Below are 72,089 nucleotides of genomic sequence, written 5' to 3'. Positions count from 1 at the left end.
AGTGTTTAAGGTTTCACCCCTATCATCGACTATTGTTTTGGCGCTCTTTGCCCCAGTTGGCCTTGCGCCATAAACATCCAACGATCATCATCACGAATTTAGAATAATGAAACCAATGAATTTGAAGCACAAAAAAGACATACATTGTATTTTTTAAACAATAATACATCTTTAGTTGCTAAGGAAGTCATGAAACATCAGTGCTTTCATTTTAACACGTTGCCTTTTCATGTTTTTCAAGCTTCAGAACTGTGCGCTTGAAGACAGATTTTTGTTTGGCAAGTGGTTCCTGGCCACTTAGAAGTTTGTTCAAGTCATGTTTTATACCTGAACTAATGAATCTTCCCATGCCGGTAAGCAGAGGTGTGTGAATATTTGAAATTTCGAATAATTCAGAAATAGTGTTTGCTATTTGCTTCACAGCAGTTTTATTGCTTGAAGTGTTTGGATATTTCAAATTTACAAATAAAAAAATTAATGAACCGCTTCCCTTTGGAAATTAGTGCACGCAAAGCTTGACCTCAGTGAAAATGGAAACGACCCAAAATACGATGACCACATAATGAAAACAAAAACACTGATGCCAAAATCAAAGCACAATGATTGAATAAAAACGTAAAACCATCGATCGACCAAAACGAAATCCTTTCATTTCACTGAAATTCACCCAAACTGAAATGTTTGGAAGACATTATTGTAGACAATTCTTTTGCGATTATCTGGAACATTTAAGTTCTTCAATGGCTGCCCGCTTTTCTGTGGAGCGCGCCATGTGCGGCCTACCCATGCCGCACTAGAAGGTGAACTGCTTGATGAGAGCGAGCAACTGCACCTGCATTGTGGCGTGATGCGAGCAACGATGCTGATTGGCTCCCAAGCTCCCGTTGTGGCATGATATAGCGTGACACTTGTGCGTGTGTGCCTGCACCAGCTGCAAACGGTGAGCACGAGCTGCACCCGAACAGAACCTAAATCTGTAAGCTCCAACAGGGGCACAGTCAACACTTTATCCCTGGCAAAGTCCCTGAGTGTGTATGTGCCAAACACTTCAAAGGCATCATCATCATCGTTGTCATTAGAGCACGTTGTTAAAGTTGGCTTTGCCGTAACGTGTTTCGGCGTACGCCGCCATCGACGAAGCAAGGCAGCCAGTACAAGCTTCGCTTGGATGGAGGAATAAATTTATAAAGCTAGGCTCTGCAGCACGACTTCCAAACTTCAAGCTACACCGCACAGCTTACAATTTGGGTTGGCTTTTTTGCACGATGCCGGAGCCCCGGAGCTGTGCATACGAGCCTAACAAGTGTAAGCCTTGTGCGAAACAAGCGTTTGCCAACTCTGGTGCAGTGCTTGCAAATATCCGTCAAACTGGTTATCCGATTGAACTAGCTCGGAGCGACTCTTGAAAGCCGGCTATCCAGATATCTGGACTTCGACAATGGATAATCAGTATATCCGGTTTCAAGAGCCGGTTAACCGGATATTCGAATACTATTCGAATGCAATAATCGGAGGTGCTAATTGTTCGGCTTGATCATGTGTATGATGATATCACATTAGTCCAAAATCTTTCCCATGAAGTCCAAAATACATACAGTCCAAAATCTTTTAACGATTCCTAATTTTTAAACGATTAATTTCACCGTAATGCACTCCTTAGAACCTTTGGAGTATAAAACAGAAATCCGAATATCCAAATATCCGGATATAAAACCAGCAAAGTACACCATCTGATCACTTCGGTTATCTGGCTTTCAAACTGGAATAATCGGCGAATGGAATAACTGGATAACCGATTTGCCACAAAACCAGTTTGGTATTGCCCCACTACTCTAGTGCTTGTTAGCTGCAATGAAGCATATTGGTATAAAATCTGTGAGCAGAAAATACGTATTCCTACCATTATGGGGGCACGCATTAAGGCCGACCTCCATGCAGCGAAATGTCGGCGAAAAGGCGGCGAACGTCGCCCGGCGGCGGCCGCTCCGCCGCCGGCGTCGAAAATACGGCTGTTCGCCGGCGATCTACGCGAGCTAGATGTCGAACGCGCGGCGGCGAACGCGACCGGAAGCGGCAAACTGCATTTTGAGGCCGCAGCCAATTACAGCCTCGTACTTCGTTGTACTTCCTGTCCTGTCTTCCATCGGCGGCATTCGCCGCGTCACGTTGCATGGAGGTTGGGGTGGACGAAAACTGAGCGGCGCGTCAAACCACGGCGTCCGCCGCGCCAAGTTCGCCGAGAAACTTCGCTGCATGGAGGTCGGCCTTTAGAAGTCAAGAGTCATAGTTTAACTCTTCACTCCTAAACTTACTGCATGCATTGACAAGTAATTACTTGTCAATGCATGCAGTAAGGTACTGGTAAGGTGCATATGCCTCGTAAGGGCCTCTTTTCAATGACTGGAGGAACGGCCGCTAGGTGGCCAGAGGGAACGGCTGTGTATGCTTTCGGCTGTCTGCTTTACCTCTGTGAACGTCGACACCACGCCAAGAACTGCGACACAACCTACACCGTCGGGATCGCCAACGGAAGCGCTCTCTCTGGTGAAGTGAGACACGGTCAGTACTTCGTGCCCTACAGAGTGAACCTCGTTCGAACTGTGCCGTTTGCATAAGCCTAACGCCGGGAGCTCTTCGGAGCGCCGGCATGGCGGAGCACGGTGCACGTGCATCACCGCCAGCTCAACCTGCGGCTGCCGGCGTCATCGACCCCGGCGCTCGTGCTTCCCCGCCAGCTCAGTCGGTGACGGTCGGCGCTCCAGCGTCTGATGCAACGACCAGCGCTCCGGAATCGCTTATCGCGCCCGTTTCTTGCTACGCGATAGAACCAGGCGAGAAGACCCGCAGGACACTGGATGACTACTCAGGCCGAGATGCTTTGCGCGGCCCTCGCGCGCGCTCTCGAGAGCGCCGCAGAAAAGGAAGCCCCAACGACCGAGACACCCTGCTTGATCACCAACGGGAAGAACGCCGCAAAAGCCGAGCAACGCACCATCGCGCACGCAGAAGTGCAGGACACTTCATGGAAATAGAAGACACCGACACCGACTCCTCTTTCGCTTCGAGATCACCGCATCACTCCAGGAGCCCCATTGACCGCACCCGGGTCTCAGACTACCAGGCTGAATGGTCGGCAAGAGACCCGTCAGCGCAGGATAATGACGAACGGTTCGGCCTGTGGACTATCCAGGGACCAAAGCGTCGCCCACGATTCGCGAGGAAGGCGGAGCCTGGAGCGCCGACGGAAGAAATTCCTCGCTCTAAGCTTCCAAGCTACCTAATCACCCTTCGACCAACAACGCGTGTTGCGCTGGCGAGCGTTTCACAGCGTCTGCTTCACACTACGGTTATGGCAGCTGCTCCACCGTCAGAGCTTCAGCATCACGTAGCCATCCGCACGAACAGCGCATCGAATACAGTGACAATCGAGACTTACGACGCCCAGCACGCCAAAGGCCTCTTGCGACTCACGTCCATCCGAATATCGCCGAACCAAACGATTCCGATTACTGCACACCAAACCCCTGGAAAGGGCATGTGTCGTGGTGTCATCTACCGAGTTGACCCGTCGGAGACGGCGGAGTCCCTAAGAAGAGCCCTGTACTCGGAGAGCCACCACATCATTGCCGCACGGCTGATGGGGAAGCGAGGAGCCTGCCTCGTGACGTTCGAGGGAACCAGACCGCCACGGACGATCAGGTACTGGAGTGTACTCACGAAGGTTTCCACGTACGAGGCGCGCAGTCTGGTTTGCCACAATTGTCAAGGCCTTGGACACAAGAAAGACATTTGCCCGCACCCTAGCACCTGTGCCAAATGCGGAAGGCAGCACTCTGCTGATGTCCAGTGCATGGATCAGACACCATACTGCCGAAACTGCAAGCAGTGTGGACACCTAGGTACTGATGCCGAGTGCCCCTCGCGTCGCCGATTTGAAGAACGAAGCAAGGAGCGGGCAAAAGATCGCCGCTCGCGTAGTCGCAATCGACGTAGAAGCAGGCGTCGCTCGTCCAGTTGGAACCACGGCAATCGCTTCATGCCACTCTCCGAAACCAGTCCCAGCCGCAGCAGGAGCCGTAGTGTTGGTGCCCCCGCTGCTTCACAATTGGACAGGGCCGCCGCTTCTCCCGGTTCGCAAATCGATAAAGAGTCAACCAATAAAAAGGTCACGTATGCTACTGCCACCGCGTCAATCATGCCTCCTATCCAACGATCGGCACAACTGTCCTCCACTCAAGATTCACCCGCTTTGACTCCTGCAACAGACGACGATCTAGGAGCTATGATCGCGGCTCTCCGAGAAGAGGAGCGAGACTTGCATAACCAGGTACAAGAAATTCGGCGTGAGATGGATCGGGCACTGGCAGAAGTCAACGCCCGCATTGCTGAGAAAGCTGCGCGGCGCAAGAAGCTCCAGGCACGCCTACGGAGCAGTCGCGCGGAGCGCGCCGCGACACCCATGGTGATCTCGCCACCCAGCGTGGTGCAAGCTTCGCTGCAAGGCCAGGTCACAACAGACCATATCGTCGAGACGTGTGTGCGAACAATCCTGGACAAACTGGTAATTGCGGGAATCCTCCCCTTGCAAGCCTGCTCCCTTGCTACACCTTCGGCAGCCGCAGTGCGTCCTAAAGCCACCCATCATGACACACAATAATGGCTTCAACTTCACGGGTTACTATCCGTGGACAACCGTATTACAGTGGAACTGCCGGTCTTTTAGGAGGAGGAAAGCGGACTTCATCGACAGATTTCAGTTAATTCAGGGAAGAAACACTCCAGCTATTATTGCACTTCAGGAGGTTAACGGACCACTCGTGAGGATCCCGTCATACGAAGGATATGCACCCCGCGACGATGCCACACAACCTGTCAAAGCGGCACTGTTCATCCACAGGGGGTTTACGCACGTAGAACTCGACACTCAACCGTGGTGCAACGCTTTCACCGAAGTAGCGGGGTGTCGAGTCGAAATATCACCACACCGAACAATTTTGGTGTTTTCTGTGTATACATGTCCAGAAGGCGCGCGTAAGAAATCGCAATTATCGCACATAGACCTCAGCTTCGTCCAGCACTTCCAGAAGCTGTACCCGAAGGATGTTACAGTTATGTGCGGCGATTTTAACGCTCAGCATGTTGCTTGGGGTTACGAGAAGACCAGCGCCCGGGGCAGGCACATCATGGCAGACGCGACGGCATACGGCCTGACGTTGCTAAACGCACCACTGACGCACACTCGATTAGGCCAAACACAAAAGCAAGGTGACACAACGCCGGATCTCTCGTGGGTGTCGCATCCGAAGCTGGCCCGGTGGGAAACCTACGAGGATACGTTAGGGAGTGACCACCTGCCCATTCTAATCCATCTCCGCACTGGCGGACAACGCCCACAACGAACTAGCGCTGGGTCTTACGCGAAGACGGCGTACATTACGCACTGGGACAAGTATCGGTGCATTTTAATGGAAGAGCCACCAGCCGCCGGAATTCAAAATCTCACAGACCAGCTGTGCATAGCGAAAGAACAATCTACCAAGAAATTGCGCGTCCCTCCAGATCACCCGGAGCCAGACAGACACTTGGTGACGCTGTGGAACCGCCGGTTGCGAATTTTCCGTCAATACAAAAAGTCTGGTCGTGCGCCACATCTCAAGCGACGCCTTCTCGAGGTTCAGAAGAAAATCGAGAGTCACACTAACGCATTAGCCACCGAGCGTTGGATGGATGTGTGCGAGACCATAAATGGGCACACGCACACTTCGAAAGTCTGGGCTTTTCTCCGATCTCTTCTTGGACAGCGCAAAACGAACAACAGTGCCGCACGAGTCGCACTTCGCGGAGGTGTGAGCGTAAACGAGCTGGCCGAAGAAGCTGCCGCCGCCTTTTTCCCTCAGACGTCTCACCCTTCTGCAACTACCTACAATCGGGACGATACATCTGCCGACGAGGAAGCTTACAACGTCCCCTTCACAATGACAGAATTACACCATGCCCTCGAACGAGCGAACACTCGCAGCATGCCAGGGGCCGACAAAGTATGCGTTGCTCACCTGCGAAACCTGCCGGATAGCCACAAGCAAGCCCTTCTTGATGAACTAAACCACATCTGGGACAGTGGCGAGATACCTGAGACCTGGAAGTTCTCAATCGTAAAACCCATCCCGAAGCCAGGCAAGCCACCTCTTTCTCTGTCCAACCTTCGACCAATCTCCTTAACATCGTGCGTGTGCAAAATTATGGAGAGCATGGTAAATAAACGATTAATCTGGTATCTGGAGGAGCGCCAGCTGTTGCCACCAACGCAGTATGGATTTCGATCTGGACTGTCTACTCAAGACGTGCTACTTCGCCTTCGAGAAGACGTGCTTGACAAGTACTCTAACCAGCCTCGTGCCGTGGTCGCCGTTGACATCAGGAAGGCTTTCGATTCGGTTCCGCATCACACCGTGCTGACCAAGACCCGAGAGCTCCGCATACGCGGGAGGCTTTATAACTTCATCGCAGCCTTCTTGCAAGACCGCACCTATCAGGTCCACATAGGCCAGGCGACTAGTGCTATTTATCACAACAACGTCGGAGTGCCTCAAGGCTCAGTTATTGCGCCTACCCTGTTCAACATTGCCATGCACGGCCTCCCGTGCAAGCTGGAAGCGGTAGCTGGGCTTAAATACGCCATTTATGCCGACGACGTCACCGTGTGGACGCACCAGGGTTCCGTCGGTGAACAAGAGGCCACGCTCCAACAGGCTCTGGACATCATACATGATCACATGTGCGATGTCGGCCTCACTATTGCACCAGATAAGACCGAATTCGTGGTCATTCACGGGGGCAGGCGTACAGCGGTGAAACAGGCGGAGAAGGAGGCATACAGATTGCGCATTGGAAGCCAAGAGATTTCAAGAAAACAGTCGATCAGAATTCTGGGCATGCACCTGGACGATAACTGTACCGCCTCTACCTGGTTCCAAAGGACATTAAAGACGTGCAAGCAAATTCTTCACGTTCTCAGACGTATTTCAAACCGTACGAGAGGTGTCAAGGAAAGGGAGATGCGGCAGATTGTGCAAGCATTGCTAGTCTCGCGTATTGTCTACGGACTTCCTTACCACCCCGTCAATCGCACCCAGAAGCTTGCACTCGAAAGGCTGCTCAACGAAGCACGACGAATTGTCACGGGGCTTCCCCGCTACACCCGCCTCGAAGCGCTGAAGAGCTGCAGCCTTATTAATGACTTGTCCGAGATTACAGACACGCACCGGCACACGCAAGAAGTCCGGCTTCGTTCGACAGAGGCTGGCCGTGACACCCTTCGCCGTTTGGGCTATAACACTAGTGGTCTACCATTACTCCCGCGACGCACACCTCCGTGGGAGTACATTACCATTACAGATGGCAAGCCACTACCCGTCCACATGGGACCTCATCACGGCGGTCGAAGAGCAGCCCATGCGAAACGTCACGCCCGCTCCACACAGGCGGCATTTAGGCACGAGCGTGTCATCTACACGGACGTGGCCATGCCCACTACGGTAGACTCGCACATTGTGTACGCCACAGCCTGGTTCAACGAAACTACTGGACTTCAAGGACGCCGTCACCACGTCGGTGTCACTCCGGCCCACAGCACACAAGCTGAACTGCAAGCTATCTGTGACTATCTCGACGCAGCTCTCCAGGAAGACCTAACAAGCTCACCTGTACATCACCATGTGTACACAGACTCACAGGCAGCGTATCGAGCCTGTGCCAATGTGCAGTTCACCAGCCCCGTCACCGAAGTCATTCGCCGCAACGTTATGAAACTCCGGGCATCGGGTAACGGCTTCACACTTCACTGGGTTCCAGCACACTGCGGCATCCCTGGAAATGAGAAAGTGCACCGACTAGCACGCGCACATTTACTCTCCGTGCTAGCTCGGAGCCCCTCCCCACTCGTGGCTACGAGGTCCTTGCCCGTCCCTCAAGAAGAAGCCGATCCCACGGCTGAACGGCAGCTTAGTCAAACGCGCCGGACAGCTTACCTCGTAGCCATGGCCAACCCCCTCCAGATCCCTGCAGTTCCTTCCCGTGAGTTCTCCCGGCGGGAAACTGTGATCATCCGACGGATTCAGACGGGAACACTGCTCACACCGTTTTTGCTCCACCGTTTTCATCGCCGTGGGGCCGCTCCCAGTGTCCCGAGCACCTGCAGCACTTGCCATACCAGGGCAGACCTACAACATCTAGTGTGGGACTGCCCCCGCTACAGTATTCCTCGGTACCGTGCCCTCACCAACGTGCGACTTGGACCCTGGCCCACGTCTCTCCAGTCCTGGTCCTGTCCGCCACCAAAAGCTCCTGCTGGGTACGCTACTAGCTTGTGGCGCGCCCTGCTGCTTTTTCTGTTGGACCCCGCAGCACCAGTCGTTGGCGACCGGCTTTGTGGCGACGCGCAGGACAGTACGGTGGCTATGACTCCAGGCGACCATAGTGTTGCGTCCAGGCCGCTGACGCAGTGAATGGCGGCATTATCCTTTCCCACTTCCCCTTCCCTACCAATCCCCTACCGACCCATCTATCCATAGCAGCGCGCAAGCGCAAGAAAATGGAATAAACGTGTCTTCAATCAATCAATCAATGACTGGAGGGACTGCAGCCAGTCAAATATACTTGCTGTATAGATAGCATGTTGAGGAACCCGCATTTCTTGTCAGCAATGAATGTGAAATTTTTGTTCCACTGCTTTGCTATCTCGTCTAAGACTTTCGTTTCCTATATTTTGTACGATTTTCCTATCCAGCATTAGTGCATGATCACTGGGATGTGTTGAGTCCTGACTACCTAAGTTGCCTTTTTTGTGACTGTTTCAGAGCTCTATACACACTAAAGCAACAATATTCATATTCAAAAATAATCTACTCAATTCGCAGTGAGTCTTTGCTATTTGTACTCAATTTGCAGTTCCTAATTTGATATTCGCGCACCTCACCAATAAGCAATGCCGTGTGCAGGGTAACTTTGTTTTTCGCAAGCTTTTTCCTTGCTGACATTATCTAATGTCAGTGCAGCCTTCTGTTACTCTTTCTCTTGACTGCTTTCTTCAGCCCTTTTCCGCATTTGGCTCAAACCGACGCCTGTTACGAGGTCAACACTCAGTGGTACTAGCAATGTAGTGTTTGAAATGACTTTCATGCGAAGAATTCTGTAGTTGCTTGTAATTTTCAGTGAGACAGGTTCAGAAAGGTGTCTGTAACCTGTCCTCCCTACATCCCTGTTCTAGGACTCCATTTGTTGCCATGGAGATTGATGCCTTAAAAATGGATATTTCAGTTCGCCTGCTGATAGGAAAAGATGTTTTATAAGTTCATCTTTATTGAAACAAAGTGCACTTTTGCCCCCCCCCCCCCCCCCCCCCCCCCCCTCCTCTTCCCCCTCCACCAAACATCACACTTAGAATATGCAACTTGTCAAGAGCTCCTCCACCAGATTTTCGATACAGGGTCATTGTGCTGTAATGAAATGAGCCATGCACAAAGGCTGAAGAATGTGTCAGGAAGAAAGCAAGTCAGCAGCAGAGAGTAGCAGTAATCATCAAACCAACCGTGCTTAAGGATGGAGGCCAGAAAGTTAAAATTGAGGTTTTCCACCTCAATGTTACATGTGGGCTAGGAGGCACACCATAGTAGAGGGCCATGGCTTCACTTTGACCGCCCGAGTATCTGCAACGCGTGCCAAAATCTCATACGTGGTTCTTGTGCCCCTGTCACAAGAAGAGCCCCGCAGCTGTAAATGGAATCCTTGAGCTCAGCAGAACAATGCTACCAAGGGTTGAGTGTAGAAGCCAAAGGCGGGGCAGCAGCAATAGGAAAGTGGAAAGGCACAAGACTGGGTGGCCACTTCCCGGCAGTGGAACAGACAGTTACGTGCCAACACAGCCGAGCTGCTATTTTCTCCTCAAACTGGCCCCAACATGAACAAACATTCTTGTTGGCGAGATTTAGAGCGGCGCAGGGGGCCCACTTTTCTGCTTTAGGAGCAGCAAGGTTGATGTAGCACGTTAATGCTGTTGGGGCGATTGTACCAACCATGGTGCAGTGTTGCCCTGACCTTGAATGATGCACAGGTGGTGGTAACTACATAGGTATGCTTGGTGGCCAGAACAAGCACACTGGTGTGGAACTTTTGCCAAGGCGCAGTTTTGCTAGCAGCCAAATAAAAACTACAATCTGGTTTACAACTCCTTCAGGACACTGTCAATGCCTGGGTTTTTAATCCATGCAGGTCCCATTGTTTCCTGTTAGGGTCGCTTAAAACCGACCTGTTGCAAGCACTTCAGCCCTGTGGAACAGGTGCCAGAGCATGGAATCCCATGTAGTGAAATGGACAGGGGAACTGGGAGGTAAAACGCCATCGATACCCACAAGCCTCTGTATATACATGTTCATCCATGGACAAATGACATGCAAACACAAAAATATGAACCAGAAACACAAATATCGCAATTTCCTTCCATGCAAGTCAAAATGATGCGTGGTTTAGTTACAAGAACAAAACTGGGAAATCTGGCTTTCCAAATATACCAATAGTGCGCCATTATTTAGACCTCAACAAACAGTATTTTTCAATTTTGAGTGTTCCGGCTCATATTTTTGTTTGCATTTCATTTGTCCACAACTGTACTTGTTGGCCTGGGCAACAATGAGCCGCCCTCTTCAAGTGTTGAAGTCCCCCCCTCCCCGTTCCCCAAAATTAAATCCTGGGTGCGCCACTTTTAAGTGTACAAGCATGTATGAACATTAGATTTTTTTTCCTCTTGAATATTCGATTGAACAATACATTATTCAACATTTGCTTTGATCAGAGTTCCGATATAAAAATTTCAATGTATGAACACCGACAAAAGTGAAGGCTAGGCTACTTTTGGGTGGTGCATTTGTTATGCACAAGAGAAGGAAGTCCAAAATTTTGATTACAACTGTAAGTGTTGCACTCAAGATGCATCTGACAGTTACTTGCATAAAATGGCTTGGAACACCCATTCGTATCTATTTCGGAGTAAACTTTGGGGTCTCTAACCACAAGCGAGCTCCCAGATTTTCCCCAACTGGGCTAGCCCTGCTTAATACTTGCCTCCAATTGCTTGGCACAAATGCGTGCCCTCAAACTAGCATCTACAAAGTTAGCTACAGAAGTGCAGCCAGTGCCGTGTTTCCTGGTGGCCACCAAGACACCACTATTCCGTATGCAGCCAGACTGAAAATGTGATTGGGCAAACATCAAGGCCGCAAAAGGACGCTCCTTGTAAGCACCCAGTACTGGCATGTTTGTCAGTACTGGGTGCTTTAAACATTTTAAAAATGAAGCTTTAAACACTTCCAACCAATGCACGTTGCTGTCACAGAAGGTGAGCATGAAGCACACAAAATGACTGTAATAACATGCGCCAAAAAAGTGCACACCATCTACCAGCTCAGAAACCACAAGTTTATTCCTTATATCTTTTTTCAGACTCAGTAATATGAAGACGACTTGACACACCGAAGTTTCAAGAAGAATTTCACCCGGCGTTGCAAGCAATCAGTGCTAATACCTGTAGGCACTGTCACGACCCGCAATAATTCCCTCTGCACGCAAGGGCAGGACATAACAGTCCTAGGCACTGCAACATTACTCAGAACAAAGCGCTGCACAGTGCAACAGCTAATTCATTCCTCTCAATAAGGCAAGGGCGGCATTCACATACAAACAAAACAGGCTTGTTGCACACTTCCGCCAGTCTTATCCACACATGTCAATGTTACGCATAAAACAAAATGCATTTTAGCTAGTTCAATATATATGTACACCACCCGTCACAGATAAGCTCTCTTAGCTGGCTGAAAAGATATGGTATGAATGACAGTAAAACATATGTAAAAAGCACTGAACAATTGTGGTGATAAAGAGAGTTAAATCCAATGCACAGCTGCTCTAATATGTCACAAAAAAAGGACACAATACAATGACAAGAGTTTGGGCAGTATGAAATAAAAACAAGACAAAACGGATAAAATATGCAGTGGAAATTAAAAAAAAAAGAAAGAATCACCCCCTAGACACTGACAAACATGTTGCCACCTCTTCAATGATGTCAGTGGCAAACAACGCACGCATGCCATATATTCCACCATATCAAAGAAAAAAAGAAAGACTGTACCGTAACAGCACAACATTACAGCATAATGGGGGTGCTAAAAGCAAAGCAGGTCTGTGACATATTGCAGAGAGATCGTTTGAAGCATGAAACATTTTGTTACTCTGTCAGCACACGTAGTTAAAAACACATTTCCACAGAAAGAAAGGAAACAAAGCTGAACAGCAACATTTAACACTTTTAAACAAATGTGCATGAAGAGGACAGGTCTATCAAAACAGCTAGCATGTTTGTTGATTGCTCACAGCATTGTGGAAGGCTTCAGTAAAAGTCAGGACTTTAGGGGCACGTAATACTGAACTATATTTCGGTACAAGTTAAGAACAGCAATAGCTCATGTGGTGTATCACTCCGCTAAACTGACTGACCCAGACGTAAACGCATGTGGACGTTTTGAAAGAAGGTTGCATTTAATGCGTGGCATTGTCTACTTTTTCTCACCTATTTTCTTTTTTGTCACTGCAGTAACTTACAACAAGATTAAGTTTGAAAAATCATGGGAAACGACTTGCGTCACGTTTAAAATACTCACATTAACACTTTCCTGCCCACGGGAAAAACTGATTTTGCGAAGTCTAGCAAACAATTTTTTCCTGCTCGAAAAAAATATGCAGTATGTAAGTGTATGGTGTCGAATTATAGAAGAGTACATTTTCTTTGCACTGGTGGTCGAAATTAATCTGGAGCCCTTCACTACGGCGCGCCTCATCACCTGCGTTGCGTTGGCGTGTTAAACCCTACACTCAATCAATCAATCAATTTCTTTGCACTGGTAATTGTTTCAAAGAGGAATTATTTGAAAAAAAAAAAAAAAAAGGTAAGCCACAAAGAAAAGTTTTGGGACAAATACAAAAAAATAAGCAAAAACGTCAGTATTGCTCCACACAGAAAAAAAAAAAAAACACAAAAATTGAAGATATACATTTTGTACATACACTACCAGTGCAAAACTCCTGCAAATATCAAACGCCTAACTGTAAAATTTCTTGACTTACAAAAAAAAAAAAAAAGGGGGGGGTTAGCACCAGACGGTTTCGTGCCACTGCAAAGCAGTTCCTCGAAGCATACGTCGGCCACACATGCAACGCAGTAAACTATGGTTTTCTGCTCCACTCTTCTTTGTTCAAAGCACAATTTACAGTTCCGATACTTTTGCATTTTCTGGGGCTTGTGTTGAACAGGGGTATCAGGTTTTAACCCGGTTTGACGCATTGTCGCTTTCGGTGCTGAAATCCAATGACAAATCATTGTCCTCAGAGTCAGTGCTGCTAATGTAATTCAAAAAGTCACGTGTAGAATCATCCAAGTTGCTAAAAATGCGGCATTTGTGCGGCACTGTAGCACGCGATGTCGACACCGCTTTCCTATCACCTGAGCGCCAACACATGACACCGACGGTGCTTTAAAAAATTGCGAAGCGCAGGTAGAGTACGCAAGTGTCTCTAGCACTCAGTACATGGCGCCAGCTCTCGGAGCGCACTCGCTCAGCGCCAAATTCGACCGAGAAAATAACAAAATTTGGACTTTAAAGCGTCGATAGTGTACTATAGATTTGCGGAGGCATGGGCAGGAAGATGTTAAGGCACACTTGGCGCCACTGGGAGGAACAGCCAATGTGGTAATGCAGTGCAGGGGTGACTTCCATTGTTGTTCTTAAGTTGCACCCAAGTATTAGGTCCCAAGGATCATTTCAGACATTCCATGTCACAGTAGCAACGTTTCCTCCAACTCGGCCTTCCACTCCCCATTTCCTTGGGTAACAGCCAAGCTAAAACTTGATAGAAAAACAAGAAAGCCTGCCACAATATGCTATTTAGTACAACGCTAAGCATGAGATACCATCAAGGTAAAGGGCAGGAGCGTGGCTCCAGGGCGAACTCCTGAGTTGCTCCCTGAGACACACCGATTGCACAGGCTAGACAAAGGCGACAGGCACCATGTGCCCCTGGTGGCATGGTTTTGTGTGCAAGTCACAGAAATATGCCACTGCAGCCCAGCTAGGCTGGCTATACGTCTAGGCACATTTAAGGAGAAGACCAGTGGCTTCTGAAGGGTCATGATGTACAAGTCAGTAGAGCACAGCTGAAGAAAAAAGTTGCCCACTGGCTATGCAGCACTTGATGCGAGACAACCCACACCAGCAGCTGCCAGCCCAAGAAGACCCTGCTTCATTGGTCATGTTCATTTATGCACCACTGGAGTGGTACCACATTCCGGACTGGACACAACCACAGGTGGCGTTCTCTACAAATCACATAGGAGTTGTACTCGCCAAAGCTACATCTGGGCTATGGGGAGCACCGTAACAGTGGGCTCGGATTACCTGGGAATCTTTGCTTCCATCCGCCTTGCTTCCACATTGGCCATGTTTGTTCAGCCACCCAGCTGCTGCAATTAGTTTCTCGGCTAACGTTTAGCACGCCTTCTGCTGCCGGATTCATTAGTTCCACAGCCACTGCTGCTGCAATGCAGCAACTACACCACCAAAAGTGTTGTGGTGACACAGAAAATGTGGTGACACTGCTCCCAAGCATAACACCAACCAGCCATTGCTTGCTCAAACAACCTACAAGCGGTGTCACCCTTGATACGCTGCATCAAAACTTAAATCATCACAATAGCACTGCATGCAGCAGGAAGTTTTGTCACCTTGAGTTGAACCAGAACTGGCAATGGGTAAGACAGAGAGAAGCGTATGTTGTGAGAAGAGAATTGCATGAAACAGGTGATGCGCTTCACAAAAGTTTGCTGGAGCAGTGTGCCAACAAAACATGTCACCAGGAGCAGATGCAGTTCACATTGCAGTGTACTAACTTTCTGGTGACTTCCCATTGAAGTCACAGAATCTTGTTTGTACGATTGGCGGATGCCCACTCAGGCCACCGCCAAGAAACAGGACTCAGTGATTGTAGGGAGGCCTCTGGTTCCGTTTGTTTGCACCACTTGAATGCTCATGTGCAGTTAATGTACTGATAGCTACGTTTTCAGTGCTGGCCACTATTGCGTCACCCTTGACATGTAAAAAAAAGCGTTTCATGGCTGGGACGGAGCTGAGAGAGTTACCAATGGCTCGTTCTTTTAAACTAGACGAAGTTGTATTTTGTCTTCAAGGCCTTATCAAAGTGCTCCACCGCAAAGCAAAGTCAGTAGCTACAACAGGTAAGAGTAGTAAAGCACCCGCGCAGTCTTGTGTTCCCAGTTAAAAAAAATGTGCAAGCACACGCATGCACATACACTTCCAAAGAGGGAGAAGAATGTGTGCTGTATGCCCCACAGATGTCTATGTTTTACAAATACAATAAACTGCAAAAAAAAAAAAAAAAACAGTGTGTAAGCCTGTGAAAATAGTTGATAGGCTGATGTACAACATGCAGTGATGAAGACGAAAGGCAAATAAATGCCCACTTAAAAATTAACACTCACTTAAATGCGTCAGTTGCTGAAAAAAGTTGTATGCACTATTGCCCAACGTACCCGACAATGACAGTGCATTCATGGGAAAGGCAAAGCTACAAGTCTACATCCATTACTCACATAAAATGAAAACACAAACCTTGCAGGTTGAAAAAAAGAGGGAGTGAATGAAAAAAAAAAAGCATAAAATTTGTCACATGCAACAAAAATACAATCCATCCAGAAGAAAGAATTTCGATTCCAACCCTGCTCATGTCAAGATGTGAAGACTTCATAAAACAAGCCCTCACAAACCTGAACTCTTATCCGGATTAAAAGTGACCAAACTGTAGCTCTCACATCACATGTGTGTCTATGTGGTGCCCAGGTGTGGACTGCAGCTGCCTGATATGGCACAATGCCATTTCGTTGTTTCTTATCACAATATTGCACCTGGTCCATCTTAACTGCTCGCACAGGCACTGGTGAATTGTGACAAGGCATCAGGTCTATCGATACGATAGCATCCATATAAAAACACTAAGTTCAAATTTGGGTTTCACTTGGCAAAGCTACAGCTGGACTATGAGGTGCGCCACAGTGGAAGGCTACGGATTAATTTAGACTACCTGGGGATCTCGTGCACAAGGAAGTTGTTTTCCTGCCTTCCACAGAAAACAACTTGATCGATTGATTATGTGGTGTACTGCGCCAAAACTACACAGGCGATGAGGCATGCCGTAGTGAAGGGCTACGGATTAATTTTGAACACCTGGGGATCTTTATTGTGTGCCGAAATCTCAAGCACACGGGCGTTCTTGCTTTTCACCTCCATCTGAAAAGTGTGTGCCGCGGTTGGGAATCGAACCCGCGACCTTGGGCTCCCAGAAAACCACTGCCACAGCTTAAATTGAAACTGCAACCTTGTGCTCAGCAGCTGAGCCACTGTGGCAGATCGACACCCATTGAAGGAGGACGACTATGCAAGCTAACCTCAAGACATACATTCGGAGAGATATTTAAGTACAATTAAATGGTGATTTGACAAGGCTGTGGGCATAATCTAGATGTCTATATTTCCACAACATAAAGCAAGCTGCCTTGGCATCAACGTGAGTGCAGTGAAAGACAGTGGATGGGATTAACTATGTGTGTCCCTGGATTGATTACCTCTTAATGGAGCAGGTCCAGGCATCACTCAATCAGTGTTAACAGGCTTCAGTGTCATAAGAAAAGGTGTGACGAATAGTCAATAAAAGCTATCACCATCCTTGTAGTGCTTACAAAATAAATTGAATACTGAAAAACAGTCACACTGCCAATGGTGGCCCTTCAACTAACTCGTTCCTTTTTTACAACACTTTTCGCAGCTCTGCCTGGATGCCACTGTTGTTTTGAGTGGACAGGCAGCAACCACAATGACAGAGAATGGGCATGAAAGAGAGGTTCAGGCTGAAAATATAAATCACATCGTAGTTCTGGGCATGACAGCATTCATGGGTATGGTAGGACAACTACCGATGGCATATTGTGGTGGGGGAAATGAAGGAGAAGAAGGTTACGGACAAAGCAACACAAAAGAAGTGTCCCGATAACTCACCGTGCTCTAAAAGCCAATGCAGCAACTGCACGTCAAAACCCCGCGTGACTACATTTCACAGGCGGGCCACAAGAGACATCTCAATGAGACTAGTTTACCCCCCCCCCCCCCCCCCCTCCCTCCCTCACAATCGGCCCGTGTACTAGCATTGTGGTGCTGCACAGACATTTTTGCATTTCGCTCCCACAAAGATGCCACTGCAGCCAAGCACCAAGCTCACAAAGGGTGGCAGGCATGGGCAGTTGGGCGATGGCCCATACGAGCCGCTCAGACGGCTGCTCTCACAACAGCAGAGAGCAGTAGCAGTGCTACGCTGGCTGCCCAGGGTTGAAGTGAAGAGGAGCCGTTGCAGCCATCGCCCTTGCATGTGTAGATGCAGGCCCGGTACTCCCGGTCATCACCTGGCCGCCGCACGTAATCACAGTAATGACCCCGGTCCCGAGAAGAACAGAACCGGAATGTGCCAATGCGGCCTGAAAAAGGGTGACAGACAAAGCAGTGTCGTGAGTAGCGGTCTCAGCTAGAGCTAGAGCGAGCACAAGCTCGCAAACGCTAGGTAACTGGCTGCATGCTGCTCTCCCAAAGGTGTATTCTACCCTATTGCATCCCGCTTTCTATCACACAATGTAAGGGTTCTTGTGCTGAAATGACAAGGTGCTGCGAGAGGAACGAAGCACTGAATTAACACCATACTGTTCCCAACTTCACCTCAGCATGCAACATTTTAGTCTTGAAGAAATCCTACGGTGGTCCGTCACTAGCTGGTCTAATTTGGTCTAAAATGCAGAATTTCTAAGTTACCCTTTCTTTTCAGGAAGTTCATTCCCAACACATGCCCGGAAAATAAGCACCCATTGAGACATGCGTCATCTCCTGTACACACTTGTAACACGAAGTGGCAGGCTGTGTGCATGGTTGTTGGAAAAGCGCGTGCAGCACACTGCTTCCTCCCACTGACAGAAAAAAACTGCAGTCCAGAGCTGGATTTTGCATGGAGAAAAAGTCAAAAGTTCCCAACACATATTATTATTCCAAAGACTGACATAATTAAAAATTTTTTTATATGACTTCAAGTACCTATAAGAACTCAACCACCACCCACAAGACCTATGTCAGTGTTAAAAAAAAACCTCTTCTCTTTCAGTGGCTGGTTTACAACCCGTATTAAAGCATCACCAATAAAAATGGCACATATTATAAACTTATTTATGCATTCAGCTCAGGCTAAACATATACATACTCCTTCACCCACTTTTTACACAAATGCTCACCCCGCCGCGGTGGCTCAGTGGCTAAGGCGTTGCGCTGCTGAGCACGAGGACGCGGGTTCGTTTTCCGGCCGCGGCGGCCACTTTTCTGATGGAGGCGAAAAGCAAAAACGCCCATGTGTACGAGATTTCGGCGCACGTTAAAGATCCCCAGGTGATCGAAATTAATCCAGAGCCCTCCACTACGGCGCGCCTCATCGCCTGAGTTGCGTCGGCGCGTTAAACCCCACAATCAAATCAAATCAAACACAAATGCTCTTCATCAGATCAACACTGATGGGCATCACGTGGCCATGTCCAGAGCGACCCGACTTAGATGGCTCCGTTGCAAAACATATACTCTCTCCACGTCCACTGAAGCCGAGATGCGTGGCATACTTGATTCATCTGACCATCTTGCCACAATGTCTCTTCTCCACTACCCTCTTGCATTTGTATCCTCACCTATTCCAAAACTGCTATAAAGGCTGGGCAGATGGATGGGTGGTGCAACCATTCGGCGCTGCCCTTGTTACTGGAATGGGCCCGCGCATTGGACTAAGCAGCCTTCCGTTGTTTTTGTCGTGTTTGCTTCTATTACTATTAGTAGTGTTCATTTCTACCAGTTTAAATTATTTTCACTGGTTTCAATGACGAAAGTTTTCACACCAGCGTTAACGGTGGGATACCTCAATACGTGTGCTTTGAAGAGAAAGGCACGTACGAGTTTGATTACCGTGCGGCCGTGGAAACGTTGCAGCAAGTTACACTTTCTTTCCGTAAACATGAGCTTTCTGCCGCCTGTTTTCATGAGTGACAAAATGGGAGCCTGAGAGCTGAAGCGGAACTCCCGCATTTGTAGTGGTCATTTTATCGAGAGCAAAAATAGTTCAACCACCCAACAGCCCAAGCTACAAACCCTCCCACCTCTCCTCTCCAGTTTACAACCTGTGCGGAATAAAGGCTGGCACCGATAGACGGCCAAGGCATTAAAAATGTGGCGGAGTGTTAACGTCTGCCTGTTTTTTTTTTTCAATGCATAGGTATTCTTTGCTGAGTACCTCCATGCAAACTGTGTAGTGCCTTGGAGAGAAACCAAAAACGCGTGACTAGTTGCCTCAAATGGAGGTGTGTCAGAACGAGTCCTCCAGCACAGATGTATTTCCGACGCGCTGGAAGCAGTTTGGATTTGGAGAGGTGTGCATGGACATGCAAAATTAAACAGAAAAATTATCCAGCCCTCCGTCTAATGACAACGATGGTTGAACGCGAAGATTTATTAGTGCGAAATAGAATGTGGAAGGGTCAAAGTCAAAGCCAATGCGATCAAAAGACCAAGCTGTGTGCGGGTCAAATTCAAAGCTCAACAAGTCAAACTCCAAACCCAGCAGGCAACCAAGGAAACCCTCAAGAGAACGCTTTGTATTAAACCATCGTCATAGTTAGACGGAGGAGTGCATGATTTTTCTAGTGTAGGTGGCAGCTTGTGGTAAAATGCGACTGCAGCATTCACTTGAAAAACTGAGGGGAGGTTTCTTAAATGAATGGCTCCTGTCTCCTGTCCCTTGTACTTCAGCCACAACGCATAATTTTTTTCTGAAAAACCAATAACCAACTAGCCAGCAACCATTGCAGGTCTTATTACAGGCATAAAGCAACGCTTTTCCACGACAAGCAATACCGTTCTACTGTCGCGCAGTATTTATTCAGCTAGGAACGATTCCCGATGGCTGTTGTAAACGTATTTCCGTGAAATTAAACATATTTCTACCGTAAGTATAGAAGTTACGTAGCAAAGTCCTTCAGCCTTTTTTGTTTTAAGGTAAATGTTAGAAGAACTTTGTCTTTTGCTCGTGCATGACGCAGTTTCAACATAAACTACCCAAGGACAGTGCCGCAGCATACTTGGATTGGCTGCCCACGCCAGCTTTGCAGGGGCATTTAGCTGCAGTATATTCCTTGCTACGCCAAACTGCATGCAGGTAACAATACTGCATAAAAAATGTGCATGAAAGAACGGACCTGCACCTTCAGCTCAACTTCCAGCTTGGCATATTGAGCGTCATCTGATATTTGCAATTATTAAGTATGGGCGTAAATCATACACATGGCATGTTTCGTAAAGATCACCTCTACTATCAGGATTAACCGATCTGAAAAAGGTAGTTGTGGTTATCTACACTTGGCAAGCCGCACCGCAGCAGAACAACAGAAAGCCATGCACAGCAATGCCGTGCTGACTGCCACCAGCATTCCACTGACAAGTGGTCCTCCATGGGCAGTGCTGTTAGCTGAGTGACGGTGGTGGTGTAAAACTGCCGCCCGGTCCCTACTGGGGAGTTCAACAAGGCCTTTTCTGAACATCCTACTGTTGACCAGATTCAAGCTATGGACAACATACCCACTCAGAATAGCACTGAAGCTCGCCTGGCGTTAATACCGGAACACAAGATGCAGGGTCATGGCAACCAGACCTTGCAATTTCGAGGCTAAGGAGACCCTCTCGCAACCCCAAACGCTGGATGCTCAACCCCGTGCTGCTGTCTCATCCACCCCATTTCGCCTGCAACTAGACCATGCCCGCCACACGTGCCGATGCCACCATAGCATCAAGCACCCCACTTGACTATCTCAATGGTGCCCCTTCTCAACCATGCCCAGCTGAAATTTTCATCAATAAGGCTCTTGTCAATGCTGATCTCACCACTGAAATCATACCGAAATGGATTCACCAAGAAAAATCCTTGCCTGGACTGTTCAGAGACCTCTATCGCGAACCTACATCGTTTTATGTGGCACTGCACTGGATTTGCAGACCATCAATATATTCTTGAAAATGCACTCCCCCATGGTTCTTTACCAGATGATCCCCCATATAATGACCCGTAATTCCTCGCCGCGCTATTCCTTGAAAGCAGTCTGGCACAAGTAGTACGAGCCGGAGTCTACAACCAGCTTGGTACCTCAAGGTCTACCATTAGTTCCTACACTAGAATCTGCCTACATGACCCTTGTAGATTCAAGAAAAGCCTTGTCTTCCCTCCCTGCTACTCCCATTCCCCCCCCCCCCCCCCCCCTTTCTCCACTTCCTTTTTTCGATAAAGGACTTTGCTACTAACTACTACTTCTCCAGGTGATGATGGTGGACAGTTCCCCTATGCTATTACATTTCATACTTTTTCACTACTGGTCCACTCATGTTTTGAGCAGAGGGGCTCAGAACCAAGTAAGGAGAGACAGCATGACCGCTCAGGCACTAAAGCAGTCGATAAGGCCCGTTAGTACGCACAGTGTTGGAACTCACAGGTTAAGCTGTGCAGATGAACTGCTAGTCCAATTGCCGACACCTCACATGTCCTATCAATAAGCATACGTAAATGTTCTCTTTGAAGTTTACAATGGCAGGCAAACACCTGCAAGGAACCACTATTCAGAGGGAACCTACCACCTGAAGAAAGCACAGACATTCAAGCCCTGTTGATGCATCCTTTGGGGAGCAGCACGAAAGGAACCTTGGCAATGAGATCACATCCTGTGAGCACCTTTAAACCCAGACATGACCGCGAATACTAGAACGTTTCTACTGCGGGAAGTAGGCATGTCAACAGATAAATGGTACAATGAGGTACACAACAGTGATATGGTACACATGACAGCACCACATCCTGCATGCTTGGTCCCTTCTTGTTGATTGATTGATTGATTGTAGGGTTTAACGCGCCGACGCAATGCAGGCGATGAGGCGCGCCGTAGTGGAGGGCTCCGGATTAATTTTGACCACCTGGGGATCTTTAACGTGCACCAAAATCTCGTACACACAGGCGTTTTTGCTTTTCACCTCCATCATAAGAGCGGCCACCACGGCCGGAATCGAACCCGCGACCTCATGCTCAGCAGCGCAACGCCTTAGCCACTGAACCACCGCAGCAGGTGGTCCCTTCTTGTTACCCTACCAGCATTCAGAGAGATATGCACCAATGTCTGTGACCTCACCAGACCTGCACAGTGCTATGGAACTCTATTCAACCCAAGAAGCACGAAGTTTAAAAAGAGTGCAGACAAAAACTCGTGGGCCCATCAAGAGTGCCCGACAGGCACTGAGACTGCACAATTTTTTTTTGTGTGTGTGCAGTGCCCAAGAGATAGTACAATCGTGAGCTTTAAAGGTGGGACCTTTCAGGCATGAAATACAGCGGACCTAACTACGGAATCATGTGAGCATCCCGTTTATTTGTCAACTGACCATAACATCATCGCCCCTCTTGACAGTTCCAAATGTATGACAACGCTTATTTTAGGTGGCCCCACACAACATTTTCTTACTTGTGCTTCCCACTGTTTGTCCCCGATATCCACATCCTTTCAGGAAAAATGCTTTTCTGTGTAGCTTACTTCCCCATACAATCTAAAAATGATCAATGTGAGCATATCTGCAACTCGGCCGCGTGTTGCTTCTGCAGTAGAACAAAAAGCTGGCCTAGCCTGTGCAGGTTCATGATGCAACGATGTGAAGAACAACAGGACAGAGAGAAGTATGCGAGATAAGCGCCGGCTATCACCTAAATTTTTCATGATGTGAGAATATATAAATGTGTGCCTGCATACTGCATAGTACAGCACACAAAAATTAAAATAAAAACCAAATGAGAAAACAACGACAGCTCAATTGTGTCATCCATTCCCACCGAGTCACTATCAAGGAATGCAACAGTCTGATGCACATGTCAGCATTCTTGTGTATGAAAACCGCTCCTGCTATTTCCATGGTTTGCATGCCTTTGTTTGTGGCATTAATAGTATTATGTGGGTGATTATGGCACATGGGCATCTGTGGCCAAAGAGAGCCAAAATTATGTTATGTCGGCATTCAGTCTGTTGTTTGTGGTTAAAATACGTATGGGATGAGTATACGCCTTCTATTTAAAAAGATGGCAAGTTGGGCGAGTTGGTGCTGATTCATATCGACAACAGGCGCGGAAAGACGTAGACTAAGAAAGAAAGAAAGCGCGTCGTCCTGTGTATTTCTTTCTTAGTCTACGTCTTTCCGCGCCTGTTGTCGATACGCCTTCTATCACAAACAAAATGGCTGTGCTATCAAGCTGTGAAACAGCCACATTTTAAGCAAGGTGTTTGCGCTTTTTTGTCAATGCGCACCTTTTGTGCAGTGAACAAAATGTGCACACCAGGATCAGGTCATTCCAATTTCAGAGGAACAGCAGCAGGAACACTGTGTGAATCAATGAAAAAGCTAAAACATCACTTGCAGAGGGTTGGCATTGATATGATTTTCCTTGACGTTCAACGAGCTATCCAATCCTTGTCAAAGCCAGCGGCGGTGGCATAAAGTGCAGCAACGAAAACGTGATGTGCAAATGCAGCTTGGCCTATCGCATTCTTCTCTCATGAAACAAGATCTACATTGTGCAAATGAGCAGATTTTGGAGCACTACAACACTGTCAAATGGCACATTTATGTTGCATCTCTCTGCCCATTGCCTAGAATGCGGCCGAATCACACAGCTTGGTAGCATGACCCTTTTGTATGTAAAGGTACACAAACTAGGTGTAGGCGAACGATTCACCCCCCTCCCATATCTTGCGTTTCCTTGTATTTTATTTTAGTGTCAGTGCTCTGTTTATATTTCGGACCTCTGTTTCCCTTTACGTCGAGCTGGCGAACGTGCTCCCACGGTCGCCTCCTTGCTCGCTGTCCCGTGTGCTGTATTTATGACCTACGGAGCAGTGCCAAGACATTATACACTGGTGGCTAAGTGGTCTGGCTCCGGGGCGCGAGACGGACTGTGCCTAGCGAGTCGAGCGTTGAGCGCCAGCAAGTGTGCAAGTGTGGTGAGAGACCTGAGCAGATCGCGAGAAAGCGCATGTGAGCGAAAAAAGAACGGCGCAGCCCAGGCGCATTTGTCAGTTTCGTACTAACCCAAGACAATAATTAAACAGTTTGTTTTTGCCTTCTCCTATAAATTGTACGGAAGCTATTATTCGACTGTCTATCTTCAAGCAAGAAAACGACCTGAGTGAAAGTTAATTCAAGAAAGTTAACATTTTTCAGAAGTGGGATTCATCAGACTCCAAAATCGTTCAAGTCTACGCCTTGAAAAACAACCGGTGTCACCGACAGCCTTTTTCGAAGCGTCAGCCGCTAAAACGTCTTGTACAACAAAGAACAACCGGCCACGGGTTGTGAGTTGACCAAGAACCCTTTTTGCGAACTCAGAGAACTTAGAGCGAGCCATTTGAGAGGGCTGTGTTAAGAGGTTTTTGTAGCGTGTGCGTATTTCTTAGTATGGGAGCCTTTTAGTTTTTAGACCAGTGCGTCGAGTGTAAATTGTAATGAGTGTCGACTGAGCTATGCATTCACTTTTTTGCTGAAGTGCGAGAGCTAGGAGTGAGCGCGAGATAATAATTGTGAGTTTTTTTCGCATGTTTATGTTACTCAAAGTGCGTTCTGAAGTGTGTCCATGTTGAAAGAGAGTTTTGTTGTGCGTGTGATCACTTTTGTTAGCAACTGTTGTGAGTCAACACGCAAGAGTTTTACACAGCCAATTGGTTTTTTTTTTTTTCTGGGATTGCAGGTTTTTAGACATCTGTTTGGCGTGAGAACTGTTTGATACAACCCTTTAGAAGGTGTGACATGGTGGAAGACAGCGAGCAAACCTTCTCGATGAGCGACCTCATGAAAATAATAATCGAAAAAGACAAACTCATAACAGAATTGCTCGTTGAGCGAAACAAAACAGCAGGTTCTGTGTCGACCTTTCAGATAATGCCAGACCTCAGTAAGGCAATTCGTGACTTCACGGCTGAAGGCGATTCAGCTTTAGCAAGCGACTGGCTCGAAAATCTGAACAGGACGGCAACCCTGCACAAGTGGCCGCCAGAGTTCAAATTAGAGACTGCGAACTCCCACTTGGCTGGACCGGCTTTGGATTGGTTCCATAGCCGTTGTTCGAGGATAAAATCGTGGGAGGATTTTGAGACTCAATTCCAACGCAGTTTTGTCAGCCAAACGAATGCAGCAGAAAGGTATGAGAGGATGAAAGAACGTGTCCAGCAGAGGAATGGGACCACCACGGCGTACTTTCGTGCTAAGGTACGACTGTGCACCGAGGCACGTCTCAACTTTCAGGAGACCCGCGAGCAGGTCCTGGTAGGCTTGAGAGCAAGCTGTTTGTGTTCCATGTTGATGGGTCGCACGCATGACGAAGATGACCTACTCCACGACATCGAGGAGTATGAGCGTGTGGATAGGCAAAGACAAGAACGCCCTAAAGTTGCAAAGGCAAGCAAAAAGGAGGAGTTCGTGCAAGGGCAGAATCCGGGACAGACAGACCGAAAAAAATCAACTGGGCCCCCGACCAAGGACACAAGACCACCGCTCAAAAACGACAAAGGTGAGCTGAAGTGCTACAACTGTAACAACTACGGCCACATTGCCAGAGACTGCGCCGAACCGAGGCGTGAGCTCAAATGCCTGCAGTGCAGAAAATCTGGGCACACACAACGCCACTGCAAGGAAGAAGCAAACTTGGTGGCCAATTTCGAGGGCAAGGGGCACGGTCCCCCGCTAAAACTGGTGGTGGTTGACGATAAAGCCAAAGTCATCGGCCTCGTTGACACAGGGAGCTCCAGTTGCATTATGTGCGCGTCTGCGGCCAGCCGTTGCGGTGACGAGTTGGAGGAAAGCGACATGCCCCTGTACGGTTTCGGGAGCGTCAGCACGCCGGCAGCGAGGACACTTGGGAGCTTCAGCGCCGACTTTGAAATCGATAGTGTCACAGTGAAGATGGTCCCTATTCTCGTGGTTGCTGATGAGGTGCAGTCTGTCGACCTACTCGTGGGACGCACGTTCACAGAAATGCCAAACGTGACATACGGCAGCATGGGAGGCTGCATACGTTTTTGGAGCAGAAGTGACTGCCCGTTTAGACATCTGGAGCCCACTTTGTGTGACCACATGACCCTGAGGGTTACAGAAGACACTGAGCTGAAGGCCGAGGTGGTGAACTGGGTTGCCCTGTCTGCTGACTCTGACCTCACGGGACCGGTAATTGTGAGTAGAATGGGCAAGGAAGTACTGGTGGATATGTGCGAGGGTAAGGTCAGTCTGCCAGTTTTTCGGAGCGCAAGCGAGGATGTGGTTGTCAAGAAAAGGCAACAGTTTGGGCGGGCAGAGCCAGTTAATGTGTTGGAAGAAGTGTTGGAGGAAGCCTTCACTCCTACAGGAAGTTCGGAGAATGCCAAGCGTAGTGAGGTATTCCTGATGACGGCAAGAGAGCCGATATCACTGCAAGAAGTTGATGTTGGCGGCAGTACTACCTGCATCGAGAAAGTGGAACTTTTGCAGCTGTTAACGAGTACCGCGACTGCTTTGCAATGAATATGGAGGAGCTGGGTTGTACACCTCTCCTCGAAATGGACATCAGAGAAGTTCCCGGCAGCTCTCCAGTCGCTATGCGACCCTACAAGAAGAACATGAAAGGAAGCGACATCATAAAGAAGATAGATCGTGAGTGGAGAGCGCCAAGGAAAAAAAACCGCTTTTATCACGCCGGAAGGGAGGCTGCGACAGATCGAGAGCTTCCTAAACAACGCCGTGAACAAGACAACAAACAGGACGCCGTTTGAGCTAACCCACGGCTACAAGCCTGATTTCTACGCTGCCGCTTTGCAGCAGTTGGTTGACCCGGCCGAGGAATGAAAAGACCCGAACGAGCTACGAGAAAAGGCCCGAGAACGCATCCTGAAGGAGCAAGAGGAGAGTAAACACGCTTACAACCGTCGCCATTTCCAGGCGAAACTGTACGAGGTTGGGGAGGTGGTCTTCATGAGACGGGGACCAGAACACACCGGGGAACCCACCAAGATGCAAGCGAAATATCGTGGTCCACTCGTAGTGATTCAAGTTTTGCCTGCCGATACATACCGTGTCGCTCAACTGGGAGAGCCTGGAAGAAGGCGATTTGCAACAACAGCACACGCGTCGCAGCTGAAAGGTTGGTCGTCAACAGATGAAACTTCCCACTTGGAAGATGACAAATTGTCATCAGAAGAATGCAGCACCTCTGAGGAAGACCGAGTTACCGTGCAGCTACCACGGCGTTCAACCCGCAAGCATACTGCACCCAGTTGAAAGTTTAAGCTGGGAAAATTCATCTGCACATTCTCGTATTTTCGCACTAGTGAACGTGCAGTGAAATATTCATATACAGTATTCACTTATGTTTGCAATTGCTTTTTTTTTTGCCACTTTATTGTGTTTCGCGCCATTGTACTTTTTGTACGAGTAAGGAAATTACCTTATTGTGTGTGTTTTACTACCTCAGGGATTTTGTTTCGAGTATGAGGGCCGAAAGTCAATGTCGCACGGGTCCTATGAATACTGTGTGTTACCTGTGTTTATCGTTAAACAGTGAGCGTTGGTGCGAAAGAAACGTCTTGTAGTACCTTGTACGCCATTTTTCCTGTGCATTTTTTGCGTTTTCTTTGTTCATATGCACGATGTAATCAAGTGTTGTGAAGCTTTTCATGTGTCTATTGCTCTAAAATGATAATCCTATTAACGGGGACGTTAATTCCTGTCAGGATGCCCAAATGTAGGCGAACGATTCGCCCCCCTCCCATATCTTGCGCTTCCTTGTGTATTTTATTTTAGTGTCAGTGCTCTGTTTACATTTTGGACCTCTGTTTCCCTTTACGTCGAGCTGGCGAATGTGCTCCCACGGTCGCCTCGTTGCTCGCCGTGTCGTGTCGTGTCGTGTGCTGTATTTATGACCTACGGAGCGGCGCCAAGACATTCTACACCGGCGGCTAAGTGGTCTGGCTCTGGGGCGCGAGACGGACTGTGCCCAGCGAGTCGAGCGTTGAGCGTCAGCGAGTGTGCGTGTGTGGTGAGAGACCTGAGCGGATCGCGAGAAAGCGCATGTGAGCGAAAAAAGAACGGCGCAGCCCAGGCGCATTTGTCAGTTTCGTACTAACCCAAGACAATAATTAAACAGTTTGTTTTTGCCTTCTCCTATAAATTGTACGAAAGCTATTATTCGACCGTATGTCTTCAAGCAAGAAAACGATCTGAGCGAAAGTTAATTCAAGAAAGTTAACATTTTAGGTGACAGAAGCGTTTTTTATGCACAAGAATGTTGCAACTTCTTTATTCATATGACTTTGCGTCTTAATATATTTTCTGTTTTATAATCCACCCACCCACCCACACCCACACACACTTGCAGTTCAATTTGCAGTGACTACTTGCAATGGCAGGGGGTGTACATAGGTCGAGTACAAAAAATTTTGGTGCTCCATAGCCAGATGATGAGAAGAATTTTTTTTTTGTAAGGATTTCAGATGACCCTGGAAGTTGCAACTTAAAATACTAGCACTCGACTACAGGTTTTCTGGATCAGCTACCAGTCAGATGGAAGGCTAACATTGAGTTACCTAGTTACCTTCATTTTTGCATCATCCCCTCCCCTGGCTCAGTTTTCCTTTGTCCAAAAAGGGGCAACCATTAGGAACACACTTGGCCTGGTGTTCAGCAGCTCCTCTAGTTCTGCCCACTTACCCTCATACATGCCTGTTGCTTTGATGCAGTAATTGGCCTCGTACAGATGGTCGCAGCTTGCTGGCTCAGGTGAGGTGCTGTGGTCCCATTGCTCTGAGCAGTGCAGGTGCTGGTTGGAGTCACACTGGTGGCAGTAGATGGCCTCAGCTGGAATGCACACAACACACAAATGAGGCACTGCTTGCACTTTCTTCAAACACCAAAAATACTTCCATATGAGGTGTCAAAATATTTGGCGGCTTTGTTGAAATCTCAGGTATCTCAGAAATCTCAGAAATCTCTCTGTCCAAAATCTCGTACACACGGGCGTTTTTGTTTTCGCCTCCATCAGAAAAGCGGCCACCGCCGCCAGGAATCGAACCTGCGACCTCATGCTCAGCAGCGCAACGCCTTAGCCACTGAACCACCGCGGCAGGTGGTCCCTTCTTGTAACCCTACCAGCATTCAGAGAAAGATATGCACCAATGTCTGTGACCTGACCAGACCTGCACAGTGCTATGGAACTCTATTCAACCCAAGAAGCACGAAGTTTAATAAGAGTGCAGACAAAAACTCGTGGGCCCATCAAGAGGGCCCGACAGGCACTGAGACTGCACAATTTTTTTGTGTGTGTGTGCAGTGCCCAAGAGATAGTACAATCGTGAGCTTTATAGGTGGGACCTTTCAGGCATGAAATGCAGCGGACCTAACTACGGAATCATGCGAGCATCCCGTTTATTTGTCAACTGACCATAACATCATCGCCACTCACACACTGGTGGCAGTAGATGGCCTCAGCTGGAATGCACACAACACAAATGAGGCACTGCTTGCACTTTCACAAACACCAAAAATACTTCCATAAGAGGTGTCAAAATATTTGGCAGCTTCGTTGAAATCTCAGGTGGCAACAGACCTGGAAGTTGCTATCACACCATATTACAGTCAAACCCGTTTATAGCGAACTGCAATATGCACCGCGATTTGTTCAATATATCCAATAGCTCGATATAGCCGAACCCGCCTATAACGAGCTTATTGTTACGAGTTCGCATTGCGCGGAACTCCCCCTCCTCAACTCCACCATCCCCGCATACAGAAACGAACACAGTAAAGCAGCCATTAACCATACCCAAAATAATCCATTTATTGCAATTAATAAAGCTTCTTTCCGCCTTAACTGCCTACTTTGCAAAAAAAAAAGTGGTGATTTTTGTTCTCACTTTCGTTTTGGCGGCTACAACTAGCATAGCATTCTCTACACGAAACACTGTTTGGAGCAGTACGAGTCTGCGTTCTCCAAAATCGAGGAAGCATTGGCGGAGCACATCGACTGCCGAAAGCGCTTAACTATAAGCACCGGACGGCTTTCACTCGCGACATCATCGGCAACGTTGGCGAGCTCTTCCCAAAGTTCACCGATGCTGCTGTCTTGGTCCGGACTCGCTGACTGGGCGGGTTCCGTCGTAAGTCCCATGCGTCGCAAATAGTTACGGAAAGTGTCGGCCGTCACGTCGCTCCGTGCAAGGCGCGATGTCCCAGTCACGGCTTTTGCTCCGCGGTCGCGGCCAATCCACATCTCAAAAGCCGGTCCGAGACCATGCATTTCGGCGGCCATTCTAGGCGCGCGGAGTTTGATATATCGGATGTGAACTTCTTTATAAGGAATATGTTTCCCATGTATTTCCGTAACTGATTTTTTTTTGTTCGATATACAGTCGAACACGGATATATCGAACTCCAAGGGGATCGCGAAATAGTTCGATATATGAAAAATTCGATATAAAAAACATGGGCTCTGAGACCTCACCTATGGCGGACGATCACTTACCGATCGTCGCATTCAAGAATGACAACTAATTCCGCACTCACGACGCAATAGGACGCTTTGTTTCCGTGAAAAAAAATCGCTGATCTTGGCCTGCTTCTTCGTCCTGGAAATGAAATTAAAGACGCTGGTCTCGATCTTCTCGAGGCTGCACAACTAAAAAATTCCAGCAGTACGCTGCGCCTTCGCGCACCATGCACAACACGCACGCAATAGAAGAACAGCGTGCACGTACCACAAGAACTTTGAAGGTAACAATTCCAAGGCTCTCTGAACGGACTCCAACAAAGCGCTCGCGATGGCCATCTCCGAGAGAAACAGTGATCTCCGAAAGGTGCGGGACAACTCGCCGAACAGCGACCGCCGAAGAGCACCTTCCAGCTCGCGCGGCGTTCGATATACCCAATGTCGGGAAAAATACGGTTCGATATAAACGTACGAATTCCTATACTTTTACACAGAATTTTCAAGGGGATAATTTATGAGTTCGATATAGACAATAATTCGATATACCCGTGTTCGATATATCCGTGTTCGACTGTATAGCATAATTCGCTCTATCCGGGTTCGTTATAGCCGGGTTTGACTGTAGAATGCTAACTCCGGTCTGCCTCGGCATGCTCAGGATGCAGTGCAGTACCTTTTTTTGTTTCGCACACATATTTCTACAATTCTTTCTTTGAAAGAAGGTTCCAGGAACGTCCTGGAGTATTCAGGATGGGTCAATCAAAGAGCCTACTCACTTTTTATGCGAGCAACGCAACACCCCATGTTGATGGGGTTTAGACAGCCGTGCAAAGTTGTCTATGAGATGCTGTGCAGTAATGCTTCAATACCTGCAGTGGCTGAGTGACAGATATAACTTGCGTGGTGCACTGTATGTGTGCACAAGTGTGTTTGAGCGGCACAATTGAGCGCACTGGACGTGCTGTGTGAGCCCCAACCCGTGCCTCTTGAAAAGATGGACAGCTCAGTGTGTTTAGGCATGCATGTGCGGCAACTGCACATTTGGCTAGAGGCTTCGGGAGTGTTTTGAAGGTGGGGAGGCTCAAAACAATTTGCGATGATGATGAAAATGCTTAATGCACATTAACCTTTCACCTTTTCTTTTTGCATTTTCTGGTTATAGAAACCAGAGCTTACTTTCTTTTGGTGCCTGAATAGTTTTTTCACAGAGGTTTGCCCAGGTTTTTCCAAACTGAATCTTTAATAAAACACCACCCATTTTAAGTAACAGCTTTTAATCCTCTTCAAACATCTTAAATAATGTAATAACTAAAGCAACTATTTGTTTCATTAGGGAAGAACAACCATACTCTTGTGTGGCACTCAAAATGCACTTGCCTTCATGCACGATAGAATCGACAGCATAAATAAAATTTTGGGAAGGAAATTATCTACTCTCCCTTACATGAACAGAAAAACTCAATGATAGTACCGTTAGTATACAAGTTATAAGCAGAAAGGAGACAAGGTTAAAAGGGGAATTAAATAACGATTAGACAGAACCCGTGTTCTCAAAATGACTGTACTGAGCCTCATGCTTTGAACCACTCCAGCCAGTTTTCGTTTCTTTTTTGGAGGGGGAACCCTGACTTGTATAATTGTGCTAAGATGGAAAGGTGGGCCTGAGTCCCTTCTTTTTGACAACAGAGGGGGCTCAAGCCCCCCGCTCTTCCGGAGCCCCTGCATGTGGCAGCTGTTCCCATTCAGCAGTGTGTGTAATGCAACTTATCAAAGAATTCTTATTGCATTTGTATTTTTAGAACACACAGCATTTGTTTGCATAAAATTCTGTGACTGTTCTTTGGCAGTTGGATAAGCAATTAACTTCGAAGCTTCCGCAAAAATCTATCCACTACAGGAATGGGTGCAGGAAGCAAACTGCTCTTCCAGTGGCCAGGCTTGGCAAAAAAACTTTAGCTCTTTACAGGGCTGGATAAAGATGTAGGAAATGGAATAGCATTGTGCTTACATTGCCTCTCCAATCAAAAACAGAAAACTTCACCTAGTACTTAAAATGAAAGCTATCCACGATCGCAAGGAGCACGCAGTTTTCCTCAACCTGTAGTAATAACATTGCTTTAAGGGGACGTACTCCTCCAAACAACTTTTTTTTTAATAATGAAGTTAGGAGGCTGAAATTTTCACAGCTTATAAAGATTGAGCTCCTCTGGTCATATATGTAATCAGATTTTGAATAGCTGCTCCGGATAAAATGTTACGCAGCATGACTTTCAGAAAAATGGCTTTTTGTGCACACTTTTTTTTATAGTAAAAATTTTTTCTGAAACTTTTAAAATAGCCTAGGTGGTTCCTTATGAACTGCAGAGTGCACAAATCTACCTGAAAAAGCCTCATCATCATTTTCCTCACCACGAAAAAAAAAATTACTGGTAGTGTGCCTTTTTTTGTTCTGTATATTTTTGTTTTATGACCGTCAGAAATATCTAAGGACACAAATTGCATAATGAACAAGATTTGTGCATTCTACGTGTTATAATGAACATCTGTGCAAAATTTCATCCTGATACGACAACTTTAAGTGGGAAAATAAGTGTGCACAAACTCAGAAAACGGACAAAAACAACAAGCTGAGAAAAACGCAATTGAAAGTTTATTTCTTTGGCAGACTCAGAAATTCTTGCTCGAACAACATGAAATTTGGTGGGGATACAGTCTGAAATGTCCACATTGTGGTACTAAAACTAGAATGCTCCTGCTGCATAAGTTGCACCCTCACGGTTTTTGCTGGGGTAGTCCTTGGTATGGGATTGTTTCACCAGGCTGCGGCAATGGGGCTAGCCTTAGCAGTCAGATTTGCACACATCTGCCTGATCCTCCGCTGGTCACTTGCATTGCTTAGTCTGACCAGTTCTTCTGAAGGGAAGATCTGACCAGTTCTTCTGAAGGGAAGATTCCCAGTTCTTGGAGAACTTGCTCAAAACTAGTGTGGCCTCTGTTGAACCACAACCCTGCGAGGGCAGTGGCAGTCTCCACTACAGTGAACTGCAGGTTGTACGATAGCGTCCTGTGCCAGATGCGCAGTGCTGCTTCCGTCTCCATGGCATGGGATGAGCAGTCAACATTTTTTTCACACACAAGAGGCACGAAAGGCTTGCCACACTTCCTCCTCTTGCTCATCAAGCTTTTGGTGGCGGCTACAAGTACAAGTAGTTTGACAGCACCTCAAAATCCACGCAGAGACCAGTGTCAAGAGAAATGGCAGTGCCAACACTGTTGTGGCTCGTGTCTTTGCTTCTGCCAAGTACCATCAAAAATCACACTGAGGTCAGTCTGACCAGCTTGCAACGCAGTTACTTGCCTTGCTTCAGCAAGATTGTCAGAGACGCCTTTTGTGGCCGCAACATGAACTTTCTTGGCAGTGTTGTAGAACGTCTTTTGATGCTGTGGTTTTGGTAGACCAAGAATGGCACAAAACCTGCACAGCTGATCGTGTCCGATTCCAACCGCGCGTGCAGTGAGTACCGCTTTCACATTGACGGCGAAACTGCAGAGTTCCGGTTTGCGGCCTCCGCGACCGATGGCGGCAGCGCGCTGCGACGAGTAAACAGAAGAAATCACTCCCGCAGCCACTCCCGCAGGGCACTTCTCGTTTTTGCACTTCAGTTCCAGTACCGATGCGAGGCCCTTCCGCTTGTTCGCAACCTCAACTACGACGAGTTCGCACTTCCCGCATGTCGCGCACACGGCGGCACGAGATGGCACGCCCCACTGTCAGGTGTGTGGTGCCTATCCCGACGTCAAACACACCTACTGGACATGTCCTCGCGCCAGGCGATCACCTCACTTCCTTCATCCACACCTTTTACCATCCCACATTCCATACTCATGGGAAAACTGGGCCGCTCCTCCGCCTGATCTTCGCCCCATCCTTTGGCCTCGCCTCGCCCGGCACATTGCCCGCGTGCGGGGCCCCGACACAGGCTGCGGAATTCCCACCCTGAACGTCTTCCAGGCCCACCAGAACCACATTTCCGGCAGCTCGGACATGGGCCGCTTTAAATAAAGTTTGATCGATCGATCTCTCTCTCTCTCTCTCTCTCTCTCTCTCTCTCTCTCTCTCTCTCTCTCTCACTCACTCACTCACTCACTCACTCACTCACTCTCTCACTCTCTCACTCACTCACTCACTCACTCACTCACTGGCTAGCCAGAGTCACTGTTAATTATTCTATTGTGAATTTGGCCAGTCAGTAAACAGTATCGGTTTTGCCAGTTGTGTAAAAATCAAGACACAGCTCACATGCAAGAAAGCCGCTATGATGCACCCCTGACTGATTGATTGTAGGGTTTAACGCACCGACGCAACGCAGGCGATGACGCGCGCTGTAGTGGAGGGTTCCGGATTAATTTTGACCACCTGAGGATCTTCATCGTGCGTCAAAATCTCGTTCACACGGGCATTTTTGCTTTTCGCCTCGATCAGAAAAGCGACCCGTCGCGGCCGGGAATCGCACCCGCGACCTTGTGCTCAGCAGCATAACGCCTTAGCCACTGAGCCACCGCGGCAGGCGTGATGCAACCCTATTAAGCAAGACTGTTACCCAAATTTCAGTTACACCTGCTGTGCTCAAAGTGGGAAATTATATTTTAAACGTGGTAACATTACAGTCCCAGCTTAAGTCCTTTTAATGTCAAGACAACAGCATTAAAGATCTCCAAAGTGGATTTGTCATATTTTTATTTGTCATGGTATTGTTTCAACTAATGCAATTCTTCAGTTTGCTGTTCAGCATTGGTCTAGGGCCTCGGTTTACCTGAAACACTAGGAACCAGACAAAATAGTGGGCGCTCTTTGCGGTCATTGACAAATCATGATGACATCCCAATAATAAACTGTTCACTCTGGCTAAAGCTGTGGCTGCAGTGGAAATTCTGTAGAAGTGGCTACGACTTTGGCTACCATTTATGACAAATCCTGCTAAGCAGCCAACACGAATTATGCCACTCAGCATCCCACATTAAAATTAAAAGGAAAATGGAGACACATTCACATGGGAGACACGAGAAATAGATGGCATGAATACGTTGTGCCAAAAGTTGTTGACAGAACTGAAATTTTCTGTAAACGAACTTTGTTCAATTGAAAATTATTTGCATTGTGTGCAATGTGATGTTGGTGTCATCTGTTTAGTGAACTTTTGTTACGCACCATTTGCTTCTTATTGAACATAGCAACCTGTGAGAAAGCTCGAAGCCTGTGCATGAAGGAAATTATCTACTTTCACGACTCACTTTTGCTGCCGAATCATAACGCAGGTACTTATTGAAGCCGTACTAACAATTAGTTACGCAGATGGGACCTGCCCACTTCTATTCGTCGTGTTTGGTCTGGCACTACGCTTCAAGTTTTAAGTCGGCTACTCACTGACTCTCCCGCACACTCAAAACGGGCAAACATGTGGGAACGAGGCAGATGTTGCCAGGTACACAATCAAAGTAAAAGCAGGGCAGTGGCTATTTTGCCGGCAGCCGGCAGATTAGTCTGGGAGTAAAGTTGCCGGGAGTTCCTTCCCATTGGCTGAGCCAGACCACGTGATTATCCTGCCGGCATATTTTCGCAGATGCTATTTTGCCGGCAGCCGGCAGATTAGCCGGGGAGAAAAGTTGCCGGCAGTTCCCCGGCAATGCTGCCCCTGGGCTCCAATGCTGCCGCTGGAGGAGACGTGTACTTTAACGTTGGGGACAAGCTTTCGAACTTTGCAAAGCTTGAGGAGAAGGTTGATTGGTACTGAAAAACGAGTCGGCAAGATTGCGGCGGGCAGTTCGAACTTTGTCACTTTGATTACAGACAGTAAATGTTCCTTGGTGTTGCCTTGTAGACTTTCAGGCGAATTCGCAGAATAAAGAAATGATTAGCAAAAAATCAAGATTCGCGGCAGGCTGTGTCAAAGTTCGACATGCCCGCCACAGTCTTGCCGAATCGTTTTTTTGGTAACTTCGCGTAATTCACAGAACAGTACTAATCAATGTTCTCCTCAAGCTCGGCAAAACTTGAAAACTTGTCCCCAGCGCTAAAGTTGACATCTCCGGCTGCGGCAGCATTGGCGCCCAGGTATAGTGAACTAGAATACTTGGTTCACTATAGCCCAGGGGCGCAGCACTGCCGGGGAACTGCCGGCAAAAGAGCACCCGCGAAAATGTGCCGACAGAATATTCACGTGGTCTGGGCCAGCCAATGGGAAGGCACTGCCGGCAAAATAGCCACTGCCTAAAAGCAGCGTTGTACCGCTGCAGCAGTTGGGAGCAGTAGCGAACAGAAATATCACGACGCGTCTCAGGTTCGCAAAATAAAACGTCGCACACAACAATCGAACCGACAAATCATTATCCGTAGAAGCACATTCGAACAGCAACGCCGTCAAAATTACTCGAAAAACTCGTTTCCCGAAGCGCTAGCGTTCGTATCGCGATGCGAGGACGCTCTAAACAACACCTGACAGGGGGTCGGCGCCCTTTGTTCATTGCATGCGAGAGGAAATTCGTGTGAAATGAAGCGTGCCGAATGACAGGATTCGACAATAGAGCCAAGCCCGTGAACTGGCGGACAGCAGCCGCCGAACTTGAAACGATACAATCGAACAAACGGTCAGGAATGTGGGTAAACTCAGCCGCCCTACTAATTTTGAACGCATATCGTCGATCAGCAACGCCTGCTATTCCCGCGGCCAGGAGCAAGTGGGCTGCTAGGGGCCTTAGCTGACAACGGTTGCTGACTGGGGAAGAGTGGAACGGCTACTACAAAGATGGCACGATGACGGCGGAAACTGGGCGTAGCTGTGAACGAGTGACGCGGCGTCAACATTGACGGGAAAACTTGGGCACCGGGCACCGTGTTTGAGGCTTAGTCAAATGTGGGTGTGACCGGATTAACAACGCGTGTTCCGTTTCGAGGTTTACGTTGTTCCGTTCGGTATGACGAAAAGGTTGTGCGGCCGAGTGTCACGTATACCAATACGTGAGACTCGACATTACGTAACCGTGTTGTTTGAAGGCAGAAAACACTGAATAGCCTGAGGTTTTTCCGCTTTAAATGCGATGCGCTCACCTGCCGATAGGAAGCAACTTGTAACCGTTGCTGCCGTCGAGATGATCAGCCACCAGCGAGGTGCCATCGCCGACGAAATGTCTTGTTAGGAAAAACTGTACGCACTCACAAACCCGCCTATGGGCGCAACGATATCAAGTTTCCAATAACGCTACAGTTTCCTGGGACCGCATTCCACAGGCCAGTCAGGCTACACAACCAGGGCCACGGCTCCGCTGCCAGAACCAACACGCCAACACAGCCGCAACTGCCACAACCGCCAGGACGCCAAGACCGCTAACTTTTGGTGATGATGATGATGATGATGATTAAAGGCCTCCCCTTTGAATCGGGGTGACGGCGTGCGCCATCTAGCCTATCTTAGTAGTTTGAATTTAAATTTAGTCCCTCAACTCGGATTTCTTTTTAATTCTGCCCTGCCGCTACCCCTGGCTGGGATGTTATTTTATCGACTTCCCTGCTTTTTTTCCACCAATACTCTAGCCGCTGCTTAGTAATACCTACTGCTGACCAGTTAATGCTTCCATCAATTGCGAAGCCCAGTGCCTCAGGAAGTAGGACTTTCCCCCCAATTCTATCCGGCTGAATCTTTTCGCATCCTATTACTATGTGGTCGATTGTTTCTTTATCCCTGCCACATACAACACATGTCTTATCCTGGGACGAATATTTGCTCATGTAAGTTCGAGTTCTCAAGCAGCCAGCCCGCGCCTCAAAGAGCAACGCACTACCTTTATTGTTGTCATAAAAGTTCTCTTTCCGGATCTCTTTTTTGCTTGCTTTGTAGATTCCCAGCGATCCCTTCTTTTCCATCCTCTCTTTCCACATGAGCGTCTCTGTTTCCTTCACTTGCTTTTTAACTGCCCCCCCCTTGTTTATTTGCCGCGGTCAAGGTATATTTAGTCGCCAGCTTTCGCGTCCTCTTCCGCCATTGGGTGTCCACACTTTTAAGGTACACGTACCTGTGCACTCTGGCTGCCCAGTTCTTCTCATCTAAATGTCTAAGCCGCTCCTCAAAACGTATCTTACTTTGCGCTTCCCTCGCCTCAAATGAAGCCCAACCCATATCGCCTTGTACCGCCTCATTTGTAGTCTTACTGTGAGCTCCCAGTGCTAATCTGCCGACTGCCTTTTGGTTAACCTCCAGTCCCGACAGGATATCGGACTTTAGGCATAATACGGCATTAGAGAACGTGAGCGCCGGCACCATTACCCCTTTCCAGATGCCTCGCACTACCTCGTACTTATTGTAACCCCAAAGTGCTCTATGTTTCATTACTGCTGCATTTCGTCTCCCTTTCAGTTTGAGGTGTTCTTCATGGGCATTCAGGTAGCTTTTTCCGTCATTAAGCCAGATCCCCAAGTATTTGTACTTATTTACTAATGGTATGGCTTCATGTTGAATTCTTATTGGTGCTGTATGATCTTCCTCGTTGAACACCATGACTGCAGATTTCTGTGGGTTAAAATGTAGGTCTAGGTACGTTGCCTCATCACCACAAATGTCGGCCAGTTTTTGAAGGTCTTCCGCATTATCTGCCAGCAACACTATATCGTCCGCGTACATCAATCCCGTAATCCGTTGCTCCACCAATTCTCCATTGCTTCGGTACGACAAGTCAAAGCCTAATCCACTCTCCTCTAATCGTCTTTCCATTCCTCTAATGTACAGTGTGAACAGCAATGGCGAAAGGGGGCACCCATGCTTTAAACCTCTTCTAATGTATACGGGCTCTGTGCCTGTACGCCCTTCCCATGTAATATGCGCCTTGTTATCCTCATATATTGCCCTTAGCAGCCCCACAAAATCTGACCCAATCCCCTCTTCTTCCAGTATATGCCACAGCAATCCCCTATCTACGTTGTCATAGGCTCCCTTTATGTCCAGAAACAGTAGCCATGTTGGTCTGCCCTGTGCTGCCGAAATTTCGATGGTCTGGGTTATTATGAAAATATTGTCTTCTAAGCGTCGACCCGGCCTAAATCCATTTTGCAGTTCCCCTAAAATACCGTTACTTTCTACCCACTTCAACAACTCGACTTTGATGGCTTGTATAGCTAATCTATAGAGCACTGACGTGACTGTAATCGGCCTGTAAGAGCTCGCCTTGTCCTTCTCTCCCTTGCCTTTATAAATCAAACTCATTCTGCTTTCGTGCCATTGCGTGGGAATCCTCTCGGATTTTATAGCGCGCTCGATGGCTCTATACAAGTGCGTCTTTCCCGCTGGTCCCAAATGGTTGATAATCTCTATTGGGATACCATCCGGTCCTGTTGCCTTACTTTTGGTAACACTGTGTTCTGCCTTTTTCCAGTCCAAAAATTCGATATTAAATTCTTTATCTGTCGCTCTTCTATTGGCCACATGTGTCCGGGTAGCCGATATCTCGCGTGTTTGGCCGAAGGTATTTGCTATGACTCCATGTAGGTATTTTAAAGCGCTGTCCCCCAGAAGAACGTTACCGTCCCCGTCCTGTATCTGAGTCTGCACCTCTTTAGTCGTTGTTCCCAATGCTTTTAAATGATTCCAGAATTTTTGGGGGGCGCTCTTATCCTTCTTACGTATACCTGATACCCATTTCTCACTCGCAGTTTTAATCTTTGCTTGTACTAGTTTTTGCACCTCAAATTTCTTTTCTCGGTACCGGCTCCACCGTAACTGCACCTCTTCATCCTGATATCCCATTTGTTTCGCCTTTCTGTGCAATCTAGAAGCCCGTTGTCGCTCTTCAATAGCCAGTTTAATTTCCTTGTCCCACCAGCTTTGTGGTTTCCTTTTACCCCTCCAGCGGTTTTGTTTCCTTACGTTATATATTTCCTTCTGTATACAACTCACAACCTCGTCATATTCCCACACCTTCGTGGGCTCGGCCTCTAATTCTCTTTCGATGCTATTGACAATGTCTGCTACCTGCTTTTCGCTCAATTTCGGGAGCCCAACCTCCGGTGTCTCCTGCCTAGCCCCTCCACTGTCAAATTTCAGGATTATACGCCTGTGGTCGCTGCCCAGGCTGTTTTCTCCTTCTTCATCTATCGTCATTTGGTTTAACCGCTCGTACGTGTGCTCCGAGACCAGGCCATAGTCTATGCAAGACTGTCTATTGCCGCTTTGCCACGTTATCTGCCCGTCGCATTTATGCTCCCGGTTAACTATTACTAGTTGCTGTTCTTCACACATATCTAGAGCCATCGAGCCGTTATAGTCCGTATATCCATCTAGATCCTCAATGTGGGCATTTAAGTCGCCTACTAATATCACCTCGCCGGATTCTTTAAATTTCTTTATGTCCTTCCTGAGGCAGTCCACCAACTCTTTATTTTGTTCTCTGGCGTCATTCCCTGTCCACAGATAGGCCACTCCCAACCGTGTCTTTTTTCCACCCACCGTTCCACAAACCCATAAGTGCTCCTTACAGCACTGATTCTCCCTTTGCCAATTCCCTCCTCGCCTAATCAACATGCCCACGCCCCCACCTTTCCTCTCTCCCGCTGCCCTGTTGCACCCCACCCATACGTAGTCATCCATCACTGGTGGCTCCTCCATATCTCTCAGGTGGGTTTCAGTCAGGGCGTACACGTCAATATCTTCTTTCTCGAGTTGGGTTTGTATCTCAATCCATTTTTCCCGCTTGCGGCCGCCTTCCATGTTTATATAACTAATTTTAGTTCCACGGTTTATTTTCCTTTTCTTTGCTTTACGTTTCCGCCGCCATGCATCAGTGCCCCCTCCCTCCTGTCCTTCTCTACCGCCTCCACTCAGTCCGCCTTCTTCTTGAACGATCGGGCCCCCACTGCGCGGGCTGCCAGTCGGTGCCCTACAGGCTCAGCTAGACGGCCACTGAAGTGTATGCCGTCGAACACAAACGCCCCGTTGCGGCCCGCACGGACCAGGTCCCGGTTCAGGTTGACCACCTCAAACTTCATCGTTTTACCCAGGGTCCAAAGCTCCCTGTTTGCCGCAACCACCGCCCTTTCTACGTGGACCCCTTGTTTCTGCATCTCCGGCACCGTGCAAACCGCAATCTGCACATCCTCCGAGACCGCCCTCAGCTCGGTGACCCCCTTCGCAATCTGCTTTGCGAACCCTCCCCACCCTCCCCCGCGTCCCTGCAACACATCGTTCACACCCCCCATTATCACTACCAAGCTGCGGTCCTCCATTCTATCCCACAGTTGCCCCTTTGCCTGTTGTATTACTTCCCGCGAGACGCCGAGACGCCGAAAGCGACGCCTGCGAACTGAGGCGCTGCAAGTAGAGGCGGCAACTCTATGGAGGCGGCAAATACGTATGCTACAGCAAATGTGGGGTTCTAGCAATCGTCCCTCCAACTATATGTAGAAAAAGGTGTGCATTCCCCGGCAGTCATACTGATACAGGACAGACAGACAGACAAGGAACTTTATTGGTGGTCCCGAGAGACTCCGATGCCCCCCTTTCAGGGGGGTGATGAATTCGTCGCGGGCCGTTACCACGTCGGGACGGGAAGGTTAAGCTTCACCGCTGCATCGTGGGATCTCTGGACAGCCCATAACCGACGTGAAAACTCGGAGCTTCGTAGCGCAGAGCTCCACTCTTCTTCGGTGCAGCTAATCGGGCTTCTCTGTAACGAGGGACATCCCCAGAGGATGTTCTAAATTACTTTTCTGTCCACATCTCGGGCAGTCCGGACTGTAGCCGTCTGGAGGGATGAAGTGAAACAAAGCCAAAGTTCGGATGCGATCCTGTCTGAAGCATGTGAAGGGTGATCTGTGCCTGGGGTCTGTTTAGTTTACCGTGGGGAGGAGAGTAGACTCTCCGGTCAAGGTAGTAGTGCTTAATTTAGTTACCTCGTTAAAGGGACACTGAAGTGATATGTAAACATTGCGGGATTACTAGCGCAAATTGTAGTCCGGAGTCCCCAGGCCATGTTTCGACCACTCTAGGCGCGTTTACGCGATTTTATTTAGTAGAAAAACTAATTCGAAAATGCTGTCCTCCTCTCTTTACGCTCGCCCATTTTCTGTGGCATTTTCGTGTGACGTCAGGAGGGGATGAGCTGGCAATTGGCTGCGCCACGGCTGCGCTACTGCACGGCTCCCCGGCCGACAGAGTCAGTCGGCCCAGCGTTTCGTCCGCCGGCCGCCGGCAGGTCGTCGCAATCAAGGAGTTTAAAAAAAAAATTGCTTGGTCGCAATTCGTTCGCTTAGTTGAAACGAAGCCAGGACACGTTTGTGAATGGAAGAATGTGCCTTTCTTTACTTGGTTTGTTTGTACACTGTATCTAGCTCCAAGTCAAGTTCGCTTCACACAATTGCTGCACAAGCGCACATGCGACGCTTCGCTGACTGGTACGCCAGTAGGAAAATATAAGGCCTCTTGAAGGCGGGAGAAGAGTCAGCGAAGTCAATATAGGTACTAAGGAAATAAAATCAACTGATATTTTTACCGTACAGCGTAAAACTAGGGCGCGGGAAGCACTTTTTTGCGCTGGGCGAACAAGCACAGCGGTCAGCAGCACGACTACGCATCTGCGAACGCTTTTCCGTCTACGAAATGCAATTGCTAGACGTGAGCTACTGTGGAAACTCGGGCAACGCTTACTGCACGATCGCAGTACAACAAATAGTCACCTAAGCTGCTTGAAATGCCAAAACTAAATAAAAGTGTAAACCGGTTGTACAATATATACCCTATATTAGCAGGGCTTCCCCGTCCCGCTCCGTGGCTGAGTAGTCTGGGGCGCTGGGTAAGTCACCGCAAATGTTTTGCAAGTCACGAGTTCGAATTCCGCGGGTGCGTGCTTTTTTTTTTTTCGTAAGTTAACTCTTTTGTTTTCCGCCGATGTTTTCTATATTGAGTTCACCTTTTTTTTGGCCGCAACGTTCATGGCTACACGAACTAGTTCACAAAACGCGCGCAGGCTGGCACATGCATGGCGTGCTGTTGCCATAAGCACCGACTGCTTGCAGGCAGTGGGCACAGGCCAGAATGAACAGACCCTTGGCCTGGTGCGAACACGCTTTTTACGATACAGGCATGAGGGAGGCAAGCTCCAATTATGGGGGAAAAGCGCATGACATTTGGGCGTCTACGGGTACGCGGAGGGCGTTCATGCACTGCGTAGGTTTCGGCTAGTGAATGCTACGATTCCAAGCCGTCCTAGGAGGCTTATCTTTATGCATTTTTACAGCTGACAACATGGCAGAAGCGCGGTACGATGATTACTGAGTCATTGAGAATGCCCATCCAACAACGCCACCAGTTGTGTTTTACAGAACCGAAACCGAAACCGAAACTTGTTTGGTTGCTCACCTTGGGCATCGTCCAATCACGGTGCCCGCTCCTCCTAACGTCACAGCTTTAGTTGGTGCGGCCGCCGCAAACCGCGCATGGTAGTTTTTCTTCTTTCGCGCTTTGTAAAATAATTACCGATTTGTCAATCGTAAAAACGATGAAAAGTGTGCTAATTTGAGCCAGTCTACACAGTGCAAGCAAAAACGGGAGCTTGACAAATTCACTTCAGTGTCCCTTTAAAGGTGTACAGAATGACTCGGAACTTCACAAACCCAGGTTCAGCAAGACCTCGACTCGCATTCGCGTCCGCGTGGTGTATTAGTGCCCGCGGTAGTACCACTTGTGCATTGTGCAGCCACGTAGTGATTTGGCTCGTGAGGAATGCGTGGAAGAGTCTGAGGTTATCCTCCTTTAGACCTCCCCTCGTATTAGAGATTCTAGTGATGAGACCGATCATGCACTCCGTCTTAGTTGTGATTTTACGGAGTTGGGTAATGTTAACTCCGCTAGATTCAATGAACGTTCCGAGTACCCTTAGAGTGTCTACACTAGGAATATTGGCACCACTCTTGGTGTGAAGCTTGATGTATGTTAACCTCGTCGAGGTACTTCCACCACTTGGGCCTGGGACCTTTTCTGTAGCTCAGACTTTTTCGTCGAACCCCTTAGCCCTGTGCCCTCGAGGAACGTTTCGGTTCGGTCTACCGCCTCCTGGAGACTCGATTCCACCTCCCCTTTGTGCCTCCGGTACATTAGATGGTGATGTCGTCTGCATATATCGTATGATTAACTCTCGATTCCCGAAAGGGATACCGACAGTTGCCTCATAGCCAGATTGAACAATAAGGGCGAGATCACGACTCCCTGAGGCGTCCCTCTGGGCCCTAGCAAGTACTCTTCCGATTAGTTTTTTCCGACCTTTAACTTAGCTTTGCGACCCTCCAGGAAAGACCTGACGTAGCCGTTAAAGGCCTGGCCTAGGATTGTCGAAAGCCTTCTCCAAGTCGAGCCCGATAATGCCCCACACGTCCCTCGTATCGTTGTCTACGATTTGAGTCTTGATGTGTTTCATAGCATCTTGTGCCGATCTGCATCTTGTGCAGGCCTGTTCTGAAGCTAACCATGTTATAGGGAGACCATTCTGTTCTACGTGCTTGGCTATGCGATTGTTAATTACGTGCTCCGCCACCTTCCCGACACAAGACGTGAGGGAAATCGGTCTCAGATTGGACAAGTTGGGAGGTTTGCTGGGCCTGGGAATTAGTATTACCCGGGCTACTTACCACTGATCTCCACTAGAGTTCTGGATGGCGCTTCGAGCTCTCCGGCGCGCGGCCGCCGGAAGTTCGAGCGCTCGTCCCGGAAGTCGGGCAAATGGCCGCCGTTCCAGCCAGTTCCAGCATAGCGCATGCTACGTATTAGAGATGGGCAAAACGGCTCACTTCAGTGAGCGGCTCAGAACGGCTCAGTTCACTGAAGTGAACCGGTTCATTTGAACGGTTCAGCGGTTCATTTAGGTTTGTAACCTGTGTGAAGCATCCATAATCTAAATTATTACTCAATTGTTATTGAGTCATTTATTTTGTAACAACATCCGGTGTGTTTGTGCTGAAAAGAATTGGCCTCATCATCATTACAAAAGTTTTTATGTGTCAGTGGTATTTCAGAATCACTCTCGGTCGATATATAAAGAAGAAAATGCAACTTTTTGTCAACTTTATAACCTCACAAATGTGATCTCTACTAGTCAGCTGTGACGCCAGAAAAAATGATTCTGGAAAACATGATACAAGAAACTAATTTTAATATTGTGGTGGTGAACAACACTTTGTTCAGTTTATTCGAAGCGAGGTTGACGGGTCCGCTTTTTGGCAGCGATAATAGATGACGCGAAAGTTGCACACAAGACCCAGCTGGGTCGGCCGATACGCCTCTAATAACTCTACCGGAACGTGCCGACACGACTCCTTCAGAGCCATGCTCAGCACGATTCTCTAATCGAGTGAGCAACCGCTGAACGTCGGTTAGGAGAGCCGCTCTGCCAAAGAACCGCCGGGAGCCGATAATCGCCGCGGAACTGAGCGGTTGAGAAGATGCGGCTCGTTTCTGACTCGAACAGCTACCCGCACAAATGTAACTGTAGTGATTCTAGTGAATTATATGGTCACAGGAGTTTATTTAATACAGACGCAGTTCGTTCACTGCTGCCATTGCGGCCTCCCGATCTGTCATTCACCGCCGCCGCCATCGCGGTTCCCAAATGGCGCCTCAGAAGATCCGCTTCGCGAAGAGCGGCTCTCGAAAAGAGCGGGAGCCGTTCTTCGGTTCTTCGGTTCAGTAACTGAGCGGAAAGAGCCGGAAGAGTCGAAGAACGGGTCAAAACTGCATCCGGTTCTTCTGACTCGAATTGTCTGCTCCCACGACAGGAGGCGCGCTGGAGGAGTTTGAAAAATTAGCCCCAGCCGGCCCGGCAGTACAGTTGCTTTCTCGCGCCGATAACAGATGGCGCAGAGCAACGGCTCATTTGACCCGGGTCTTCGGTTCTTTCGCTCAGTAACTGAGCGGATTCCGCTCACCGGAAGAGCCGATGAACGGGTCAAAACTGCATCCGGTTCTCCTGGCTCGAATTGTCTGCTCCCACGACAGGGGGCGCGCTGGAGGAATTTGAAAAATTAGCCCCAGCTGGCCTGGCAGTACAGTTGCTTTCCCGCGCCGATAATAGATGGCGCAGAGAGACGGCTCATTTGACCCGGGTCTTCGGTTCTTTCGCTCAGTAACTGAGCGGATTCCGCTCACCGGAAGAGCCGATGAACGGGTCAAAACTGCATCCGGTTCTCCTGGCTCGAATTGTCTGCTCCCACGACAGGGGGCGCTGGAGAAATTTAGAAAATTAACCCCAGCTGGCCCGACAGTGGAGTTGCTTTCTCGCGCAGAGAGCGTTGACCCGGCTTTTAGGCTCCGTTGGCTCTTTCTCCATGGTTTGCAGTGCTGTGGCTCGCCCCGTTCTACACGGATCACTGAGGGGGCGAGAAGGGTCTCCCTCTCTCGAAAAGAACCGCCGCTCACTTTATACTGAGCCACGGCTCACTCGTTCTTCAAAAAGAGCGGCTCAAAAGAACCGGATCACTCCTGAGCGACGCATCTCTATTCCCAAATGGCGCCTCAGAAGATCCGCTTCGCGAAGAGCGGCTCTCGAAAACATGGAGGAAAAAAAAAGTTAGGAGACGGCATGACGTCACGCAGCTAGCCTTCGCAAGCCCAGGTCCGTTGAAGCCGCTCCCTCCGCCGTTTCCCTTTCTCAAGCCGCCGCAGTCGGCCCTCCAAGGTCGGGTGGGCCGGCGGCGGCGGCGGTCTCCGACTCCGGGGCATCTCTCGTGTTTCGTTGGCGGTAGCTGTTCCCCGTCCTTCCTGCATTTGTCTGCTCGGCGATCTCATGCCCGTGTGCGGGCAGGAGTGCCGCGTACGTGCGGAAGACAAAAGCCGTGGGAAAAAAAACCAACATATAGCAGGCTTCGCGACAACGGGCCGCAGAGCAGTTTCGAGCAGACGAAATTGAAGAGCGCGGCGGCCCATACAGAGGCGGTGCGGTGGGGTCACGTGGTGCAGTGACGCCTGGGCCGACTTTGATTTTACTTTTTATGTATAGGCTTCACGTTTCTCCGGCGGCGCCGTCTCCTAACTTTTTCTTCCTCCATGCTCGAAAAGAGCGGGAGCCGTTCTTCGGTTCAGTAACTGAGCGGAAAGAGCCGGAAGAGCCGATGAACGGGTCAAAACTGCATCCGGTTCTTCTGACTCGAATTGTCTGCTCCCACGACAGGAGGCGCGCTGGAGGAGTTTGAAAAATTAGCCCCAGCCGGCCCGGCAGTACAGTTGCTTTCCCGCGCCGATAACAGATGGCGCAGAGCGACGGCTCATTTGACCCGGGTCTTCGGTTCTTCCGCTCAGTAACTGAGCGAAAGAACCGGAAGAGCCGATGAACGGGTCAAAACTGCATCCGGTTCTCCTGGCTCGAATTGTCTGCTCCCACGACAGGAGGCGCGCTGGAGGAATTTGAAAAATTAGCCCCAGCTGGCCCGGCAGTGGAGTTGCTTTCTCGCGCCTGCAATAGCTGGCGCAGAGAGCGTTGACCCGGCTTTTAGGCTCCGTTGGCTCTTTCTCCATGGTTTGCAGTGCTGTCGCTCGCCCCGTTCGACACGAATCACTGAGGGGGCGAGAAGGGTCTCCCTCTCTCCAAAAGAACAGCCGCTCACTTTTACTGAGCCACGGCTCACTCGTTCTTCAAAAAGAGCGGCTCAAAAGAACCGGATCACTCCTGAGCGACGCATCTCTATTCTTAAGTTGTAACCGGGTTTATAGCCACTATATTCTAGGCACTATACCATCGCAGAGGGGTCCTCTCCTCCTGCTCCTTTGCGCCTGGCAGCCGGCGATGGGTTGGGAGGAGTGGACGAAATGCGCGCGCTTTTTTCAGAAAAGAGCAGCCGTCCTAACAATCAAACGGAATGGAGAAGGAACCATGTCATACGAAATATTGTTGTGTGGCCGCATGTTACGGCGAATATTTGCGGGCCGGAAAGTTCATAGCAACCGACCAGTGAAGGTAAGCGCTCGATTTTCTGAGAGAGAGAGAGAGAGAGAGAGAGAGAGAGAGAGAGAGAGAGAGAGAGAGAGAGAGAGAGAGAGAGAGAGAACTGTTATTTGAACCATGGTTACTGAGGGTTGGTGGGGGCTGGGCGGAGGCCAGCCGCGACTTCGGTAGCTCTGCGTACCAGGGCCTCTTGAATCTCTTGGCTAGAGCTACCCAACGCCTCTCTCCATAGCTCGCTGCTGGAGATTTGAGGGAAGGGGTCGTAAGGGCAAGCCCACATGGAATGCTCCAGAGTGGCACGTTGGCCGCATTGGGGACAGTTGGGAGACGGGAATGATGAGGGGTGGATGTGGTGCAGACGAGCTCTGCATGGGAAAGAGTCTGTCTGCAAGAGTCGCCAATAGCGGGTTTGGTGAGGTGTGAGGGAGGAATGGGCGGGGGCTAAAGTACGACGAGAGAGTCGGTAGTGCTCCACGATGTCGTTGAACGTGATGAGGCGTTCTTTGGAGGAGCGCGCGCCATGTCGGGGGACGATGCTCACACCAGCCCGGAGTGTGAGATCGCGGGCAATGGCATGGGCAAGTTCGTTTCCCGGCAGGCCAGTGTGAGCCGGGGCCCACGCCAACTCCACCATCTTTTGAGGCGGGTTACTCTGGATGATGCGGAGGGCTTCAGAAGAGATGGTCCCCCGTACAAAATGCAGCAGAGCAAGCTTGAAGTCCGTGACTACCTTGGGCGGGGTTGGACGTTGTGTGAGGGCCAGCGCAATGGCCGCTTCCTCCGCAGTCGTGGGGGAGGTAGTTAAGATGGTAAGCGTGCTGAGGGGGGTGCAAGCGGAGTTGCGCGTTACCACCAGAGCGTAGGCGTTGTGATGAAGGTATTCCGCCGCATCACAGTACACCGCTTCCGGCCATTTTGCCAGTTCCCGGTCCAAGACGCGTGTACGGTCTTGGCGGCGCGCCGAGTTGTAGACGGGGTGCATGTGTCGGGGGAGGGACCTTGTGAATATGTTTTCCCGAATTTCAAGTGGAATATGCATGGCACTTTTAGCTTGTTCGGACAGCGGAATGCCTTGAGTAGCGAGAATTGACTTGCCCGTTTCTGTTAGTTCTAGGCGATTTCTCTGGTATGATAAATGGGCTTCAACTAACTCGGTGGCGGTGTTAAAAACTCCGAGCTGGAGCAGACGATCCGTGGATGCGTTAGGGGGTATCTGCAGGGCAGCGCGGTAGACCTTGCGGATGAGGCCATCGATCTTGTTCAGCTCGACCTTGGACGCTCGTATATATGGCAGAGTATAGAGGAGGCGGCTGATAAAAAAGGAGTGCACTAGGTGGAGGCGGTCCTTTTCATCTAGTCCATGGTGTCGGTTGGCTACCCGCCGAAGAAGTGCAATAATTTGGTCGACATGAGATCCGAGTTGTTGTATGAAGAAAGCATTGGATCGATTCTGCTGGATAAGTAGGCCGAGGATTCTGAGGCGGGAGACTTTAGGGACTGTATGACCTTGTACCGTTATTTCATTTTGGGGATTTGTAGGAGCACGTGTACGAGGAGGGAGGATTAACAGCTCGGATTTGGAAGGGGAGCAGGTGAGTCCGGCCAAGGCTGCCTGAGAGCTGACCGCATCGGCGCCTGCTTGGAGAGTGCTTTTAATATGTCCATATGTCCTTCAGTTTGAATTACGTGGTGGGTAAGTCTGGCTAGGATGACGTGTTCCAGCACTTTGCCAACGCACGAGGTAAGCAAGATGGGGGCCACTACCGATCCAAGAGATATCAGGAAAATTAAAATCCCCAAATAAAAAAATAGGGGCAGCAGGGTAGCGAACAACTATGTTGTTTAAAGCGTCATACAACGTATCACAAAAATCAGAAGACGAGTTCGGTGGACGGTAGCATGCACACAAAATAACGTCATTATGACCGAAACGTACGCACGCGCAAAAAAATTCTAAAGAGGACCTTATGGGAACAAGGTGCGAGTGTAAATCAACAGAAACACCAATCAGAACACCTCCACTTCTGGTATTACGGTCAGACCTGTAAAGCTTGTATTCGCCGCAAGTGTGGAGCACTTCACTATCACGAATCTTGCTGGACAACCACGTTTCCGTGAGCACAATTATTTTAGCATCACAGTCGTCGATTATTGAGCACAATTATTTTAGCATCACAGTCGTCGATTACTTAACTGACAACTGTTTTGACGGAGCGGGCGCACGAACTCGGCTACAGCCTGACGCCGTGCCCACGTTGTTTTCTTTCTAGCATAAATCCCTAGCACAAATTTCTCGCATAAATCCCGTTCGAGCTGCGTCGTCTCCTCTCAAACCAAGACCCAAGCGACATTTTCGTTCTCCTTCGCAATTAAATTCTGCTTCATATTAACGTCGCATGTTTCGGTATAGCATAAGTTGCGATCTGAACGCGATGTGTATAGCCAAAATGCAATAAAGTGAGAACAAAATGCCAAAATGCGCCAAAGGGGACGCTTATCAGCGGTTGAGAAACGTAGCAGACGCCCGACTTCCGCGACGAGCCGTTGAACTTCCGATGGCCGTGCGCGCGCCCGGCCGCGACAGCGGCGAAGCGCCATCCAGCAACTGAGTGGAGATCAGTGCTACTTACCAGTCCCGGGGAACTTCGCCCGTCTGCCAGGCCTTGTTGATTTTTTCTTAGAGCCATTGTATGGAGTCATCTTCTAAGTTCCTGAGGGCCTTATTTGTGATGGGGTCGGGCCCCGGCGCAGACCTGGAATTGAGACATTGTAAGGCTTCCCTTTACTCGTAGGGATTGAAAGGAGCGTCTAGCTCGGGGCGCGATCTACCCCTCTACGTTGGGTAGTCGTTCGGCCCGGCCATACCCAACAGGAGGTAGCTGCAGGCCAGGTTATCCAGGATTTTCGGCACGTCTTCTTTTCGTGTGGCGCCGTGCACGATTTTCTCCAGCATTTTCCTCTGGTTGGACCTAGTATATTGGTTTCGTCTAGCAGGTGCTTCAGAAGATTCCACTTAGCACCCACCCTCTTTTGTTCATCTACGGAGTTACATACCTCGTCCCACTGCTGTTTGCTTAATAACCGACAGTGATCCTCTGTAGCCTTGTTGCCCACCGCAATCTTTTTTCCAAGCCGTCGATTGAGCTTTTGAGTATTCCACCGATTGGTTAGCGATTCCTTTGATTCAAGAAGGTGCGCCAGCCGACTATCCATCCTTCTGACCTCGAGGTCTGTGTGGACCTTCTTGATCGTCGCTGTAATATCTTCCCTGATCTGGTGCGTCCATCCCTCCGAATTAGCTATCTTGCCCTGCTGCTCATGCTCCGAGCGCTCTTCCCTGATTTTTCTAAAGGCGTCCCAGTCAGTGACTACGAATTCCCTGGGAGTCTTACATACTACCTCCAGAGTTGTGGCCAGAATGTTATGGTCACTTCCCAGATTCTCGCTGAGATTTGTCCAGAGGATGTAACAGGCTTCGTCCCGCGGAAGGCCTGACACCCCTAGTCGCACATTTAAATGTCCTGAGAGGGACTGAGGTGACTATTTGCACCCATCAATTAGATGACGGGGGTAGAGGTTGGTCAGGTCATGACTCCAGCCAGGGTGCATGACTCCAGTCATGCAGCCTGACCATCTGCCGCGATCCCTTGGGACGCGGCGGCGGAGAGGGCGAGACCGATTACTTGTCTTCGAGCATCTTCTTCCTGGTTGAGCAGCAAGGACTCCCAGAATATCTACATCTATCTGGCTCGTTAAAACTAGGACATGCCTACACCATGTGGACTAAGTCCACTATATCACCAGTCTTTACACCGATGGCTGTACAAAAGGGGAAAAAATAAATGTTCCCTAAAGAATGAAAACAACCTAAATAAAAATGGGAACAACCCCACACCAGCTAGACTATAGTAGGCTAATGCCGATTAAAAAATAAAGGAACAGGAAGCCGAGGCTCCAAAATCTTTTCTAAGTACAGCCAATGGGTTACACCCATAAATAAAAAACTGAGGCTCTTGCTTCGGTCAGCAGGCAAACAACGCAACTCAGCACCTGCACGGAATTGATTCGTGAATGCAAGGAGAGGAAGCGCCTCTAATAACACACACGCCACACAACCCCCCACACCCCAATGTTCTCCCAAATCACCCCGAAGCTATGCAGTTCGATCCCATCATACACTGTCCATCACTAAAAAGAAAGCCCCGCACGGGGCACCTTGAGTATTCATGGTGACGGTGTTGGCGACACCGCGGACCCCGAGCCCCCAACATAAACTGTAACCTACCGTGGTGATGTGTTTAAAGGTGAAGGGTAGAAGCCTCAAACGGTGGCCGTCGGAGCCCAGGTCAAGCTCCGGCGGATGGGCTCCCTGTCTGTTTACCAGGCAGGGAGCTCCGGGACCTCTCAGGCTATCAGGGTAAGGTTTGAGAAGAAAGTACCCCCGTCCCCTGCTTTTTTTTTCTATGCTGTATGGAAAATTCAAAACCCCCCTCCAAACGTGATCGGTCCCTGGAAAGGGGCCGCACCGAAGTATCTTTCCCTCCACTTCCAAGCATGAGCGTCCCAAAGCCAGACAAATACTCTCGTTTCCTTGTTATCGAATCTCTTGACACAGCCCGCCCTCTTGCTTCACAATCAGTATTTTTGATTACAAAATACCTTGATGGAATAATTGGGAAAAGATACAATGCAAAAAAACAACGCACAGGCGAAGTGCTCGTCGAGGTAAAAAACCAGCAGCAGGCAACCACACTTCTTGGTCAGACGAAAATGGTCGATCTGGACATCAGGGTCACACCCCACCGCAGCCTGAATAGCTCGCAGGGTGTGATCTCTGGGGCAGATCTTCTTAACGAGACAGATGCCGACATTCTTGAAGGTCTAAAGGATCAGGATGTCACAGCCGTGCGCCGCATCACGATGCGTAGAGATAATAAGATAATCCCCACGAAACATATTATCCTGACCTTCAACTGCTCCTCACTTCCTGACCATATCAACGCAGGGTTCATCCGATGCTCCATTCGTCCTTACATTCCAAACCCGCGCCGCTGTTTTAAGTGCCAGCGGTTCGGGCACGGAACCAACTCCTGCCGTGGCCGTCTGACCTGCGCAAAGTGCGCTCAGCATGATCATCCTTCAGATAATTGTCCATCGTCAACCCTCACCTGCGCCAACTGCCAGGGACCCCATGGCGCCTACTCTCGAACGTGCGAGAAGTTTAAGCAGGAGAAGGCGATCATTACTGTGAGGTTAACTAAGAACATCACCTTCCCAGAGGCGCGAAAGAGGTTCGCCTCTTTGCCCCTGGGTAGATACGCCGACGCTGCTCGCCGGGTGGCGGAGCGGCGTCTGGTGTCCACAGGGACGCAGTTCAGCGAGTCTGACCTGGTCCCTCCCTCGCCCCCCCCCCCTGGGGTGCCTCAGGCAGCCCAACCCGTCGCCACGCCGCTTGCTGAGGCAGTAGCGGTTGTGGTGACAACCTCTTCTGTAGGGACCGGTGCCGCTCCCGCCTCTGCCTCCCCGTCCTCCAGTGCGTTGGAGGGTGCCGACCGGATGGACACCGGGGGCCCTGCATCGGCTCCCACCGCCACCGCACCTCCCGTGCCACCTTTGGTGTCCCGGACGCCCTCGGCGGTGGCGGCTCAAACGAAGGGCTCCCGAAAGGGGGCCAAGTCAGAGGGGCCTGGTCCGCCGGGCACCCTTCTGGCATCCGACGAGGAGATGGATGTCGCGCCGTTCCTGCCTGCAACGCAGCGCAAGGAGCGGCCTCCGATGTCCAAGCCGACAGAAAGGCCTAGAAATCCTAGAATAACAGCCCCGAAAGACGACACATGAACAAACACACACACACTCCTGTTATTCTTCAATTTAAATAATGGGAACAGAAAACATCATCCAATGGAACTGCAGAGGCCTCCTTAAAAATCTTGACGATGTGTATGAGATTCTGCATGCCAGTCAGCCAAGTATCATGTGTCTCCAGGAAACCCACCTTAATTCTAAACAAACAAATTTCCTAAATAGTTACATGGTATTCAGAAAGGACAGGGTTGGCTGCACACACTCTTCAGGAGGTGTGGCAATTGTCGCCCGGAAATCCTTAGCCTGCCATCCTGTCACCTTGAATACCGTCCTCGAGGCTGTAGCAATCCGTACGATAATATTTAATAGGTTGATAACGACATGCTCCATTTACATTCCTCCTGATCATGCACCTTCGAGCTCTGACTTCGAGGCGCTGGTCGACCAGCTGCCCGAACCATACATCCTAACAGGCGACCTTAATGCGCACAACTCTCTTTGGGGCTCCTCTAGAATGGATGCCCGAGGTCGCCTGATAAAGAAATTCCTCACATCTTCAGGAGCATGCCTTTTCAACAAAAAACAGCCTACATACCATAACTTAGGACACAGTACATACTCGCATCTTGACTTGGCTATTGGTTCTGCAATTCTCTTTCCATGTCTTGAGTGGGGCGTGGGCACGGACCCATATAGTAGTGACCACTTCCCCACTTCCCTAACGTACATAGGTAAAGGCCCATGCAGTCCATCTTCCCATAACAGGTTTATTGAATCAAAAGCAAACTGGAGTACATTCACAGAAACATCTAAACTACACCACACAACCATAAAACACCTACACGTGGAGGAAGCAGCTGAACTCGTCACGGCACACATACTCGACGCCGCTGAAAAGTCTATGCCCCAGGCTTCCAGTGCGCCCTGCAACCCAAGGAGGCCCTGGTGGAACGAGGACTGTAGGCGGGCGCGAGACGCCCAGAACAAGGCGTGGGGTGTCCTTCGCCGGTACCCCACGCCAGATAATTTCATTTCCTTTAAACGGGCAAAGGCTCTTGGGAAGCGTGTGCGTCGTGAGTCGAAAAGGGAGAGTTGGAGCGCCTTCCTCACTTCCATCAACTCATACACCGACACTCACAAGGTCTGGACACGAATACGCAAGCTAAAAGGACAACAGACACACAGCCTGCCCCTGGTTAGCACAACAGGGGACACACTCGAAGACCAGGCCAACACGCTTGCACAACACTTCGAACACGTGTCCAGCTCAGCACATTACACCAACACTTTCATTAAACACAAAACATCCGTTGAAAAGAAGTCCCTGCGTGATAACAACAAGTCGCACACTTCTTACAATTCTCCTTTTTCAATTCATGAGCTGAAGGTTGCTCTGAGCACATGTAACCCTTCAGCTCCAGGTGCAGACAAAATCACATACACCATGATACAACACCTACACCCAGACACTCTTGAAACACTCCTACATCTATACAACAACATATGGCTTTCGGGGCACATTCCTCGCTCTTGGAGGGAGGCCATAGTAGTGGCTTTTCTGAAGGAAGGGAAGGACCCTTCCTCTCCCGCCAGTTATCGTCCCATTGCCCTGACAAGCTGCCTGTGTAAGCTCTTTGAGAAGATGATAAACAGGAGACTCGTGTACTTCTTAGAGTACAATGGTCTTCTCGAGAGCTGCCAGGCAGGCTTCAGGGGCGGGGCGATCTACCAACGAACAACTCGTTGCATTAGAGGCGTATATAAAAGATGCTTTCCTCCATAAGCAGTACTGTATGACAGTATTCTTTGATCTAGAAAAAGCGTACGATACCGCGTGGCGGTATGGCATCCTAAGCGACCTCAAGTACTTCGGCATGGCAGATAACATGATGAACACACTTGCCAGCTACTTGTCTCAAAGAACCTTTCGTGTGCGAGTTGGAACTGCACTCTCTAGGGTTCATGTGCAGGAAAATGGAGTGCCGCAAGGTGGAGTTTTAAGTTGCACCCTTTTTATTCTGAAAATGAATTCCCTTAGGAAGGCGCTGCACCATCGATTTCCTGTTCAATCTATGTAGACGACGTTCAGCTCTCCTTTGTATCCTGTAACTTGTCTATCTGTGAGCGCCAGGTCCAGCTTGGTGTTAACAAGCTAGCTGGTTGGGCAGATAGCAACGGTTTTAAATTTAATCCAGGGAAGTGCACTTGTGTCTTGTTTTCCAAGAGGCGTGGCATCCGACCGGATCCAGACATTCAACTCCACGGTGTCTCGATTCCTGTAAAAAAGGAACACAAGTTTTTAGGTATAATCTTTGACGAAAAGCTCACATTCATCTCACACATAAAACAACTAAAACACAAATGCTTAAAAACAATGAATATCCTGAAGGTTCTCTCGCACATCTCTTTTGGTGCTGACAAACAACTTCTGTTACATGTTTTTACCAGCTTGATAGGTTCACGATTGGACTATGGCAGCATTGTCTATGGGTCAGCCACTAAAACATCCCTCAGAATGCTGGACCCTGTGCTTCATCTAGGGCTCCGCTTGTCGTGTGGCGCCTTTCGGACTAGTCCAGTCGAAAGCCTGTATGTAGAGTGCAACAAATGGAACCTACAACGTCAGCGAGCATACACAGACCTCCTTTATGCTTTTAAAATTTCATCCATGCCTCACCATCCTTTTAAATCAGTTTTTCATGATACCTCCATGACTGAACTCCTTTTAAATCGACCATCGTTCTCTGCGCCCTCAGAGCTTGCTGTCTCCTTTTTAGATACCATCCAAAGTTCTGTAACAGATTTCATAGCACCATGGCATCTCCGCCCTGTCTCATGCGACGCATCATTCACACATGTAGATAAAAACCGAGCTCCCACATGTGCAATTCTGCAGCACTTCTTGTATTTGCAGCAGAAGTACCAATGTTCTGAATTTTATACGGACGCCTCTAAAACTTCCACCTCGGTGTCCTGCGCGGCGCATGGGCCCGGCCTTAGTGTCTCTTGAACTCTTAACAGTAATACAAGTATCTTTACGGCAGAGGCTTATGGTGTACTTCTGGTTGTTAATCATATCCTTCAAAGCCATATCCCACCTTTATTCGTGACAATATATACAGATTCTCTCAGTGTTGTGCGGGCGTTGTCGTCAACAAAGTCTTCAAAAAATCACGTTATAAATTTAATAGTCAAGGGTGGTATGTCTGTGTATGTACGCAAATTTGAATTGGTTCTTTGCTGGGTCCCTGGCCACTGTGGTATAGCCGGGAACGAAGCAGCGGATCGAATGGCTGCTGCTGGTACACTCTCGAATGCAGTAGACATAACCACATTACCCTACACCGACGTGAAACCACACATCAGACAACAACTTCGCAAAACATGGCAAACACACTGAAGCGAACAAACAGACAAGTTACACGTAATAAAACCACGCTTGGGACCATACACCACCGACACACGCAATAGATACACTGAAGTCGCCTTGGCTAGATTACGGATAGGGCACACTCATGCAACGCACTCGCACCTTCTCACTGCATCTCCAAGACCTCTGTGCAGCAGGTGCGGAGAGGCCCTATCCGTGATCCACATCCTCATACAATGTAAGGCACTCGACATTACACGACGCAAACACTTCCCTCAACTACACACACGACATATCCCACTACACCCGTCATACTTCTTAGGAGATGATGCCATGTTCTCTGTTCAGCGCACCTTTAAGTTTCTATCTGAAGTTCATTTCTTACAACTCATCTCATATCACCCATAGTTTTACCCCTGGTCCTATACGCCAGGCACCTTATTTATCTTTTAACCACTCACGTTCTTCACCCTGGCCCTTTACACCAGCCGTGCTCATAGTCATTAACTGACTTTATTCGATTTCCCTCCTCATCAAATAACTTTGTATTTGGCGCTCTTTGCCCATGTCGGCCTTGCGCCATTTAACTTAAACCATCATCATCATCATCACTAAAAAGAAATTAACAACAACAGAAAAAACCTGCCCTGACAACCTACCCACAGCAGTACCAAGGCACCCACCGATCTCAATTTCCAAAGCTATTTATTCCCGATCGCAGCTGCCCAACACAAGCACACGGCTGCAAATCCGAAAAAAATAACCCATCTCCCTCGTTTTGAAGGGAAACTACTAAACTTTGGTCAATCCCTGCACATTTAAGGAGCACACCCTAAAAAATGAGGTAGGGTAAACCTGAAATACAAATGTCAGTCCCTCATCATGATAGACGGGGGGGGGGGGCACATATCCAAGTGATACAAAGGTCGGCAGAACTTTTGCCCAACGATCTGAAACAGTGCCTTCACGAATCAAGTGCTAAAACGAAGCAACGAGAAAAAGAAATATTGCAGTCAACCTCTACCGATGACCGCGCTACCACATACCCGTTTAGAGTATGTATCGTCTGCAACTGAAACATGCCATTAAGGGGAGCTAGGCCAATCAAAACAAGACTACATCGTCCGGTAATTTCCCGTCTAACTGCATCCTGCCAGACATAATCCAGATTCCCGCAACCAAAGCCAAGCCTTCGTTTTTGCAGATTAAATATCTCCGTGAGGACGAAATGCGATCACTGACCAAGTCAAGGTGAAAACACAGAGACGTTTCGGAACCCGTACGGGTTGATCAAGGAACCCGTACGGGTTCCTTGCATTTCGTTCTCATCAGGATACCTGACCAGACGAACTTTCGTCGAACTCTTGACTATAAATATCTCCGTCCTTGCAGCAGTGTGCACACACCAGGTATACATATACAGGATGAAGCGAAAAATGATGCCAGCTTGCAACCAAACTCACACTCCCACTAAAACCACACAGTTCGTGTGGATCTATACTAAGACTTAGGACTCCATCCACGTTATTACCAACATCGAGAGTCATCCAGAGGCAACACTGGCGCTTTCGAACCGATGCGAAAGGACCCAAGCCCAATATTTCAGCAAGCCAGTATTTGAGGAGGAAGATGAGTGGAACGACACGCCCTCAGAGGAGGGGGCGGGGCAATTCGCTCAGTAGTTGAGGGTTCGGAAATTGACCCGTTTGCATCTTCCCCTACAAAGAATTTTTTGAGGCGCCACAGATTATGGTCTTTGTATAAAGTAGGGTTTGATAAACGTCGGCAGCCCGCTGTTGCGCTATATATTTGCCATGTAGCCTTTCTTTCATTCCTGTAATCTTTTCCTGCTGTACGCGAAGGAGCTGCCGCCAAGCGCATTGGGGTATTCATAGTGAATATATGTATAAATCTTTATTAAAAGGGGTGGCCAGTGGCCTAAGAAAGGAGGGGTTGTTTGGAACGGGGTGCAGGACTCTTCTAGGCCCCAAATTTTTCGAGCTACGTAAAAAACGGCAAGTTTACAATGTTAACTTATTCTTCTTCGTCTTGTTCTCCGGGCCGACGAGAAAAAGAAAAACCACGAGATCTTACGAAAACCACGGGGTTACCGTGTTTAAGGAATTCCAGAGATGGCGTACATCTTATAAGAAATCTTATAAGCAGTTGGTTTGACTAAGAAATGGGAGGAGGAAGTAACTTTATTGTGGCCAGAGGAAAGGCCTAGTTATGGCCGGTGTGCTTCAGACGACGGCCAGGATGTCTTGACTCCTAGCGGCGTCTTCGGCCCTCTGGACAGCCCAACGCTGGATGGCAGGGTCCTAGCTAAGCAGCATGGTCTCCCACTGCTCTCTGGTGTTGCTAATAAATGTTCCCTCTGTATTGCTGAAGTCTTTTCTTTTTATAGCAGGGCATTCCCAAAGCATGTGCGCCAAACTTGCAAGCTGGGGGCAGGGCTTACATTTACCGTCTCGAATTTCTGGGTGGAAGTGCCTGTAGAGGCCTGGGTTGGGATATGTATTAGTCTGAAGACGCCTCCATGCAACTTCTTGTTTTTTGGTCAGCGAGGGGTTGGCTGCAGGGTACTTCCGTCTTTCGCCCCTGTACTGGTCGAGCACGTCCCGGTAGGTGCACAGGCGATCCTTGGTGTTGTCGGCAGGGTGTAGGGCGGATTGCAAGGGCTCTCGGTAGCTGAATGCCCGAGCAGCCTCGTTGGCCCGTTCGTTGCCCTCCAGGCCCGCGTGTCCGGCGTCCATATTAAAGTGGCTCGGGTGTCTACGTTCTTGTCCTGCTGGGCAAGGACTCGCAGTGCCGCACTGGAGAATCTCTCCCTTGTGAAGTTGCGGATTGCAGGTTGTGAGTCGCTGACAATTTTCCTCGCTTGGGTTGTGGCTAGGGCTAACGCTATGGCTAGTTCTTCACCTTCTTCGGGGTGTCGTGTTCGGATAGAGCAGGTGGTGAGAACCTTTCCTTCCTGGTCGGTGACAACTGAGACCATAGCCCTTCGTTGTTCGTAAGAGGCAGCGTCCGTGTAGACGACTTGAGGTTCTCCTTGGAGCTGTCTCCCTAGTGCTAGGGCTCGCATATCTCTTCGCTTTTCGTTGTAGACTGGATGCATGTTCTTTGGGAGGAGAGGAATGTAGATGCCTTTGCGTAGTTCCGCTGGAACAGTGTGTTTTTCTCCGAAAGTTCTCTCGAACGGGATGCGTAGGCAGTCGAGGATTTGCCTGCCGGTGGCCGTCTTGGTCATACGCTCGAGGTGTGCAATGCGACGCACCTCGATGAGCTCTTCGAAGGTGTTGTGTACACCCCGTGCCTCAAATTTTTCATTAGAGGCACATAACGGGATTCCCAGAGCCTGCTTATGCACCCTCTTGATGAGACTGTTGATTTTATTGCGCTCTGCCTGCTTGAGGGGTAAGAAAGGGGCTACGTACGTAATTCTGCTAATTACGAACGCATACACGAGCTTTAGCAGCGTCTTCTCCTTCATGCCTCTATTCTTGTTGGCTATCCCCGCAATCAGTCTCGTGATCTGATGGGTGGCTTTCTCTAGTGTTTGCACTGTCTTGCCGTTGTGTCCGTTGACCTGGAGGTGAAGGCCGAGGATACGTATCTCGGCCACTTCGGGGATTGGGGTATCACCTACTCGCAGCGTTATGCTGTGATTTTGTGGGGTATCCTTGGGCTTTCGACCTCGTCGCGTGGGCTTGTACGACAGTTGTTCGGACTTTTCCGGAGAACAGGAAAGGCCGATTGTTTTGGCGTGTTGCTCAACAGCGTCCACTGCCAATTGAAGGCGATCTTGTATGTCTCCATCGCTGCCCCCCGCTGTCCACAAAGTGACATCGTAAGCATAAATGCTGTGATGTACTTCATCTATGATTTGCAATTTGTTGGTGAGGTCGATCATGCTGGCGTTAAATAGGAATGGTAAAATGACTGATCCTTGTCGAGTTCTGATGCTCCCTGTTAAGATTTCAGGCGAATCATGGGGTCACACCTTAAGCTGTGCCGTTCTGTCGTTCAGAAATTCCCTGATATAGTTGTAGGTCTTCTCCCCTACCTGTAATTTCTGGAGACTGCGGAGAATTGCATCATGTTTGAGTCTGTCGAAGGTTTTGGTTAGATCAAGCGTGACTATCACGCGGGCGTCAGTGGCCGCCTTGTCTTCGTTGTTGACGATCTGGTGTTGTAGTTGCAGCATGACGTCTTGGGTTGACAAACCGGCCCTGAAGCCTACCATAGAGTGTGGGTAGAGCTGGTTGTCTTCCATGTGGTTGTTGATCCTATTGAGAACCATGTGTTCGAAGAGCTTTCCGAGGCAGGATGTCAGGGAGATCGGTCTAAGGTTCTCCACACAAAGTGCCTTCCCGGGCTTAGGTATGAGCCGTACTAGCGCCTTCTTCCATTGCTTGGGAAGTGTTGCGTCGTGCCAGCACTTGTTGAAGTAGTCGAGTAAGAGCGTGCACTCTTCGTCTGCGAGGTTGCGCAGCATCTTATTAGTGATGCCGTTTGGGCCCGGCGATGACTTCGGTTTTAGTCCCTGTAGGGCGGCCTTGAGCTCTTCTATGGTGAACGGTTGGTCCATTTTTTCATTGGGAGCGCCTTCATAGTCTTCATGCTTCTCGCAGGGGTGTTCGGGTGTCGAGCTTGCATCTCTTGGATTGTCTTGTGTACACCACCCTGATTGTGCGTGTGAAGAAGTTTTTCCATAATCCTGCACTGTTCGGATTTACTTTTTGCGGGATCGATAAGGTGCCGAAGTATATTCCAAGCTTTAGCCGTGCCCATCTGGAGTTCCGTGCGCTCACATAGAGCATGCCAATCTTGCAGCATGAGCTTGTCTGCGTACTCTTGAATTTCGAGGTTGAGTCTCGCTATGCGGCGCTTGAGTGGCCTATTGCATTTATTCCTCTTAAAGCGTTTTTTAAGGATCTATTTGGCCTCCCACATGTGTAAAAGCCTGGAGTCCACCTGTTAGAATTCCGCTTCTTCGGGGATGGTTGTGGTAGCATCTTCTGCCATCCTCTTAAAGGAGCCATGAAGAGAAAACACAAGTTTGGTTCATTCAAAATATTTTCTCGTTAGAATCATACTGACACCACTTTTAACGTAAACTTCGCTCAAATAAGCTGCATAATTAGGAAAAACGGGAATGGTCATGCGACCCACCAGCTCATTTCCCGCAACAGAACCTCTGATGTCACATGAGCTAAGCTCTGCGATTGGCGGAGGCTGGCAGAAGCAGACGCAAATAAGGTAGAGCTTAAAAACTAGACGAACGAGCGATTTGCGCTTAAATTTAGGGCACATTCTTTACAAAGCAATAAGAATGATGCGACAAACAGTGGAAGTTACGAAAGCACATGTAAACATAGAAGTACTGATGCGTTCTGCTGTTCGTACTGCGCACAGCATGCTTGGTTTAGCTGCACAGCACAACGGGGCTTGGGGTTGTCTCAGACGACACTGGCCGATTGACGCAAGCAACAGTGTCTTACGTGGCCCCATTTGTCGAGCGAGCACTGTTTCAGGGAACGAATATTTTCTCCCAGAACAAAAACAAGCCAGGTTTAAATGCGGGCAAAAACAAACCAAACGCTTGCAACGGTATGGTGGCGCCATCTAGGTTACGGAACGTAAAGAAACGCGGGAAGAAACCAACACCGCTGTACAGGGTGGAGACAACCTTTGAACGGTCCCGTGCCGCCGCAATTGGGCCAACGGGCTCAACGCGTTATTCTTTTCGTTTCCCACGAGACCTAGCAACGCGAAGCAGACAATATGATTCAAACTTCTTCAGTAAACCGCGTTGCGGCGATAATTTTAGCGCGGTTTTGACACAATGACTTGCTTCGGCGGCGAGCGAGCAACCGAAAATGGCGGCGTCAGCGTATACGTGTCTCTACCCTGTACGGCGGATGCGTGAATGAAGGTACTCTAGGCTGCAGAGCGGTCGGTTCCTGTGATGTCACTTGGGAACACGAAAACGCACGATTGAGCGGGGAAATCAAAATTTTAACCTAAATTGTTTAATTTCTCAGTGAATAAAGCACCGTTTGCATCCGGACAAGCGCTGGGGGCACTATAAATTGATTGATTGATTGTGGGGGTTTAACGCGCCGACGCAACGCAGGCGATGAGGCGCGCCGTAGTGGAGGGCTCCGGATTAATTTCGACCACCTGGGGATCTTTATCGTGCGCCGAAATATCGTACACACGGGCGTTTTTGTTTTTCGCCTCCATCAGAAAAGCGGCCGCCGCGGCCGGGAATCGAACCCGCGACCTCGTGCTCAGTAGCGCAACGCCTTAACCACTGAGCCACCGCGGCGGGTGGGGGGCACTATAAAACACGAAATCTTTCGAATAAAACCAACTTGCATTTTCTCTTCATGGCTCCTTTAAAGGAGCACTGACACCAATTTACGGCGTTAATATTATTGCACAGTTCGCTTCCTTCACTCAACAGAATACCCTGGGTGAAATATGAGCGGCCTGCGACGCAAAGAACATGGTTTAATTGAATCTGATTTATCGCGCCGACGGAGCAGCGCGCGGAGCGGCACTCAGCAAATGGACATCAGCGTGACATCATCCAGGGAGAGCCAAAAGAAGTGAAGCGGCAGCGCTCGTCAAAAGCTCGTGACGTCACTTCATTCGCGCGGCGCCACGAGCGGCGAGCGGGCGCAACACCCTCTCAAGCGGGCGCCGGTGACGTCCGCACAAAGCGGTGAGGTCAGGCAGGGAGTCTCTCATATGCGCCGTTCGGGATGAAAGCGCGGGAATTTGAAACAAACGATTTCCAGGCCGTTCAATGTAGATAACTATCGCGCGCTGAAGTATTTGAAGTGCTGTTTCAGGTTCGCCAGGCCATTAAGCATCGATAAAAGCAATAAAAGTGTAACATAAAATTTTCGTGTCAGTGCTCCTTTAAATGGACCCCGAAAAGCTTTGTGAAGGTGGCAATCAAATGCATTCAGGTGGTAGAACACATAACGGGGGATTTTTGAGCCACGTGTGAGCCCCATACGTTGTACGGATAATTTGTAAACAATTTTTGAAGATCGCCTTTTTCAGCCGATGAGCGCGACGCCGCAGCGAGCCGACCGCGGCTGATGCAACGGCGATCGCGGCTGACGCAACGGCGAAGGTGCCCCCTGATTCGCCCAATCGCCGGCGAGGTCGGCCGCCGGCGGCGTCACTGTTATTGGCTTCCGGCTGCTCTCCCTCCTTCCTGCGCGATCCCGAGGCAAAGGCGGCAAAGGCGGGTCCGCAGCGATTGACGTGTGCCTAGGCGCAGGAATGTAGCTAGCGCAGAACGGAAGTCGAGCGTCGCGATGTCACATGGCTGTTGCCAGTGTTTCCAGCTGCTTTGAAGGAAGCAGAGAGGGAGGAGGAGTCGATCGGCAAGTGGGGAGAGGTGCATTTAATTGCTTCTGGCGCAGCTAATACTGAATGTAGATCAATAATTCCAACGGCATTGCATCGCTATATTGGTGCTACGCGACAATACAGGCCTTTTGTAACTTTTACAGAAGGCTTTTCTGGGTCCCTTTAAGTCTAGCCGTCCACTCTTCAATGTCGCGTATTTCACCGCCGGTTTCTTGGGAATGTTGCCTAAACTTTTCCCAGTTAATGATTTTGCACACCGTCCCCTTGGGCTTGGCCGGGCCTGTCGCGATCCAGGCGGCTGTGATGATGTGATCGCTGCCCAAATCTTGGCCGAGGTTGCTCCAATCGGCACTATGGCCTTTAGCCAGGTTCCTTACGAACGCAAGGTCCGGGGTTGTGTCTGTCGTGACGCTATTTCCCTGTCGCGTGGGTTGGCTGGGGATCGTGATCAGAATTAGGCCTTCCCTCTGCGCATCTGCCCACAAGTTTCTGCCCTTGACCAATTCTTTCGTGTATCCCCATGCGGGATGGGCCGCATTGAATTCACCGAGTATGAGCAGCGGGTGCCCCTTGGCGGCTTCTATTGTCTTGCGGAAGAGGTTGGCGAACCTGTGCTGTTTTTTGGGCTTTCCTTCCTTTCCTTTCGGTACATTCCTTCCGACCAAAGAAGTAACGGTGGATGACTTGTCTGTGGCGTTAACGTCTATGAAAGATTTGTAGCTTGCAAGTGTGGCTTTTCCTTATGTTTCCTGTAAGGCCAAGATGTCGGGGGGCGTCTGCTGCGTACTTAAGTATTGCTGCGTGGTGCTTCTTTTTTTCGGAAACCTCCGCAGTTCCACTGCCAGACACAGTACCGGGAATCCCTATTTGTTGTCTGCATCTTTGCAGTCATTGGGATCAGTGCTTCTATGTCTATCGGTGGAGCTGTACCTGTCGTAGGGCTTTCTGTATTTTGAGCGTTTTTCCGCGCGTTGTATTATGTCTTGCGTCGCTCTTATAGCTTCTCCTATGGCCGCATTCATTTATCTTCAGGCTGTTGTCAGATTCGTCTAGCTTATTCTCCTGCATCTCGGGTTCAGAAGTTTCTTTTGCGCGCTTCCGAGGTGGGTTGAGGTTCTCAGAGTGGCAGTGGGTTTTTGTCAACTGCAGGTGTTTCGTTTACTTGCTCTCCGTTTGCCTTGAGAGCCTGCGCTATTGCAGAAGGGTTTGCGCTCGTGGTGTCCACGGGTTGGGGTTCTTTTTGGCCCTCAAGTGCGGCTATTTTCTTTTTGAGTTCTCTGTTTTCTTGTATGACTAACTCGAGGAGTTTTCGGATGCACGCGAGTTCTGTGTGCTCGCCCTGCTGTGTATTAGGCATGTGTTTCCTATCTTGTCTAGCTTTACTATTGCTGTTCTTGGAGATCGTGCTTGCCCAGCTCACCTGTTCTGATGTTTTGCTTGAGGCGAGGATTCCGCTGCCTCCCAGGTTGTTTTCTGGGAGCCGGGTGGCCTTGTCTTGTACACCCTGTTCACTGGCTTGGTTTGGGCACCCTTGGGTCTGGTGTCTTGGCGGTCGTTTCCCTCGGCTGTTAGATTGGGGCCTGTGGTCCTTACTGCGGTTTCTTGCTCCAGGTAAAGGGGGGAAAGAAGCAGATTTCTCCCTCCTCGTTGCCGATGGACTTCGTCCTTTCCTTCTGAAGGGGCTGCGTGATGGGCGCTCCTTGGACGGGCTCACTTGCTGGCTCCCATTGGCGTCTCTTCAAAAGGTAGGGGATTTGAAATCGTTTGTGGCATTTCTTGTCGCCGGTGGCGTGGCCTTTTCCACAAAGGGCGCAGGTGGGGTCGCAAGAATGGTTTTCAGGTGGTTGTTCTAGCCCACATGCCTTGCAGCGCACATCCTGAGGATTTGGGCATACGTCCATACGATGGCCCACTTTGCCACAAACGTTGCATACCTCGTACTTCTTTTTATGCAAAAAGCAGCGGTATTCAGCTGCGCGGTAGTAGACGTATATGGGATCTTTCCTCCTTCGAAGACTATGATGAGCGAGTTTGTCCGACCCATCCTTCATGCTTGTAAGATAGTTGGGTTCCGCTTGTTGACCAATCTTCTGGTGATGTCCTCTTGGGTGTCATATGGAGGGATATTTCGTATGACACCTTTTTCCGTGTCTTCAGGTGGGGCTGCGTACGCCATGACCTCGTAGGAGATTCCGCCGATTGAGAGTTCCTTAATTTTGCCGTAGACGGCCGCTCTGGCTAGCGACGGGGTGCTGATCACCACGGTGTTTTGTTGAGGGAATATTCTTACACCGGGGTTGAGGGTTAGCCCTCAGGATGTCTTCCCTCTCTAGCTCCTTTCCTATTCCCGTGGCTTTAGCGATGCTGCCGTGGAGCTGCGCTTGACAGTGCTTTGACACATTTAGCCCGTTTCTGGGGCGGAGTACAATCTTAATGTCCTCCCTGGGGAAGCTGGGTCTCTTGGGACCTTTCTTCATCTTGTCCGCATATTGCCGGACGCTGACCCCTGCAGCGCCGACTGATGGCTTCTGTTACGTTTTTTGAGAGATTTGGCATAGCTCCGCGAGAGCTCGTATACTTTTCCTAGAGTGGCTAAGGAGCAACCCGGGCTCGCTTTCGAAGGATTCAGGGTCAGTAGTCTCACCTTAAACTTCAACGGCCATCGGTTGTAGACCTATTGCCTCTAGGATGGTTGCTTCGGGCGTATTCAGACCCCCCCCCCCCACCCCCCCCGGTGCTTCGGTGTCAGCCGACATGGCCGACCAGGCTGTCGGCCGTCCGCGGCCCGGCCGCCGTTGGTTAGGGAGGGTTGTTGGGTTCGGTGGCGATTACACACAAGTAAGCGCCCAGGGGCACTCGTGGAAACGATGCGTTTCGGGTGTCCCTTACGCACATTAAACAGCACGAAAAGTACACCAACCGTAAGTATTTCCGCCAGGAAAGCTGTGTAAACACAGAACCATATGGATGAACGTCCACACTGCTCGGCCCCCTAGCGGCCCAACCAAGAAATGGGAAGATACAAGCTATTTTCAGCCAATTTGTGCTAAGCGCTAATTGGTTACATAGTTCTAGTAAACGTTGGTTGCATGCCCCGCGCTGGCGCGTGACGGTCGTCCCCGTGCAGACGGTCGCCAGCATCGCCTGCAGCTCCGTTACTCCCACAGCGGGCTTCTTCGTCACAGCCAACAGCAGGGTTTCTTGTGCGTAGATGCCCTAAATTAAATTGCCGTGCTTTATTTACACCTACACAGTTCCGGATGGAAGAAGGGGGCGGGTCTGGAAACGCAAGCGCATTTGTTGTTCCACGAAAAGCCGCGCTTGCGTCAGTCGTCCCCCGAACGCTTACACGAAGCAAGTCCAAGCTTCAAAGTTCGGTGCATGAGGTGGTCCGCCGAATCCAAGTCTGCATCATCGCAATCTTGTTTTCAAAGCTTGTACATCAGATTTTTTATCCTTTTGGTTTTTTCTGCTTTGCTGAATAATGCCAGACCCACTCGTCACGTCATGGCGAGCTGCCAGAAACGGAGGGCATTGTATCGTTCAACAAATAATGTTGACCACGTGCATGCGGTCGTGATTGACGAATCGTTGCTTATATTTGAGGTAACATCCTATAATGGTAGTATGGGTGTTCAGTGCTGTCCACTGCCCTATGCTATGATGTACCGTAGATGGAACCACTTTGCTTCCATCCTTGGCGTTCTATGCGAAAACATGTAGATAGCGCATGGAGCCCCCCCCCCCCCAAAAAAAAAAATAAATAAATAAAAAGGTGTCGGTGCAAGAAAAATTACATTTAGCTGCGACCCGCCATGAGACTCCAAAGCAGCCCCACTATGCCATAAGTCAGCAACCCGGCTTGAATGACCGGGGACAAATCTCCACGAATTTTGTCTTGAAAACACAACGCTGCACCCCTATGCTTAATCCCGCCTCCCATACGCGCATGGGCAACAGCGTCACCAAGGACACTTCACCAGATTTGGCTATGATTGGTCACATCTCTCATGCGGACTGGGCGCACCTCGGAGAATATTTAGGAAGTGACCACGCCATCTTGGCCACCACCATACACGGCACAGAGTACCGAGTCAAATTCGGCGCGGCGCGTCTCACTGACTGGACCAAACTCCGAGAAGAACGTCAAACAAGAGAAAAACCGACAAATCATCCACCAATCACTCTTAAAGAATGGATATCCCGTCTCCACCAGGACGTTCAAAATCACACAAAAGTAATTGAGACGTCGACCACCGCCCCATGCGTGGACGCGCGGCTCCTCCACATGTGGGAAGCTCGCCGCAGTCTAATTAAACGCTGGCGCAAACAAAAGCTCAACCGTAAGTTAAAAAAACGCATTGCTCACCTTACAGAGGAAGCGGCACGCTATGCCGCCTCATTGTGCAAAGAAAACTGGCTCGCCCTCTGCGATGGTATGCGTAACTCCCTTAGCACTTCCAAAACGTGGAAGCTGCTGCGTTTTCTTATAGACCCCGGCAAGAGCAAGACGGAATCCCAACGCACAATGGCCAGAATCCTTCATCAACACTCGGGAAGCACACGAAACCTGCTCGCCACTCTTACGGCCCGCTATCTTCCCACTCACCCTACGGAGCCCCTTCCCCCCTACTCTGGAAGGCTCAACCCGCTCCTGGACGACGACATCCATCTGCATGAAGTTACGGCCGCTCTGGACAAGCTTCGCCGCAATACGGCGCCCGGAATAGACCAAATAACCAACAAGGCCCTCGCTAATCTGGACACCCCTTCCCTGCTTGAGCTAACGGATTATTTCAATCACATCTGGCAGACGGGTTTACTCCCAGATGAATGGAAAACAGCGGAAGTCAGGCTCATACCTAAGCCTGGCAAACCACCGAGCACTGATAACCTTCGACCTATTTCCCTCACATCATGTGTAGGCAAATTGTTGGAGCACATCGTTTTAAACTGGCTACAAACGTACCTCGAAGATCACGATAAGCTACCTACGACCATGTTTGGCTTTCGCCCTCGTCTGTCTACGCAAGACATCTTACTCCAGCTCAAGGAAGAGGTTATGCTGCCTGCCACCCGCAACTCACCCACCGCCATCCTTGCGCTGGACCTCAAGGGGGCGTTTGACAATGTTAAACACGCCGCCATCCTCTCGCAACTAAATGCTTTCGACTGCGGGCCTAGAATGTATCAGTACATAAGAGATTTCCTCACAGATCGTAGGGCAATACTTAAAGTGGGAGACCTAGCCACAGATCCCATCCTGCTGGGCAGCCGCGGCACCACAAGGGTCAGTGCTCTCCCCTTTGTTGTTCAATATTGCGCTGATCGGTCTCCCTCCCTTATTGGATTCTATTCCGGGCATACATCACGGCTTGTACGCAGATGATATTACCATCTGGTCGAAGACAGGATCCCTAGGCGAGATAGAGGAGCGCCTACAAACTGCAGCCAACACGGTCACTCATTACGCCAAGTCTTGCGGCCTCCAATGTGCCCCACAAAAATCTGAACTCCTCCTTGTTTGTACAAGAAAGAAACTCCTCCAGAGGCCACCCACTGTCACCATCCACATGGAGGGCCACACCATCGTTCCCTCCTCGCATATCAAGATCCTTAGTATGACCTTTCAAGCCGATCGAACAAACTCCATCCTAATAAATAGGCTGAAACATACCTCGGACCAAGTCACACATATGATCAGGCGTGTGACCACCAAAACACGGGGAATGCGCGAGGAGGACACCCTCCGCCTCGTCCAAGCATTCATAATCTCAAGAATTACATACGCCATACCCTACGCTCTTCTCTCCAAGTCAGAAATGGAACGGCTGGATGTCATCATTCGGAAGGCCTACAAACAGGCACTCGGACTTCCCGTCAGCACGGCCACCGACAAGCTATTGAAGCTGGGCCTGCACAATACAGCCGACGAGCTCATAGAAGCCCATCTTTCGAGCCAAAGGTTGAGGCTGGGAGTTACAAGCACAGGGAGGACTCTTCTCTCTCGCCTGGGGTTCACATCCCCTCTGCAGCGTCAGACATCTCAACTGAGAATTCTCGACCACAATGTCAGGAAACAGCTGTACGTCTCACCGCTCCCTAGAAACATGCACCCTGTGCATCACTCTGGGCGCAGGGAAGCAAGAGCCAAGGCCATCCACACTTACTACGGGAGGGAACCAACCACAGTGTACACGGACGCGTCTTCCTATCCCGGCATAAGAGCAATGGCAGCCGTGGTTGTCCAGAACAATAAGCACGTCACCAGCCTAACCCTACCCGGATACGACCCATTACAAGCGGAAGAAGCGGCCATCGCTCTCGCCATAACGCAAACTACTGCCAGCGTAATCATCACAGATTCGCAGCAAGCGTGCCGCAACTTCTCATGCGGACGAATTCACCGCACAACCCACCAAATCATCTGCCAGCGTCCACCAGACAGATCTATCATGATCAAATGGGCACCCGCCCACTCTGCCATCCCGGGCAACGAAACCGCCCACCGGTTGGCCCGAGAGTTATCCCGCCGGGCCCCGGGAAACGAGCAAGAGAGGCCAACCCCGCTGATAACGTATCAGGAAATAACGCAGCACTACAAGTTGGGACGTATCACCTACCCAGCACCGCATAAACACCTAACGAAAGAGGAGGAACGGCAGCTCCGTGCACTCCAGACGAATACTTTCCCCCATCCCACTAAATGCCATATCTTGCACCCCACCGTATATTCCCCGCTATGCCGCTTCTGCGGAGCCCCCGGGACGCTCTTTCATATGGT

At 49.3% G+C, this 72,089-nt stretch overlaps 1 protein-coding gene across 1 annotated transcript; it reads right to left on the bottom strand.

The window, feature by feature from the left end:
- Nucleotides 1-17,309: 17,309 nt before the first annotated feature.
- On the bottom strand, nucleotides 17,310-38,116 carry LOC144168460 (UPAR/Ly6 domain-containing protein bou-like). The gene is made up of 3 exons (XM_077697443.1): nucleotides 37,874-38,116; nucleotides 28,995-29,141; nucleotides 17,310-17,644 (listed from the first exon to the last, which is right to left on the bottom strand). The coding sequence occupies exons 1-3, from the start codon at nucleotides 37,938-37,940 to the stop codon at nucleotides 17,439-17,441; spliced, it is 420 nt and encodes a 139-aa protein (XP_077553569.1). The 5' UTR covers nucleotides 37,941-38,116; the 3' UTR covers nucleotides 17,310-17,438.
- Nucleotides 38,117-72,089: the final 33,973 nt, after the last annotated feature.

The sequence above is a fragment of the Haemaphysalis longicornis genome, unplaced genomic scaffold (assembly GCF_048455015.1).
Source record: "Haemaphysalis longicornis isolate Haplotype H1 unplaced genomic scaffold, Haemaphysalis longicornis Haplotype H1 scaffold_1, whole genome shotgun sequence".
NCBI lineage: Eukaryota > Metazoa > Arthropoda > Arachnida > Ixodida > Ixodidae > Haemaphysalis > Haemaphysalis longicornis.
The sequence above is the reverse complement of the archived record's forward strand: the minus strand, read 5'-3'. Positions and strand labels throughout refer to the sequence as shown.

Bases quoted from the DNA above. Each gene is read 5' to 3' on its own strand.
- LOC144168460 (XM_077697443.1), bottom strand. From the start codon at position 37,940: ATGGCACCTCGCTGGTGGCTGATCATCTCGACGGCAGCAACGGTTACA. The intron at 29,142-37,873 runs GTGAGCGCATCG...TGTGCATTCCAG, and splicing joins AAGTTGCTTCCTATCGGCAG to CTGAGGCCATCTACTGCCAC. The intron at 17,645-28,994 runs GTAAGTGGGCAG...ACCCTTTTTCAG, and splicing joins AGCAACAGGCATGTATGAGG to GCCGCATTGGCACATTCCGG.